The 72,089-nt window shown below is 42.3% G+C and overlaps 1 protein-coding gene across 2 annotated transcripts; it reads left to right on the top strand.

Moving 5' to 3' along the window:
* The first annotated feature begins 15,205 nt into the window (after window positions 1–15,205).
* On the top strand, window positions 15,206–62,110 carry LOC311030046 (leucine-rich repeat transmembrane neuronal protein 4-like). 2 transcript variants are annotated; one of them, XR_014598937.1, is made up of 3 exons: window positions 15,206–15,721; window positions 32,518–34,187; window positions 61,139–62,110. XR_014598937.1 is itself a non-coding variant. In XM_084035562.1 (3 exons), the coding sequence occupies exons 1-3, from the start codon at window positions 15,718–15,720 to the stop codon at window positions 61,202–61,204; spliced, it is 1,674 nt and encodes a 557-aa protein (XP_083891688.1). In that variant the 5' UTR covers window positions 15,206–15,717; the 3' UTR covers window positions 61,205–62,110. The 2 variants fall into 2 exon arrangements, 1 of the variants encoding a protein (XP_083891688.1); XM_084035562.1 differs by having other exon boundaries at window positions 32,518–34,121.
* Window positions 62,111–72,089: the final 9,979 nt, after the last annotated feature.

Raw genomic sequence — 72,089 nt, 5'->3', positions numbered from 1 at the left:
TGAGAGCGTTTCAGTAGTGTGTGTGAGCAAATACTTTTTCAGTTGTTTATGTGAGAGTGTTTCAGTAGTGTATATGAGAGCATTTAACATGTGTGTGTGAGAGGTAATTCTGAATTATGTCCCAGACGGCCCCTCATAACGCAACGCCAACGCAACACCAACGCAGCGGCATTGGCTGTGATTGGTCCGCTAACTACATCCGCTGGAGACCGCTATCCGGTTTCCACTCATAAACACCGCCATTTTTAAAAATCTTCGAGTCAGTTTTGTTTAGTTGGTCGAGTGAAAATGAACAACCTGGAAGAGCGTCTGGCGGAGGAGGTTCGCAAGCACACGAACCTGTACGAGGTGTCTGCGAGAAATTACAAGGACCACCAAATGTCCGTCAACTCGTGGGAGCAGATCTCTCAGAACCTCGGGTGGTCAGTGGAGGAATGTAAATTGAAGTGGAAGAATGTGAGGGACCGTTCACTCGTGTCCGAAAACAGATGTCCACATGCAGCGGCGATGCGGGGGGAAAGAAAGTCCCTCCCATTTACCATATGCTCTCCTGGTTATGCCTGCATATCAAACACCGGGCCACCTCATCGAATTTTCCTGCCAAGGTAAATATCTGTCTGGTCGACCTTTGTTTGGGCTAGCTAGCACACTAGCAGTCTCGTCAGAGTGCAAAACATAGCCTATTGTGTTCACGGTGTGATAAATGCTTCGACTGATTGGCAACAACATATATATATAACTTTTGCCTTCATGGTTGTAAACTTTTTTTTACTCGCTAGTAGTCCGTATGTAATCAAAAGCATTGTTACGTGACCATGCGTGCCTTTGTTTGGGCTTGCTAGCACACTAGCAATCTCATCAAACCCTATCCTATTGTGTTCACGATGAGTGTTTCGACTGATTGGCAACAAAATATATGTAAAGTGTGCCTTCATGGCTGTAAACTGTTTTTTACTCGCTAGTTATCCGTATGTAATGACCAGAATGGACAGCGACGACGACCAACTAGCCTATCTTCTGTTTTAGCACATTGTATGTAACTTTCGCCTTTGTTCTCTGTTTACCACAGACCTCACCCACCCCCACAGAATCCAGTCTGCCACCGTGTCCTTTGTTGGAGTCTCCCCCATCGGCTGAGTCTCCCCAATCATCATCACCTGAGCCTACCCCATCATCATCATCACCTGAGCCTACCCCATCAACATCGTCTGTCTCCCTGCCACCACAAGACATTCGAGAAGAACCAGTGTCTCCCCAGCTCCCCTGTCCACCAGCTGTGCCATCCCTAGGCACCCCCGGTCAGTCTCCACTGCCCCGGCCATCCCTAGGCTCCCCAGGTCAGTCTCCACTGCCCCGACCATCCCTAGGCTCCCCAGGTCAGTCTCCACTGCCCCGGGTGGGCCAAAAGAGGAAGAGGAAGGAGCACAATGATGACTACATCAACCAGCGGTTGGCTGACCTGGAGCAGCTAAAAACAAGAAGAGCTGAACTGGAGGAAAGGGTGGCAGCATCCTCGGACGAGCTCTCACGGTTCGGCCTGATCGTGGTGGACATGCTGCGGAGGGTGGCACCACAGTTTAGGTCTGGTTCCATGGACAATCTATACATGCTACTACGAGAAGACATTAAAAAGACTGAAGCATTAGCACAAACACAACCCATGTAAATATTCAAATTTTGCAGCCATTTGCCATTATAACTTCATTGTCATTTACTGACAGGCATTTATGTTAATGGCAGGTAGTTCACTCCTGCAAAGCTTGGAATCATTGCCTTTTTGCACTTGTATATAGCTCATTGTGTTTGTAAATAGTTGTTGTCCTAGAATTTGTGTGATATTTTATATTGTTTTTATTTAATTTCATTGTTTGCACCTTGTAACTTTTCACTTTTAGTACTTTTAACTTTTGACTCATTACACTTTAACTTTTTAACTAAACTTTAATACTTTTATTGTTTGCACCTTGTTTTATTTTGTTGTTTGCACCTTGTTGCTTTTTGCACAAAGAAATAAAACACCAAGTTCAGAAAAATTGTGGATGTTTATTTACACAAGTTTATAAGCATCACTGTTCAAGTGTGCCACGTGAGACAATGTCAGCCTGCCATGGCACAGTTCCTTCTTGCGACAAAAAGAATTTCGTCAAGGCCTCCCGTACACCCAATGCAGCTGGGCCAGAACGGCGACTGGTCATCTCACCCAATGCAGCTGGGCCAGAACGGCGACTGGTCATCTCTTGACGATTTACGGGTGTCAGGTTTGAATCTCCATCCACCTCCCTGCGCCACTCACCAGGCTGTACAATTCCGCCAGATTCTGTGTCTGTAAATTGGGGTGGTGCATAGCGGCTTTCTGGTGCATTCGCTGCGTCTGTGTAGGACTGGTAGTTATGAAGCACAACACACGCCTTGGTGACATCCACAGCCTTGTCAGGTTGGAACTCAATCAGCCGGCCCAGAATTCGCCACCGTGCTGCCATGATTCCAAAGGCGTTTTCAATGACCCGTCTGGCTCTGGAGAGGCGGTAATTGAAGGTCTTCTTTTCTATTCCCAATTGTCTCCCTATTAAAACAAATATTGCAAGTTAGTAACATGATTGTACCACATTTACAAATATTTGACTATACACGAAAAGAGAAAATGCAGCACACTCACATACATGAGATGTTATGGTTTTAATGGACAATGTAAAGTGTGTGGAGTATAGTGTGTTACATACCTCCATAGGGGCGCATGATATTGTTGTGCAGAGGGAAAGCAGCATCAGCGACGATCAGGTGTGGGGCCTTGGTCATGGTGCCAGGAAAAACAGCTGGCGGGGGCAGATTCAGTGTTTGTTTGAGCAGCATTTCTCCAAATGTGCTGCGCTGGAAAATACCACCATCGCTCTCCCGTCCGTACCCTCCAACGTCCACCATGGTGAAGCGATATCTTGCATCACAAGTAGCCATGAGGACGATGGAGTGAGTTCCTTTGTAGTTGAAGTAATCACTCCCGGCATTCGGCGGTGCCTTGATGGTGATATGCTTTCCGTCTAAACTCCCAACACAATTTGGAAAGTTCCAGAGGCGCTAAAAATCACCAGCAATAGCTTCCCACTGGCTAGTAGTAGGACAGGGCAGGAATTCTGGCTGCAATGCCTCCCACAACGCTTTGCACACCTCGGACAGAATGCCGGACACCGTGCAGGAAGCTAGTTTGTAGCTTGCCGCTACAGCCTGTTGGCTTCCACCCGAAGCCAAAATCCTCAGCGTCACGGCCAGTCTTTCAGCGGCACCCACGGGCATGTTGTGTGTGCTCTGATGGTGTATGAAGGGCTGCACACGCCTAAGTAGGTCGTCAAACCTTTCCGCCGACATTCGGAACTATTTGAAGTGTGTCTCTGGGTCCAGACAAGAGTCACATATTCGCCTGTCCTCTGCCTCTGCACGTTTAAAGGACGTACAGACCACCTCCGCTGTTGTCTCCTTTGTCGTCTTTGTCGCGCCCTTATTTGCAATAGAAGTATTTCTTCCTCGGCTTCGATAATTTCGATCTCCAATGCCAGCAGTCTCTCTGTATCGGTCTCCATCGTTCACTGTGACTAGGAGGAAGCCGGAAGGTAAACAAATAGGCTATCGAGGCTAGACGATATACGTCACAAGAGTCTCGGTCGGTCGGTCAGGCTTTACAAAAAACCATAGCGCCCTCTACCGGTGTGGCGTTGAATTGCATTTCGACACGTAAACCCAACGCAGAACCATCACGGTCTCCAAGCAACTGCGTGGCCGTTGCGTTGCCATTGCGTGATCACTACGCGGAAGCATAATCAGGCCTTTAGTTATCCCTGCATAAGGATGAATCAACTTTATAAAAAGTATACTTGTATCCTGTATTTTTTAAATCAGGCTCTATTTTTCTCTTTTCTACCACGATATCAAGCTAGACAGCTTTTTCAAGTCACTTGTGACAATATTTCTGAGAATGGTAATTCACCACATCGATTATTGCGAGTCGTTTTTAAAAGCAATCCGTGATAAAAATGCTATTCCGTCTCATCCCTACATTCAACATATTCTGTGGTTTGCGGAAACGTACAATTTTTCTTGCGACTGGAGAAACAAGACTGAAAGCCACTTTTTCTTACTTTATCACATTTTATAAACAAAGCAATCCATAGATGAATCTGAAAAAAAAGAATCAGCAGACTTCCTCTGTGACCAAACAGCTAGTAGAAAATTGTCTTTTTACATTTTTTCTGAGATGACTCTTTTACCTTTGAGTACTGCTACAGTTCTGTAGTAGATCATAAGTTGTTGTGCTAAATGTGCTCTTTACTTAAAAAAGTATTAAAACAATCTAATTTTCTACTCTCTTATTGCAGCCCTTCCACTTTTACTTCAGTTTTTCGCAACATTTCTGCAGGAAACTGATATGACTAGCGGTGTTCAATCAAAAGGTGGGAGGAAGGTTTGTATTAACAGTGAGTCAACTGGATGATGAACACGGGCGGCTTGTCAGTGATCGCTCTGTGTCTGTTGACTGCAAAGCATTGTGAGCTCTGGGTGGACACGCTCTTATCGCTGCCACTTGAACGGAGCTCTCTCCCCATTCAGTGTTGGAAGGGGGAACAAGCCTCTGCTCTTTGACTATGACTATGAAGTGTTCCAGAGAGGTGAAAAATGTTGAGCTAAAAATATATATATCATGGTATTCCACCTGATCTGAGCGTTTTCTTTTTTGTTGCATTATTGAGAGAAAAAAAAATACACAACTGTAATCATAGCAGAGAAATCGCTAATTCACTTTAATGCCTTAAAACTTAACAAAGGAAACGCATGAATCTGGATTCTGCATTCAAATTCAAAATGTCTCTCATTCTTCTCGTCTTCAGAGTGGCGGCTCTCCCACGACCATATTTAAACAGTAATTGCTTGGATCTGCCGGGATGGTGTGACAAAGAGAGCTTGCTGCCCGGTTGAGACATTTGACATTTGTTATTAATTATGTGTCCTAGATATGACAAAAAGTTTTTACCCCTGACTTAAACTTGCAACTGATTCAACAACGGAATCACAAACAGATCCTTATCCTAATCACATCAAAACTACAGAGCACTTTAATCTTCAAAGAAGTTAATGTCACGAGGGGACGCTCTTTGTTGCCGTTCTTCTAACACTCAATGAGCTTTTTCTGAACATTGAAGTAACTGTATCCTGCATAGGAATAATGGCTCCAATTTGCAAGGTGATTTCACCCTTTTACCACATATATATTTTTAATCAGTTTGCCATATGAACATTAAAGCGATGGTTCGGAGTAAAATGCACCCTAGGTCATTTCCACCATGTTATCCAGCCAAACATCCCTTTAGAAGCATTTTTAGCGATGGTCAACATTGGTCAAGCCGAATGGCTTAGTACTAGCGCGAACGGTACATTATGTGTTGACCTGATAATACAAGCATTTATAAAAATAAAAATTCAGCAAAACTTTTTCATACTCTCGCGTGAAACTCGCGTCACAGAAACAGCTTGGTAAACACGGAAGTGGCGTCGGCGCAGCGCTAGCGTTAGCAGTCGAGGATAGAAGCTATCAGGCAAGTGTTCTTTTAAATAAACTCCTGGTGTACTTACAAACTTTCAAATACCTCGTTTTGTGAGTACAGACCCTATGTGTACTACTGCAGAAGTTTGGTAACATTCCATGCATTATTAGTGGGGTAATTTACGAGCTATACAAGATGTACCATCGCGCTAAGTACTAAGCCATTCGGCTTGATGCTTCAGAGGGGGTATTTGGCTGGATGTCATGGTGGAAATGATCTAGGGTGCATTTTACTCCGAACCATCGCTTTAAGGTTAGCATTTAGTTGAATTGTGTGTGTGTGTGTGTGTGTGTGTGTGTGTGTGTGTGTGTGTGTACAAACATTGTAATTATAAATGAGAGCACTGTTTGTGTTGGCACTATAGAGCACTATATAGGTTGGCATGAAAACATGCACCCGACCAACCTTCCACAAGTGTTGTTCATTTCTTATAAACTCAATACATTCTGCCAAGTAGGCAACAAGTACTAACCAATCAGAGACAGAGTAGGGTGTGTATTTGCGGGTGTGTAAAGAAATCAAAGTTCCAGAAATAACAAGTTGCACAGCTGTCTGTGGCTGAGCTAATTTGGCATGTGGATGAGACGAAGCCTCAACATTTCAGAGAAAAAGCTTTTGGCACACAGTAAGTTAACCAATGGTGGCACACATGGCTCCGGTTACCTTCCCTAGTTTTTTTTTATTAGTGATATTTATATATTGCTGTTACAGTCAGAATCGGATCCAGACAATGCTGCACATGAATAGTGTAAACATGCGCACCGATATCTGTTCCAGGAATAAGGACTCTTTGTATCTGTCCTTTAACTCAACGTCAATGCTCATTCATTGCCTGATTCAGTTTGAACAAATGTTCTGCGCCGCGCTATTGCATGCAAAGGCACAAATACATGTGAATTTGTGTCGGGTGGCACAAATGACGTGATGGGAATGAGCAGATTTATTTTTTTAACGGTAAACCACTAATTTTAGAATAATTTGTGTGACACTGTGAGACAAAATCCTATCAGTGTTGAGATTCGCACTGGAACACAACACATTGTAATGGTCTATGGCAGGGATGTCAAAGTCAAATACACCGAGGGCCAAAAAAACATATTTGCTACAAGCCGAGGGCCGGACTGGTTAAATGTTTATTAAAACATATTGAAATGATTGCACATAGCCTATTGAACCAAGACCTAACACAGTGTATATTATTTAATGATTAAATGAATAAAGCAATATTTTCTTATGGATCTGTCAGAAATTTCAAGTGAAAATATTTTTCAACAGGCAAACAGACAAAAACGAACTTCCTTCAAAGAAAAATCTCATGTCCTGTACATTAAATGAATAAAGCAATATTTTCTTATGGCTCTGTCAGTAACTTCAAGGGAAACATTTTCAACAGGCAAACAGCAAAAAAGTAAATGTCCTTTAAAAACAAAATATGTTTCTTAATATTAAGATAAATGCATAAATAAAAGTGCATGCATTATAAACTGAAAATGCATTATTGTGCTATGATCCTACTGATCACTGCTTTCAAATAGTAGCTGTGGGTAGCTGAAAGTTGATCTCTGCTCTGACTGCTGATGAATAATGAAGCCGCTTGTGCGCACTGCAGCGACTTCGCGGGCTACCGTTGCATTGTGGGGAATGTAGTGTTGGTGCGTGCAAAACACTAGCGGGCGGCTGTGGCCTGCGGGCCGGTTCTAATAGTAATTAAATATCATCCAGGGGGCCATAGATAATTAATTCGCAGGCCGGATCTGGCCCGCAGGCCTTGACTTTGACATATGTGGTCTATGGTCTCCTGGAGCTCTACGATAGAACCTCACATCAGTACAGAGACCCAACGAGACTACGTGTTTAAAGGAGAAATCCGGTCATTTTTGACCCCATTTCCGTTGTCCTCAGGGTCATCCCGACTTATTAGAAGCAAAAAACCCGACAAAAATTGATGTTGCCTAGCCCGAGATCTGTACCTGCCTGGCAGCCTTCCAGACTTGCTCCAATGCTAACCCATTGGGGCACGTTATATCTGCTTTCCTGGGCCTCAGAAAACAATTCCAAGACCTATGCAACACAGGTTGGGTCCGTACGAGACACCACGGCGCTCGTTTAGCTCAAATAGTGTTGCAAAACGAAATAAATATGTGTGTTTTAGCATGAAGTTACTCACCTCAAATTACCCCGTAGACATTAGCAGTAGATAGCCGAGCGCCTGTAGTCCCTCCCAGTCACAGCAGAAACGAAAATGTTTTCCTCGTAGTTTTGATTTTGTATCCATAAAGAAACGACCGAGCAGTGCAGTCGTCCTGTCCGTAATAAATCCAGGAAGCTGTTATGTCCATATGTATGACTATGTTACAACATAGCAACGATAGCTTACAGCTATTAACGTGCCGGGCGCTCGTCCGTCCCACTCACCGCAGAAACAAAAACGTTTTCCTCGTAGTTTTGATTTTGTATCCATAAAGAATTGATCAAGCAGTGCAGTCGTCATGTCCGTAATAAATCCATGAAGCTGTTATGTCCATATGTGTGACTATGTTACAACATAGCAACGATAGCTTACAGCTAAACAGTAGCCGAGAGCCAAAAGTCTTGCGCAAGTTCCCGTCTCCCGACGTCCTCACTCTGGACGTCCTCACTCTGGAGCTGTTTTCAAGCCAGTACGGTGACAAACTTCTTTCCATCGAGCAGTGCCGTCATGTCCATATGACAGTGTAACTAGCGCTAGCCTACATAGTAAGATTGCTTAGCCTTTGTGACAGTTGAACCTGCTACAAAGACAACAAATCTCGCGCAGTCTCAGTAGGCTAGTTGTGTTGACAGCACGAGTGGGAGTCGCGTGTCGCGTGCCGCGTGTCGCGTGTGCAGACTGCAGTCTCTCATCAACAGAGTGAGATCAAAGTGACCCTAGTGCGACTGTCCAAGATTTTTCACTGTACTGGCTTGAAAACAGCTCCAGACTGAGGACGGCAGACGGGAACTTGCGCGAGACTTGCATTGTTTTGGCTCCAGGCTACTGTTTAGCTGTAAGCAGTCGTTGCTATGTTGTAACATAGTCATAAATATGGACATAACAGCTTCATGGATTTATTACGGACAGGACGACTGCACTGCTTGATCAATTCTTTATGGATACAAAATCAAAACTACGAGGAAAACGTTTTCGTTTCTGCGGTGAGTGGGACGGACGAGCGCCCGGCACGTTACTAGTTGAAGCTATCGTTGCTATGTTGTAACAGTCATACATATGGACGTAACAGCTTCATGGATTTATTACGGACAGGACGACTGCACTGCTCGGTCGTTTCTTTATGGATACAAAATCAAAACTACGAGGAAAACGTTTTCGTTTCTGCGTTGACTGGGAGGGACGACAGGCGCTCGGCTATCTACTGCTAATGTCTACGGGGTGATTTGAGGTGAGTAACTTCATGCTAAAACACACATATTTATTTCGTTTTGCAACACTATTTGAGCTAAACGAGCGCCGTGGTGTCTCGTACGGACCCAACCTGTGTTGCATAGGTCTTGGAATTGTTTTCTGAGGCCCAGGAAAGCAGATATAACGTGCCCCAATGGGTTAGCATTGGAGCGAGTCTGGAAGGCTGCCAGGCAGGTACAGATCTCGGGCTAGGCAACGTCAATTTTTGTCGGGTTTTTTGCTTCTAATAAGTCGGGATGACCCTGAGGACAACGGAAATGGGGTCAAAAATGACCGGATTTCTCCTTTAAACCAATATGGCCGTATTTATGTTTAGATGACGTTTTAAGTGTTGATTCGATCGATTTGAACTCCATTCAGAAAACAAGCATTTTAAAAGTTGTTTGCTTGTCATCTTGCGGACAGACCTAACAAACCATGACTTTGGACTTTTTACAAATTCTTGTCATTATGTAGTTACTTCGGCATCCTTTTTATCTGTCTATTGCAAATACATCACAACAAAATAGTTTATTTTGGGTTCATACCGCTGTAGGAAACTAGGCGACATGTGTCTTGGTATTCACAGTGAATACAGCTCAATGATATTCACTGAGCACCTTTGGGTGATGTTATGAACTCAGACAGGAAGCCGTTTGATTACCCGGCGTATCTGGAACTTCAATATTTACAAAGCAGCAATAGTGGTTATTTCAGCCATGATGGATGGAACCTGGTTGGTGTCTACGTGGAAGTGAGCCCCCATCTGTGTGAAGCCTACATAAGAGCTGTGTTTCCAAGATGGCTCTCTGGCTCCCTGTCATACCATCCTGGAAGGCTGCTGCCTTCTGGGCACCTAAGTCTGGCTTTGGTTTTGGTTTAGTTTGTGTGTTTGTTCATATAACAATTAGTTGACTCAAAGAAGGGAGAGGTCCTCTCAGTAACCATTTTTTTTTTGTTATGCTCCCGTACGAGCTGGGTATCACATGGGGGCTCGTCCACAGTTGAACTTGAAATGTGGCGAGGGTTTGGCTTATTTGATTGCTATTGTTGTGTTGGGAGGTCCACAGTAATGTTTCCTGTATGGTTGATTTAAGCGAGTGGGGATGAGGACTCAGCTGCGTGTCCATGGAGAGCAGTGAGTTTGGGTTATGTGGTGTATGACTGCTGGGATGATTGTGGCTGGGTAGTTGTGCCATTTGTGCCGTCTGGCTGGAGCATCATTGTGTCGCTCATTTCACAAGCAGAGGTTGCAGATTTTTTTGGTTTTCAGGACTGTAATCTGTGTGTGTTGGCAGCTACATCTTCCACACATCCAACTCCCACACTTCACTGCTGAACACTAACCTACAACAGTAGTTTATATTGAGTTGTCTTTAATAAACTTCTTATTTTACTCAGCTGGTTTCTGTGCGGACTCCGCTCCGTTTTGCTCCTGAATGAGCCGGGCATAACAAAGGACAAAAACAAAAAGCAAAAACAAGCAAATAAATAGTAATAAAAGTAATAAAAAAATTTAAAAATAATAATAATAATAATTATATTTAAAGGACAATAAACACAAAGAGAGCAAGCACATAAATAGTGACAGATTAAATGGGCATGAGCTCCATCATAATTTCCTGGAAAAGTGAATAATTGGTTCTGTCATAGTCAATCAATGTGTTCTGAGATGGGCACACAAAGGCATTGATCCACCTTCTCAGGATGTGTCCTGATCACTGTGTGAGAGGACATAACAGACCAAAGCCCAACCCCTTTGATGCAAAAGCAGAACAGGATCAAACAAATACACAATTAATTGCCACTTACATTGGTATATAGCCACGGTGGAAGTAATTGAACCTCTCCTCCTGCATAAATGTAGACGTTTAGTATTATATTATTTTTGTAGCCTTTTCCATTTCACAGCATCAAAACATTTTAAAGGTTTTTGTGATCTGTTGCTTTTCAGGAAAGTGTTCGGTGTTTGCACAGTGTAACACACACTTCTTTGAAATGTCCCTTATGCTTAAGATGAAAATAATTCATCAAGTTGCCCAGGGGCAAAATGCAACCTCAGTCTCCAGCAGGAGGATTTACACTGAAAATCTTTACTAATATGTGTCGCATGTTACCATGAAAGTGACTTTTTTTATTTTGACTGGTGTAGATTCTGGTTGCCCTTTAAAGTTTATATAGATTGCACGTATATGACCCCTGGACCCACTGAGGTGGATCGGATCTTCTCTCACCTTTTTCCCACCCCTGATGAGTCTGCATGCCTGGGCAGCTTCCACGGACAGGAGCCCGGTGCAATGAGTTATTTATGTCCGGTGAAATGTGCTCCACTTTCTCAGTTTAAGGGAGGACTCGACAGCATTCTGGATTGATCGGCCGGGTGGAAGATGTCACCTAGGTGTTGCTCTTTTATCAGAGCCTAAGAGCCAAATCCCCCACAGCAGCTGCAGCTAACGTTAGCACACCTGCAGCCAGCGTCTAAACAATCAAACTTAACACCTAATTGACAGCAAAACTTCTAAGTGAAGCATTGCAAACGTCATCAACATCTGTAGGTTATTAATTGGCTCGTTGGATACGTTGATGTTGGAGATAACTGCTGTTTACTGATAACGTCTTGGTTGGCTTACCTGTCCTACACCTGTCCTTATCTCTGTTCGCCCTCTGCGATCGGGGCTTTCCTCCGCTTCCTCCTGTATTTACCTGTCTCTTTGCTGACACCGCACTTTAATGGCCAGTCCCCCCTCCTCCCCTTCAGCACCAGCATGAAGTCTGTGGTCGAGGAGGAGGGGGAGGAGGGATCCCCATAGCCCTGCTGATTTACAGCCCTGCCTCCCCGTGACAGCGGCTCCAAGCGACGGGGCCACCGTCAAACCTCCATCGCTCCCTGTGCTTGTTACATTAATTTAACGGCTCCTGTCACTCCTTGTCTCAAGTGCCTTTCCTGACTGAGCTGCACTGCACTAAATGTTATCACTATCACTATAAATATTATCACTTATCATAAGAATTTGTGCAAAATTTGTTGCAGGAGATGGATGCTTTACAATAACAGCAGTGCATGGTGATGTAAAGCGCTGCAGGGCTGAATCCTGCACACACCTGTGTTAAAATAATTACCCGTTGGTATAGAGCTGGAGGAAGGAGATCGGAGTCAGCTCAAGGTCCAAACAGGGATTTAATCTTGATCAAGAGGAGAATTCACAGAGCAACATGCTGGTCTGTTACAATGTGTAGACTCGTCATGCTGTGAGACAAACATGATCTTTATCCATCTTCTTGTGGGTGTGTTTTCACTCAGTTCACAGGGATGGAAGTCGTAAACTCAAATATTTAACTAAACCTTGCATGGGTCACAAACCCTACCTGGGTCATAAACCACAACTATGTCGCAAGGCACACATGGGTTGCAAAACACACACAAATGGCCACAGGCCACAGGTCACAGGTCACAGGACACATTTACATTCTCACTAAACCTTCTCATGTGTAAGTCTTCAGTTCAGATATCTCTCATCAAGAAGTACAAAATTTCCATATCAACCTGGAGGAGCTCCTCCTTGTTAGGAGGCGACGAGCCTTCAGAAAGCGTCCGTCAAGCAGTCTGACAGCCAAAAGAGCTCTGACACATGAAAGATTCTTCTGACACTGTCAGTTTGACCGCACTCAGTGGGAACAGACAACTGGAAGGGTCGGTTTTGTTTCTTCCTTGCTCAGGTTGTTTTTAGGGCTTTTCACTTCTTCTTTCCGTCATACGTGCTTTTTGAAAATTAGTTCAATTGACTGATTTCAATCAGTCTGCCTTCTGATAAGAACCCTTAACTGTCTGGCGTGTAGCACTTGACCGCGTCCTTTCGGCACCCATGAAAACAAATTGGACTAAGACTTATTTTTTCGGCACCTGCATCTAATCACGGAGCGAGCACATCGAGCACATACACAAACACATAACACACAAGCAGACACAGATTAGCTCCACAGAAAACAGCAGAATAGCTGCTTGAACGTCCAGGCTACTGCTTGCATGGCGATGGACATACCCGCTCCCGCATCCAGTGTGGACCCGCCGTTGGCGTCTATATGAGACGCACTAAGCTTCCGAGTAACTATGTAATCCCACACGCATCATTATTAGTCAGAGGTCTGTGATGATGTTGGAAAAAAACCCACACAGGGCAGGAGGGGGGAGGCTGGACGCGTCAGACAAACACAGGACTTTCAGCCAGGAAACCGCTGGTGGGTTATTTTGAAGTTGTGTTTTTTCTAATTATGTTACCTCATTATTGGGATGTTTGTACTAAACATAGCTAAGTGTTTTGTTACTAAAACACATCCTTCTGACAAGGTTCAGCACGTCTATGGCTGCTGGGCTAACCATTGGATTAGAAAATAACACAATTATGGGTCTGACAAACCCACAGGCTTTAAAATGCTGCTGGAAACAGCCTCCACATTTCATTCGATGCAAAACTCAAAGCCTCACTGCAGACGGAGTGTATCGTCTGCAATCGCTGGCTTTGAACCTCGTCCTTTCAATGTCACGCAGTCATAAAACCTTCACTAAGTCACTCAGCAGTGTGCCAAGCCTAACCCAGAAGTCAAGTCGGGCTGGAGCCATTTCTTATAATGGCCACCGTTTTGTAATTGATTGTCTTTTTTCATCTCTCATGTCTGAATCAACCGAAGGAAAGTACCAATTGGGGAACTAAACACCATCACAGGAATGAATCACAATATGACGTGATTAAAGAAGGGTGGGGGTGGGGGCCTAAATCAAATCTTTGAAAGTGTTATGGACTGTGGTGCTTATAACTTCAACGAAACATTTTAAATTACAGAGAAATGTCATTGCAGTAGGACTTCTGTTCGATAGAACAGATGCAGTTGATAAGCTTAGGGATGTTATTCAGGTAGATCTTTAAATCCGTGGGTGTAGTGTGAGACCCTAAAAAAGGAAACGTAAATAAAACAACCAGAAAGGTTAGACCTGTACTCAGCTCTGTAATAAGTCACATTAAAACAAAGGCTCACCGCTTTGCAGAAGTTAAGCTTAATGAATGGGATTAGCGTCTACATAGTTCTAAAGTCTTTCTGAGAGAATGTAATAAGGGACAGCTCAAGGAAGGCTGGTATCAACCGCCATTGTAATCATGGCAGCCGTCGATCATTGATGCAAGTGTCAAGCAGGTGTGGATATAATAAAGTCAATTCTTACAAGGCGACAATAAGGTTCACAGACGTTCACCCTCATATGTTAACTGTATAAAACGAGGCTTGAAGCAACCTTCTTATGTTTTGGAAGGGGCAGGAATCTTTGGGCGTTTCACGATTTGATTCCCATTCTTGAGGTCAGGAATTGATTTAGAATCGATTTACGATTTAAAATGGATTCACGATTCAAAATCGATGTTTGAGTTTGTACATGCTCAGGATCTACTCCAGTCCTCTGTAAGCTAATAAAGTCTGTGTGGCAAATTATGGCTCCAGAACATGAGAAAATATCATTTACATTTGCAAATTAAATTTTTAGAAAAATATAAAGTGATTATAATAATATAAATACACAAAGGCAGATCTAAGACCAAATAATATATTAATTAAAAAAAAAAAAGACATGAATTTATTTCGAATCACGTTTTCAGCATTTTTGCTCACCCCTAATCTGTGGTTCCAGAATGACGGAGACTCTGAAGTCTTCACCACAGGATTGTTAAACGTTTGATTGAATAATGTCTTGGAAAGCATGCAATTGTATATCTCCAAGAACATTCTTGCATTTAGCCGTTCCATCCGCGATAATTATGCAACAAGAGGCGCGCGGGCTTCCCACTCATGCTATAATGATGACCATATGCAATCAGCGTATCCTCCACAACAACACCTGCATAATGGACTTCTGGAAGAGCAGCATAGTAAAGGAGGCGACAGCTCCTGTTCGTTTGTTTGTGTTGGTGGTGAAAAAAAAAAGAAGCAAATCCACCAAAAAAATAAATAAAAAATCTCACATTTGACCAAATCTGCCTGCAGCTGTTAAACACTGCATTGAATGCTTTCTCCCTCTCCTTTTTTCTATTTCTCCTTTCTCCCACATGCGCGCCCCTGCACACGGGCGCACGCGTCCCCCACGCAGCCGGGCGCGCACACGCGGACCTGCTCGCCAATGCTCAGCACAGCACAGGAGCCCCTGACAGCAGCGGTGCCTGCCTGCCTGGCGTCTCCGCCGCTCCACTGGATGTTTGCGCAGAGGACACCTGTCTCCTCCGGCGAGCGCACCGATCCCCGCGGCTCAGCCACCTCGTTTCCAGCTTTTAACTTTTGCAACGTGTGAGATTTTTCTTTCATTTTTTCTTTCATTTTTGTTTAGTTTTTCTGGTGGGCACCTGTTCCAAGACTGTTGGTATCGGGTGAAACCCCCCTGTAGAGCCGGTACGTTTGACATCCAACTTAAAGGATCTTTGCGAGTGGTCAGGTCTGGGAAGTTCCCCTGCGTCACGGAGCATGGGCGCAAACTTTAAAAGCTTTTTTTTTTCATCATCATCGAGGCGCAGTTTTTTTAGGATGAAGGCGGGTGAGACAGCCCTCGTGTGAGAGGCGCGCGGAGCTCCGGGGCTCTCCAGCTACTGGGAAGGGAAGGCGACGCGGAGGAAGTCGTGATCTGTGCGGCGGATTGCGCCACGGAGGACGGAGGCAACGGACCGATGAGACAACATGGGTAAGTACGCGGAGGATTGTCTCGTTTCTGTGGCCAGAGCATGACGAACCCCGGGAGTCTGCGGATCATCACTAATACTAGTTGAGCGCACTTGTGGTCCTCGCAATAACCACAAAATACACTGTGGTTGTAAAAAAAAAAAAAATCGCAGCTGATTCCTGCGCAGCAAACTGACATCTCCAGTGTCAGTGTTTATTTCACTGCAAATATTCCCTGAGAATATAATTGCTCGTTTTGTTTTGTTGCATTCAAGACCAACATCACCACTGAGAGGTTTTTCCTTCTCCCTCCGTGAATTTAAATATACCAAACAATTCTCCTGCTGCATGAGGGAGTGTTGGTGAAGCCAAGCAGAGAGAGAGAGACAATAATGCTCTCACCTTTCTCATATGGAAGTGATGTGAATCAGCCGCTGGTCCCTCTGGCGTCGCTGACAATATGACTTGAAGCTGAATAATAGCTCATTATCAGTCGGATGACGTCCTTGTTAGTCAAGCACCTTTTATTCCCAATCTGACTTTAAAGGACCGATATGGGATTTTGTTTAAGCTCCCTCGTGCCCCCCCCTCCCTTCTCCCTGACACCTACAACCTCATCCCACACTCCCTTTCACCTCCTCCATTTTACTGACTGTGGGTGCTCCAAAGCTAAATCCACCGCTCAGCCTCACGAACCCACACTTCTCCTCAGTGTTTTTGGCATTCCTTTTTTTTCCAGGGGAGAAGAGAACTGTGGGTGTTCCGAGTTGTCACTCAGTATGCCGTGAGACGATGCTGACTTTCAAGCACTCTGCAGCTGTTCCAACAGAAAGCCGATCCATGTTTAACGTCCCCATTTCCCCCCCAGTGCAACTTTTGTTCTTGAAAATGTCAGTAAAGGACTGTTATTCCCATACTACATGTTATTAGACGGTTAGGTGCAGAGAGAGACGTTTTTTAAAATGCACTGTTGTGATTCATTTTCCTCGTCGCGACTTCTCTCTGTATCGTTGCTGCTGTTTTTGTTTTTATTTTCAATGTCTTGTTGTCAAATCGCCTGAAAAGCTGAGAGATTCTGTAAGGATGCATGCTGCCCAAACATCTGTGCAGTTGTGTGGCGCTCGCCCAAGTAATGAGCAGCTTAGTGCAACTAATGAGCACATGCTATTACGGTTTTAATTATGTCATCACAATTACTGTAAGCCAAAATAAGTGGCCACGTTTGTCGGGATAGGAACACGTCTGACTGAAGCTCTCTCTCACTATCCTTCACATCTCCTCCTCTTGCATGGATAAAATGGGAGAGCAAAGTGTAGACGTCCTCAGGGAGGAATGTCTATGCCGAGGATTTGACAATACCACATGAAATCAGCATGTTTTGGTTGATTCATATCATAATTATCTGCACAAAAGGGCAGAATCAGCTCGAAGAGTAAAGCAGCTATTGTCAGTTTTTTTCTTCTGACTGAATGTGAATAGAACCCATCTCCATTTCCTTCACCAACAATTCCTTAATATACAGAAAAAAGCAGCAAATCCTCACATTTGAGAGGCTTGAACTGGGGATTCGTCTGGCATTTCTGCTGGATAAATGACTGAAATGATCATCAAGATTGATGCCAATACTTTTTCTGTTGGTTGGCACTTCATTTAACTGACTGTTCGTCTAAAAACTAGCATCAAATAGATTATTATTCAAAATGAATAGCAAGTAAGGAGGAACGTGCTTTTGACTGACAAGCCTGACACTGATGCTGTGAATTCTTATCACATGTTAGTCTCCTAAACTGTGACATTTATACTCAGCTTTGCCTCCCACAACAACAAAACTGTGCAAACGAACGAAAAGAGGGCCACATTTTTCAGCTGACAGAAAGTAAGGGCAGAGGAAAGCAAATCAGGAGTCATTGCGTGCAACGAGGGAGCCCGATGGTCTCTGCTCTGACTGTACACACTCGTCTTCTGTAGGAGTAGTGCTAAGGCAAGAGCAACGGGGCAATTACGCTCAAATAACCTTTAATTTATTCGATAATCCATCAGTTTCCTCGAGCAGACAGAGACAGTAATTGGCCCATGGTGCACATGTCTGGAAAACCTAAGCTGAATTTCTGTGGAAAAATAAATAACCAACCTGTGGACAAATTTTTTTTCTTTACACTTCTTCAAGCTTATAGTGCAGGTAATTAGAAGATGTTATTCACACCTTCCCCAATGGCACAAAATCACTGGCTTCTTCTGCAGACTTAAGACCATTATGCAGTCCAAGACAATAGATGTGGATCTACTTTCTCGGCCCTGTAAATGAATCATTAGTAATACCGTCAAGTCGTAATCACATTAATAAACACCTTCTATTGAAAGACAAGCTCCCTCTAATCTACAGATTACAGCAGCAGCACATGGTGCTGTAAACGGGTTGGTCTCACAGCTCCCCTTCCAGAGCCACAAACACAATTCCTGCATTTATTTTAAGAGGGCTAAGTGTGAAAACCCAGTGTATGGCTCGGCGGTGAATGGGCAACGTGCTAAACTGCAGCCAAGTAGTTAAACGATAGTCAGCAGCAGTGCCTATAATGTGCATTCGTGGATATTAAATGTCCATCTGCAGTTTTATGTAGTTTTCCAAGTTATATTTGTTCTCCAAGTAGCGTATCTGTGAAATGGTGACGCTTGATTGAGACAAATAACTGAAGTGTAATATTTCCGTGTAATAGAATTATGCTATTTTCAACATTTTAAAGTGTTATTGTGTAGAAAATACTTTGTTGAACAGACCAGACCTTGGTTACATCCAATGACAATGATGAGGAATTTCCCTCATAACATTGATTGGCTCAACCTTGCGATATGTGGTATTATTGCCTCTTATTTCTTTTATTGCAAATTCAATTTACTCTTCATTGGTCGGTATTAGGTATGTTGTTGCTGTCTTCAAAGAAATCTTTTGAGAATGATGAAAACCAAATTCATTTTTTCATATTTCTTTTTTCAAATGTTTAAATTTTTTCAGCTGAGTTGCTTTGGTTGTGCCTGGTTGCTATGATACGGAATATCTAAAAATGTTGGCTTGAGGTAGAGGACTTGCTCTGGCTGAAAGAAAGGCTGTGTGCAGTGGACAGACCTGCCGGTCTATGTGTAGTCACTCCTCCATTCTTGTAGCCTACATTTGATTGGACAGCTGGTACAGTGTTTTACAAAAGAAATGAACATTTTTCAGCTCAGCGACCAGAAAAAGACAACAAACGCACAACATTCGGAGCAGAATAGACCTTCAACCCCTCTTCACACTGTAGCATCGTGGACATATACAGTGCTCACACTGCAAAGAATTAGAAAGAGGGTAAAAAAACCCCTGAACATAGCTAAGTTGTGGTGGTTGCCGCGCCCGCCTGTTTTTTACTGTGCGTTTACTACTCAACACATCTACTCTTCATTTCATCTTCCTGCTCTTGAGCGCATTCACGGTCCTCTGTCGCTCAACCACACGACATATTCTCACTCCTGGAAAAAAAAAAAAAGTTTTGCATGGGACACGGATAGCGGTTTCCTGGATGAAAGTCCTGTGTCTGTTTGACCTTTTCACCTGCACTCCCGCCCAGTGTTGACTATCTCAGCTGCTCTGACCGTCTAATAATGCTGCACATTGGTTTAATTTGGACCACAAGTGTGGTGCGTCGCTATCAGACGCCTGCACTCTTTTAATCTTTTATGCTTTAAGCTCATTATCACCCTGCGCATATCGAAACACCACATTTTAAAACATATATACAGGAATATTTGCATTTACACAGACAAAAACAGTGATATTTTAGAGCTCGCCCTAAATTTTGCAAAGGCTTCTTGTCTTTAGTTTTGTGGGGAACAAAGGTGTGAGGCAGCAGCAACAAGCGTGCGTCTGTTGGAAGTGGATAAGATGATTGATCGCCGAGGCAATGGAAGCACTATCGCCTACTCATTTTGAAAGAGTGACTTGACCGACCGCTGGTGTGACTTCGGCGCTCACTCACTCAATCAGTGACAGACTTTGGCATTTCTACTTTCGGGCTGGCCCCCGCTTTGCTGAAGTCCGGCGAAAAAACAGAAGAAAAAGTTAACTAACCTTGAACAGGCTGCAGCGGTAGCTCCTTTTGAAAGAGCTGAAGCCGTCAATAGGGATTATTCTGTCAGAATGAAGCATGTTTCCTCTTCCTGAGCCTGACTGAAAGCCCCCAACAGGCACTTTTTTGCAGCAGTTTAGAAATATTCACTTCCCCACAACCCACACACACCATCAAACCGTCACAGCGTATCACATGGAACTCTTTCATTGTACCTCCAGGTCGTTCATCTCCGTTTATTTGTCCCTGACGTTGTGCAAAGTAAAGAGTGAAGCACTTCTTCAAAGTCTCTTCTCTTCTTTTTTTGTGTTTTGCTTGGAATTGTGAGATAATGGCGAGGTACTTCCCCCAAACAGTGTGTCCTGTACATTGAACTCCTGCAGTGAAATATGGGAGAGACACAGAACTGAGAACAAAGTCTGGCAGTAGGAGCTGAGCTTGCACAAAAAAAACCCCTCTGCAACAAGAAGCATTATAATAATAACGTGTATATTGTTGTGCCCTTGAAGGAACGGTCAGGTCTGGTTGCCATGGTTTTGTACATTTGATTATTTTTGGCTTGTTAATATTTTGGATCTATTTTCATACAACATAGTCTCTAACATAAATATTAATAACTAAATAACCAACACTCAAAGTGAAGGTTCTTACTACAACATCTTTATTGTTTATTCAATTTGAGAAAGCAGCTAATCTGCTTAATCACGACTCCGTGGGTGTGCTTTGATTAGATTTGATTGATAGCCTGACACAAGCGAAGCAAACAACCCTGCAACTTTCATCCTATTTCCACTCATATATTACTAAATTGAAGTCTTTTTTTGCCAGCAGCGCCTCCACCCTCTTCAAACCGGTGAGAGATATCAGATGAGGACACAAAAACATAAAAGCCTTGTGTCAAATAACTTTTAACTGTTGTGACTTTGGCAGAAAGGCAATGTGAGTTTGTGTATAGCAGCACATAGCTCACAGTAAACGGCTGATTCACAAATGAGGTCTTAAGGGCTTTTAAACAAATGGCCATTTCCTCTCTCTTTTTTATTAGGACGGCTTCTTTTTGTGACTTTTGAAGCACCAGAAGGGACGTTGAGACACATTTCGATAGGAAAGGGGGGAAAGTTAATCATTCAGATCATAGTTAACATTTTTGGTATGAGCCTGTGGTCGAGTGAATAAGGTTTCTTAAAAACAGCAGGGATACGTTCTTGGACACCGGATTAGTCCACTGGGAACCCAACATTTCCTCCACAGATTTACTAGAGACAGGCGGGTCCAAATTTGTCATACTTGCTCTTTTTCTTCTCCTGTGTTCCTTGCTTAGTGGTGCTTGACAAACAGCTTTACGTGCAATACCGCCACCTGGATTAATGTGTGGAAACTACTGCCACTGTGACTGACCAAAATCATTGCGATTCATGATATTATCCCACTGATGATCAAAATTGCTTAAAACTGCCATAAAAAAATACTGGAATCACTTCACATTTTGTTAAGAAACAGACATTTTGAATGCATCACAAGGTGTGTTCACTGTACGCAGAGGAACTATTTTACATGTTGTTATACAAGGTCAATGCAAAGATGCAGAAATGGATAGAAAGAAATATATTGTAGTGGTCTGTGGTCCCCCAGAGCTCTAAGATAGTTTAGAGACCGAACAAGACTGTATGAACCAAGGTTGCTGCCATGTTGATGCTTGGTTGACGTTATTTTCAAGTGTTGCTGGAGCAACGACTTTGTTAGCATAGCCTTCCTCCGATTGATCCAAACTCCATTCAGAAAAGAAGTTATTTTAAAGTTATTTGCTTGTCGTTTTTTTTATACAGTTGTCATCTGTGCATTTATTCTGAAAGAATTCTGTCAGATTTGCACAAGAATGCCAAGAATAGAAATCTTCTATAATGTTTCACTTCACAATGCTTCCAAAAGCTCTGCAGTAAAAAGCAATATGGGGCAGGTTAACAGCTCCAATAACGTATAAATGGCGAAATACAATGATTTCTAAAGGTTAAGTATATATGGTGTGTATACAATGGCATATAAGTGCGGAATTCTGATTAAAGAAAATATTGCTTTTTGCACACTCCTGAATGGGTTCCCTTCTGACCTTTACTGATTACCAGCGAACTACACACACACACACGCACGCACGCACGCACACACACACACACACACACACACTCATCCTCCACGACGTCAACTCCTCAGCCTTTACAACTGGCTGGCCTCGCAATAGCCGACTTTGTGGTGATCTTTTGACACCAGCACTCATATCGATCAATGCAGCTCTCTGCCTCTCTGCACGGATTCCTAAACCAGTGTGTGTGTGTTTGCATAGGGCCACAGGAAAGCCAGTGTCGGTCAAGTTCCTGGTATGTGTGATATTATGGGTGTGTGAAGAGTTTCTGCCGTCACTGTTTGATGGGCTGAGTCCAGATGTTCAGCACTGAGGGTGTAATGGTGGAATACATATAGGGATATGGTTGATTTATCAGGATCAGCTGCTTGAGGATTAAAGTATCTGCCTCATGCTGCTGTATGAGGCACACTCTATGATGTATGTAAGCAAATCCATATATTCTTTATTTCTTCCCTTTTGTAAGCTGATTATTTCAAATAAAATAAGACGGCTAAAAGTTAGACCTCACCCCAATTAGACGTCTTAAATGCCATCGTATTCCAGTCGTTTCCTCTGGGCTTTAATCATTTTGAGGCAGAGGAACCATTAAGTTTTGTATCTCTACAGTCAGGGAGTGAAGCTACTGCCAGTGTCTAAGAAAGATAAGCAGCACACTAGCAGGATAAAGAAGCAGATATCAAGGCAAAAATAAAATCGGTTCAGTGTTTCATGAATTTAATTATCTATTGCTGCAGTTTTGCTATCGTTGACGGATCTTCATCAGGCACAAACCTGTCAGATCAAACCACTGCAGCAACAGATAATTAAAGTTTTAATGGGAATATGAAGCTGTGTGTAGATTCAGCGTTTGCCCTGACCTCTCTTAAGTACCGTCGATTGAATCTGTCACTTTCAATATTCCAATGTTTCTTTGGTTGTCTCCTCGAACATATTAATGTCATGTTCTCATTCAAATAGGCTGCACAAACATGCTTTAATAGATATGTATTACTGGATATTCATAACGTGAAGAGAAAGCTGTAATCGATAGAACATGTCAGGAAAAATGTTGTGTTACCAGGTGGATGCATGTAGCTGAGAAATACCGTTTTCTCTTGATCTTCTATTGTAAACTTCAACAACTTTCTGTGTGAGCTACGTAACATGCGGTTATAAATTCTAACTTTTTTAACCTGGACGGCAGTGCCATTTACCGATGCTGGTATTCATCACCGCAGTGCTCTCATCCACTAAAATGAGATCCGGTTTCTGCCTTTTCCCCACAGCAGGCAGCTTTCACGGCCACACAAAACCTGTTGGTGTTGACATTCAAAATAATCAATTTGACTTTTTAAAAGGTCTCCCTCGTTGCAAATTATGTTTTACACCCTTGACAAGTATACTAACTCGCGTCCACAAATAGGCACAAAGTAAAAGTTGTTGATTTGTTGTTGATTAGACAACTGAGACTGACCTCTATCATTACATGCTTTTAGATTTTGAGTAAATTCACTGGAAAGCTTGTGAGACCGAGTAGGAGTAGCAGTCGAAATGTCAAACGCATGTCAAAAACAATTATTAGATCAATCCATTAGTAGCAACACAGAAACAACATCATTTAGTGTGTTCTGGTCCCAGCCTCTCAGATTAGAGGATTTGCTCTTTTCTCTGTATTATATCATTGTTTCCACTAGAATATTTCCGGCCCGGTGGTTCCCTCTTGCGATGGCATATTGCCGCGGTCGACTTCAGTCAGAGGCACAGCAAGAAATCAATGTATATTTGTGTTCATATTTTTGTTTGCTCTATATATACAAGACTTAAAATCCATCAGGAAAAAACTGTATATCACTGACAGTTTATTTGAAAATTGCAAGTGAAGAGAACGTTATGATGAATGAATTAAAGTGCTGGATTATTGACAAGCTATTGTCATACATTACATACATGTTATATTATTGACATGATATCAGGGTTATCGTCCAGCGGTATATTGCGGCACCCTTGTTTGGTGACTAAAAGTTAATCTGGCACCTGCCAGCCAATAAGATTAGAGCATTCATAGTAGCCATTGTGTGAATGAGAATGATAGACAATCAATCGATCTGACAATCAATAGGCACAGCGGCCAGCTTGGCTGCACTGCACTTCCAGCGAGAAGCTGATGTACGTTACAGACCGTCTCTCTTGTGGCCGAATAAGAAATCTATGTACCGTATGTCGCTAATCCCATTGATCTGGAACGTTAATGCTTAGACTTAGCAAATCAATACAGCTAATCATGGCATTAGATATTTAAGTGGTAATAATTTAGGCCTTTCTCTTTTACCTATAAAAAGGGCCGGCAGGCAGAGCTAGAGCGAGCGGTCCGTCTCCATTCCCCTCTTTTAACTGTTATTCCTGACTCACTAGACCTCAGTCACCACATCCCTCGCAAATCCAGACGCAATAACCGAGCTGACAAAACTGACTGTTCATTCCATTTAAATAGTTGATGCTTGCTGCCCCATTTAAGCTGCGTTTGGCTATTACTGCTGTGATGTTAATCAGCCCCGCTCTTGTTCCCTTGTTGTAAAGTATAGTAGTAGTATAGGATGTACTTCGGACCGGCTCTCTGCATGTATGTGCTAGTAGTAGTAGTAAAATAAGCTTTTATCATAAATCAGCCGTTTTTATACGGCTTCGTGCTTTTGCTGCGAGTTCACATTACAGCAGACTCCAATTTCCAAATTAATCGCCGTAAAATAATGGGTTTAAAGTGTGTAAAAGGTGCTCCATTTCAATATTGTAATGCCAGTGTGTCCAATTAATCAGCGTTGCATGATGGGCTCTGTGACTGGTAATATGTCACATACCTCTGTGCCCTGAAAGTGTTTTTAATTCTATGTGCCTTAAATCTGGGGGAACACACTCAATAATGTAATATATCACACGCGCTGTAGTGCCCTAGAATTTTGCTTGCCTAAGCTCGATCACACTTCACACACTTTAAAACCCTTGGCTCCCGTGTCAGAGAGGAAGACAGTCAGGGGAGGGAAGGGGAGGCAGGAGGTGGGGCTGGAGGAATTAACAAGTCAATATCTGAAGCTTCCAGTTATGTAAAAGTACAGATTATATATTACGCAGCGTCTTACTTGTGTTCGGATCAGTCTTTCCCTGAGAAGGTACTTAGTTCATAATGTCTTAAGTAAAAGTACATGAAAAATGTAGCATGTCTACTATAAATCTGTGAATTTATATCTGAAATTTGGACTAAACCTTTCTACCAACCTTGAAAAGCTGCCACAAAGAACCCCCTTCCTCTTTAATGTGCATAACCTGTACTGCTACTACCATTTTAATAAGAAATATTTTGTTTTCTCGCGCACTTCTCATTTCTTTGAAGTGCCCCAGCGTGCGGCCTTAGCCCCGTTGGCCAGCCCACTTGGGCACTCTGGGTAATAGCCTCTGCATCAGTGCTCAGAGCACCGTGCATTCAAATGAAATATCAACTTGTCGCACCGCCAAGGAAGACGACAGCTGAATCTGTTGGGCCTGCCAGAATCCACTCCTCCCCCGGGGCGGGTGGGGGAGGGGGTAGCAGTCTCACTTTTATGGGATTTTAGAAAGGTTGCCATTGGAAGTTGACCATAGGTGAGGTAATTGGGGATAAGATATATGTTACAAAATGATATAATGATTTAACTTTTGCTGTTTCATGCTTTTTACAGTCCCATTTCAGTTGACATTTCATGTGAGTCCAACTTCGGCAAACTACTTCCAGTTAGCGAGTCGTTCGGCCCTGAGGGGAACTGAAGCACGGAGTCTGTGCAGGAATTGATAGTCGTTGGCTGCATTCGCGTCTTCATCAGACGCAAATTGTGTTGAGGCATTGTTCATCGCGCGCAATAAAAGAAAAGCCAATGTGCTCCCGCTTGCTTTCAGGCACGGCGACTTGTCTTTTGTTTCTCCCGGAGCTTTGTTCCACCGGCTTCAGTACAACACACTGGGTTTTGCCAACAAGGTTGTAACTTAAATCAGATTAGAATAACAGTTTTTAATGTTGTGTTGTGAGTAATGCAGTCCCATGGAAAATACACTATTGCATTGAGGCCCTTAATTGGTGCAGTAATCTTCTCAAGGATTTAATCAGTAATCAAAGTTTTTACATTGCAGTTTTAACATCAGGTGGAATTTAAATCAGGTCACCAAACAAAAGTTTTTAGAAGAACCTTAATTCATCAAGTTTTACAGGAGGATTCCCTGCAGAAAAATTAGAGATACTGGAGGCTTAATGCACTAAAGTTTTGTGATTCGCAGCATACCACACAAACTCCATCCACTGCCATTCATACTTAAAAAGAAGTGGGGAAAAACGACTTGCAACGTGATAAGATCCATCTTGGTGATAAGTCCAATAACGTGAACTTCCATATTGCTGCACAGCAAGTTGCTCACATCTCCAAGATTTAACTTCGGCGAGATATGAAATCTCAAAAAAACCCTCTGGCTCTGATTGGTCATGCTCTACTAAGAAGAGGGAGCCAGGTAAACAGATGTGTGTAGCTTTACCACATGAGATCAAATCTCTTCTGTGGGGGGAACAGATAGCAAAGCCTGCCTGAGCCGTGGTTGTAGCATTCTATTTATATCGGAAGATTCTAACTTGAGTTTTCTTCCCACACTAACGCAGATGTAGGGATGTAGATCCCTATGAAGTTTAACCAGAATAGCTGCTCCAGGTGGCGATTTTCTGTGTTTAATGTCGGTCACACTCGGAGAAGAAGCATTTTCAATGATTCATGTATATTTGGAAAGCTGGAGGAGGCTTGTCTTTCGTTTCTAGCTACTTACAGTATCTGATGAGTGATGCCCGTGGAGAATGCCACATTTTTAATGACCGGATAGTCAATCAGAGGGAAAGTCTCTCTTCATTCTGCTCTGCTTAGCCTCCCATGGGAGCACAGTGTAAACATGTCCAAAGGGTTTTTATTACTCTTCCGACTATGGAGAAGTCCATCCCGAACCAATGTGTTCTAATTAAAGATAATGCCTTGCCGAGGCGTCAATGAGCCCGTGGCTGAGTGTTGTGGCTTTCTATCACGTCGTACAGCCTGGAGTTTTGCACCATCTAAAATATGTGTGAAGTCCCTTATCCATTTGATGAAGGGAAGAGTAGCTTTAGTGATATGACATAATGAGGTTTCCCTAAGGGCTTCATAACGGACACTGGACTGTGTGTAGTCCGTGTATGCTTGGTCAGCTCACAGAGTACTTAATGGATGTGATGGCAGTGGTAGTGCATCTGTTGCTGGGCGGTTTTCAGGGATTTATTTCTACCACACATTTTCACATAGTGTCTGTCCTCACTCAATTCTCAACACATTATCACTTGTAACTCAGCATGGGATGATATGGAAATTCCAGATAATCATCAAAATATGCTGCAAACTCTTAAAATGCAACAACATTTTTTGGAGAAACATTTGTTTTTTTACTGCGTCACAGATGAGAACATTTTTAGCAAATCAAACAATCTTAAATAAGCTAAACATATCATAAATAAATATAAAATATCCTGTGATCCACCTGTGGGTCCCCACCCAGTCTTTGGGTATGGCTGCTCTAGCACATACACTTAATTCATGTTGCACATTGCAAGAAGGTCGCCAAATGCAAGTCCAACCATGCAATTTCACTAAATATGAAGTGTAAGCCACAAACCAAATTATTGCTTCACCCCCAATCCACTGCAGCATGGACAAAAATCCAATAGTTAAACACTGCGTACAGACTACAGACAGTCATGTTATTGGATCACTGATGAAACGTCATTTTTTAAAAGTCAATTTTATGTGTTTGATTGGTAACTTTATGGCTCAAAACAAACCTGCCTTGTGATAAATCTAGATCAGCAGGGACAGTGCATGTTTGCTACCAATTTTAGCATGGAATTATCACAGTATTGTGTAACACCCCGCAAGTTGTGGTATAATGATGAATACTAATGTGCTCTACATACTATATACCAGACAATGGAGGCTTTTTTTAGTTTACAGTTTACAACAGCAGGTCAACACACAAAAAAATAAGTGATTTTTTGTCCAAAGAATACTTCTCTCCTGGAGCCTTGCAATGTAAACAGCTGAAGACTCGTCAATGTGAATATAGAGTGTCTACGAGGCACATTGTTTGCAAATTTCCAAATTTGCATCCACAATTCATGAATTTCCTGTCAAGCAGATTCCCCCTGTCTGTTTATCTTTAATAATCTCTGTCTGTTTGTCCACACAGTCCTAGGAAGTAATATGTCTCTCCAAAAGTTATGTATACAGAGTTGCACATTCTGCCTGTAATATGATCCATTTCTGTATTTGTATTCATGTCATTCCCTGGCTGTCATTATCCTTGTCCAAAGTCAAACAGTAACTTCTAATGCATATACCTAACAAATCAAAACATTTGTGTGTGTGTTTGTGTGTGTGTGTGTGTGTGTGTGTGTGTGTGTGTGTGTGTGTGCTGTTGTACAGCTATTACTTTCTGTGAGGGCCAATTTGACTCTTAGACCTTGAGAGTGAGGACATTTTGGGGAAGTGAGGAGGTTTTTATACCGTCCTTCCCTCGACGAAGTGCTGTTTGTGAGCTGGGAACATGTGGGACTGTGGACCTGGCCTCTGTCCATTGGTGGGTATAGGTTAGTTCCACAATTGCAACAATGCGATGAACTCTCAGGGTCACCGTAAAAATATGCAGAAAAAATAATCTTATAATAACCTCCAGCGTAAATAGTGTTGTTTTTATTCTTCAGTGCGCTTTAAACTCTTAATAGTTCTCACTTAAAGAGATCATTTCCCTATCGCTCTCTCTGAACATCCACACAGACACACAATTATAAGCTTAGCAATTGAGCAAATGATAGTTCTCCCACCACTCAAATTACAAACTCCATACCTGTGGCCGTAATTACTATTAAAAACTAGTAGCCAATAAACCTATAAAATAAAGAAAACGTAATTTAGAAACCTGCTGTAAAGACAGCTTTATAATCTCCACAAATCTATATGCCATCCCCACTCACCTTCCCCCTACTCTAAACCATTGCCAGTTTAGCCTGTCCAAACAAAATTAACACCCTTTCTCCCTTTATGCCTTTTGTAGATGAGCTAAGCCTTGTTAATTGTCAAATGTGTAGCTGTTAACAACAAAGCCACAAAGCTGAGCAGAGAGCAAATAGGTGCCAGAGGGGAGGTAAAAGTACATTTGAAGGCAGCGTAGTCCTGAGATATGAATATCCTTAATCAGAGCATTACTCAGAGTGAGAGCAGATGAGAGCCCTGGGTCAAGGATGTGTGTCCTTGACATATACTGCAGTCAGAATGTATTAAGACAGTCACACATCTTTTAACTGCTGGGTCTGTAATGCATGCAGAATTTGAAATCAAACAGGACTAATACAGGAACGGACCATACATGCTGAAGATCATTTTCCAGCTGCGAATGTAATTGTAGGAATACATATAAAAAATGGTCCGCGAGCCAGAGTCTCTTCACACCGTATGCCTATAAGCGCCCTGTAATTTGTCATTTGCTGCATTTACATGGATTGTGAACATTTAGGTTGCTATTGATCCAGATGAAAAGATATTTATATTCACAGGTTCGCCGAGTGCAGGTTTCATCATTTCAGTCAGAACGAATGTGGAGTGAAGGACTCATGGAGCGCTTCAAACCGTTTATTCCTGCAAATTTAGTGGAAGAAACTTGAGCCTTAATGGATTTTGTAATACACATAGATATTCCAATGTATGGAGTACTGTAAAATTCTCCTAAGGTGCATTTGCACCAAACGCGAGGCAAATGTTCACCTTGTGTTAATAGCATGCATTTGCCCGCGTATTGAACAGCACAGAGTGCAAAATTTGCTTCGCGTTTGGTGTGAGCGTACCTTTCAACTGGTGCAAAGTGAGAACCAGCTTGTGTAAAGATATGAGGTGAAGAGTCTTTCTGCAAGATGAGTAAGAAATGTCAGTTGAAAAGCAAATTTCCCTTTTTAACTCAACTCAACTTTATTTATAAAGCACTTTAAACACAACAGCCGCCGAAGCAAAATGCTGTACATTAATAATACAAAATATAAAGGGCTGGCTGACTCCAAGATAAAGAGCATTACAGTAGTCCAGCCGAGATGTAATGAAGCATGGACTACTGTTTAAAAGTGCTCAGTTGAGTGGATGGGTTTCACCTTTGCCAGTTTTCTTAGATGAAAAAAGGAGTTCTTGACCACTGCAGTAATTTGCCAATCCAATTTTTAAAATCACTGTCCATCTTAAAACCCAGATTAGTAATGGTGCATTATGCTACCCTAGCCTTAGTCAGGAGGGTGGCTTTAATGTCATCAAGACATAATAGAAGTAGCTTAATTGACAGGGCATCATTTTTTCTTTTGTGGTACATACATCTGACTGTCATCCGCATAACAGTGGAAAGAGAGACCATGCTTTCTAAGAATGGAACACAGAGGAAGCAAATACGGAGAGAATAGAATAGGCCCTAAAATTGAGCTCCGTGGAACCCCGTATGACGGGAGTGGAGGAAGACTCAGAACCAGCAACTCTTACACAAGGTTCTATTCGCCAGATATGACCTAAACCATTCAAGAGCACTACCAGAAATGCCCACTAGCTGCTGTAAACTGGATATTAAAATATTGTGGTCCACTGAATCAAAAGCATCAGTTAGGTCAAGCAGGACACAAATTACATAGTCACCAGAATCATTAGCCAGGGGGATGTCATTGAAGACCCAAATAACAATCAACAAGGGGTCAAAAGCGTCTGACAGTTGTAGCTATAATGGCTAAGCCTAAAACCTAAAGCCACTGAGGGGCTGCTAGATGAGCTAACTGACTTATAGAACAATGGCTAAGGAATAAGCTGACACGCTTGTCGCAATGTTGCATCACTCCGTAATGTTTTGAAATAACAGTCCAAACACTTGCCTCTGGCGTTTAGGCTTGTTTATTATATCAAGTTGGTAAGACGTGTTTGTGTCTGTGTTTGTGTTCCTTTCAATCCTGCGGTCAAGTATTTGTGCTCCTCCGACTAGCAACACACTTGATACCTGTCCAAAGGTTACTACCTTAATAGGATTCACACCCCAACTATGACACCTAGTGGACAATTTGTATACAACACACACCATACATGAAAATGGCTTACGGTAGCAAATCTTTAAAACCAAAAATGTGGAGGTCTTGTGCTTACCCTGAGAAAACAGTACTATCATTTGATACTTCCTAATGAACGTAGCAATACGTAGCAGTACAGTATGTGAAACATTACAGTGTATTTCTTATAAATGCTGCAACTCCTAACCCAAGTGTCTTGCTTGCTGCCTGCTGATCCAAGTTAAGGAGGTTAGCCTCAAAATTAGCAACAATTCAGGCTCATTTAAGATAGGCTGACCTTTAAGGTGGACCAGCTATCTTTTCCCCATCTTTTAAAAACAATACTTTTAATATTTGTTCTAACTTGTCATTAATCAGTTAAAATGATTATTGTTGTTTAGTGGTTAAATGACTTTTTAAGTCCCAGTCGGCAAGTCCGGCGGATCGAGGGCACTCTGTCAGATTTTGAATGTTTACAACTCTCACGCTCCTCCCCCACGACCACCGAGCTCCTTCCCCTCGACATTGTGCCCTTTGAAATCCCTTAGATCACGCAACCTTTGAAACGCGGGTCCTCGCAATCTTTCTTTTTTTCCATATTTTCCACCGGTGTTTTCATTTCCTTGGTTATTTTGGACCTCCTCGTTTCGGTTTTTAACTGAGGAATTGGAAGCTTGTTGCTACTTCCCTCCGCCTCCCCCCTGTGATAGTGGAACGAGCCTGAGGGGGGAGGGGCTCTGTGTGTGCACAAACACAGCCCTGCGTGCTGATTGGACAGGATGATGCGGGCGCTGTCGATTTTTGCAAAACTAACAACAGGCTCTACGTGCACATAGAGGCGCGTTTTTTTGTTGTTGTTTTTTTTCTAAAACCGGATGATTTATCGGAGCACAGTGTCTGCTTCAGTGAATACGATCAAACCGACTGGGACTTTATTTAAGATTCCTTGTTCAGGTTGTTAAAATGTTTGACTTGAGCAATATTACAATAAATGCATTTTTGCAGAAACCATCAACATGACATAATCAAAGGACGAATAAAAAGCTTGTTATGCAAAGTATAGATTGTGATTCTTTCAATACCGGTATTGAAGGAAATCAAACATTGCACTGCAGACATTATCCTATTTGCATTACTGCAGAAGTAATTGTCCAAGCCAGTATTTTGCAGAAAGCTTTCGTGATGTCTTTCTGAATATCATTATTTTTATTTAAATCACCTGAGAGCCTTCCATCATCCAGTTTTTCGGTTCATATGCTTCTGGTAATATTTAACAATGAACTTTTAATGATTTCTCATATGGCAAAGTTAGAAAAGTTGTGAATCCTTTTTGGCTTCACAGAGGACACTGCATTTTTTATTTGTCCATGGTTAATTAGCATAGAACATCTAAGAATGTGACTTCAGTGAAATCCTTAAAATCCCCCCTTTTCTTTCTGTCTTCTAATCTCTTTTAGGTCCACTGCTGTGTGATGGACGACTGACACACCTCCTCTTTCCTCTCCTCCTCCTCTTGCGGGCTCCCCTGCTGTTCAGCTTTGGCGAACGCACCTGTCCCAACAGTTGCCGATGTGAGGGGAAAACGGTCCATTGTGATTCAGCTGGCTTCTTAGATGTCCCAGAAAACATCTCCGTAGGCTGCCAAGGCCTCTCCCTGCGCTACAATGAACTGCATACTCTGCTACCATATCAATTTGCTCACCTCAGCCAGCTTCTCTGGATATACTTGGACCACAATCAGGTTTCAGCTGTTGACAGTCGAGCATTCCAGGGGGTCCGCAGACTTAAAGAGCTGATTCTGAGCTCTAACAGGATCACGTCCCTGCACAATTCAACATTCCATGGAATTCCCAATCTTCGCAGTCTGGACTTGTCGTACAACAAATTGGAAATCCTGCAGCCGGGTCAATTCCATGGCTTACGAAAACTACAAAACCTACACCTACGCTCAAATGGTCTGTCCAACATCCCGATTCGAGCATTCCTTGAGTGCCGCAGTTTGGAGTTTCTGGATTTGGGGTACAATCGAATCAAGGCTCTTACCCGTACCACCTTTCTGGGCCTACAGAAGCTGATGGAGTTGCATTTGGAACACAACCAGTTCTCAAGAATCAACTTTTTTCTGTTTCCACGGTTAGCCAACCTGAGATCACTCTATCTGCAGTGGAACCGCATTAGGGTGGTCAACCAGGGCCTTCCATGGACTTGGTATACACTGCAGAAACTTGATCTGTCTGGAAATGAAATCCAGACCCTGGACCCGGCTGTGTTTCACTGCTTGCCCAACCTTCAAGTCCTCAACCTGGAATCCAACAAGCTGTCCAATGTGTCTCAGGAGGCGGTGTCGGCATGGATCTCACTGACTTCCATCAGCCTTGCTGGGAACATGTGGGATTGTGGAACCGGCATATGTCCACTCGTGGCTTGGTTGAGGAATTTTCGGGGGAGCAAAGACACCACTATGATATGCAGCAGCCCAAAGTATCTCCAGGGAGAAAAGATTATGGAAGCCACAAGGAGCCATGGTATATGTGAGGAAACTGATTACGTTCTAACTGAAACACCTTCACCAATGTCGGAGCTCATTTCTGAAGCCACCGGTGAACCAACCTTTGCCCCTACTAGCGGCTCCCCACCCATGCCGCCAGCTAGCACCTTTGGTCCTGTCCCACCATTCAGACCTCGACCGATTCCTCATCCTACCTTTCCAGGCCATACGAGTGCTAAACCCACTCTCATCCCGCCCCCAGAGATGGAGCACATGACTCTGCACAAAGTGGTGGTGGGCAGTGTGGCACTCTTCTTCACCATGTCCCTAATCTTGACAATTATCTATGTGTTGTGGCGACGCTATCCGGGTGCGACCAGGTTGCTGCAGCAGCGGTCCATGGTGGGCCGGAAACGCCGCAAAAAGAGTCCAGAGCCAGAGCAGAACCTGAGCTCCCAGCTCCAAGAGTATTACATGAGCTACAACCCTGCTGCCACACCAGAGGCATTGGAGGTGCTAGGCAATGGCACTGGTTCCTGCACATGCACAATATCTGGCTCCAGGGAGTGTGAGGTATGATTCATCGCATCAGCCTAAAAATAAAAACTCAAAATCAAAATACAAAGGCTCAACAGAGAGGTAAATCCTTTATCAAGTATCCCCTGTAACAAGACACTGTTGATTCACAGTTAAGCATTTTTGATTTTCTTTTTGTTCATAACACGCTCAACTTCGAATCTTAGATGTGTCCACTTATTCGGGGTTTACTTTTAAAACCATAAGGTGGGAAATGGAAAATCTGATCCAGAGTAAGCAATCTTCAACCTGGATGATAATGCAGTACTGGATTTTTGTCTTCTCTGAGGTTCATTGAGTTTGGCTTAAACACGGTATTCATCTCTGTATCAAATTTTCATTTCAAAGCTACTCTTGCTATATGATCTTCAGGGTATGTCGACTTCAAGGGACCAAGAATAATTGGACACCGTCTAACTTTTTTGACAGCACAACAGCATGGCATGGCTCATACGCTATTTGTGCAGTGAGTTTGTACTGTATGAGTGTGTGTGTGTGTGGGTGCATTGGTGCATTAATGTATTTCCCTGGGAATGTTTATTTTATGACCAGAACTCTTTTCAGTTTGTAATACACAACGTCATCAAAATCCACTGAAACGGTGGAGGTAGTGTACTGTATAGCTATTGATCAGGATCTGACAAATTTGCTATCACATGGCAAAGTGAGAGAAGTATTAAAAGGCAACTGAAGGGTGGAACGTGTTAACATGTTCATGATAAGGTTTAACATGGCTTCCAGGTGACTGAGGTTTGTGTGCTTTGCAGTATGGATGTGCACTGTAACTGCCCTGCATGTCCCCCTGGAACAGCGTACACCTCCTCAGCTGTGTGGGGAGATTTATGGTAATCTGCACAGAGGCGAGGCACTACCGTAATCCCAAAGCTTATGATACGTCTTAAATGTGGATCCCTCTGCTATGATAAGGAGTATATTTATAAACCAGGGTAATTACAATCTCAGGAAGCATGCTGTGGGTGCACCACACCTATGACAGATTCACCAATGTGTCCTACAGAGTTCATTAAGTTAATTAATTCAGTCTATTCAGACTGATAAGATGTAAAAAATAAGTAATATATCTGGAACCAAGGGGTGTAATACCACCTCAAACCTACTTCTCAACTACTCTTGTTGTTACAGGACCCTACCAGAGTTTAAAGACTACACATACACATAAATGGCTGATATCTCAAAATGTATTATCTCTTTAATGTAATACACTAAAAGAAAAAAATTAAACTTACATTAACGTTTTAAAATTAAAATACAAACATGAAATGTAAAGGTATTAATCAAACTGGATTAGCTACACCAAAGGATATATTTTGTCCTATGGGATCTCAGCATTACACCTAGGGAAGGTCAAATGGATATTATGCAGGTCAACCAAGTCAGCCCAATTGGTTTAAGTCATAAATCTCTTGATAATGACAATGTAGCAGATCCAGCCTTTATGTTTTCACACCGATTCTAAAAATGTCCTCAAGCTCCCACTTGCGTTTACAGCGATTTGTTTGATAAATCTTTGCTTGTGTTCAGAAGGATAGCAAGCCGTTTACTTACGTCCTTGTGATAAACCCCAACATGTGGATCTATGGTGGGATTATTGGGATTGTGCTGGATTATGCAGTGTATGAGCAATTTTGAAAAGGCAATTGTAAAGGACAGTATTGTGAGACCAAGTTCATTTCTGTTTTATTCTGCCTCACTGAGAGATTTTCGCTTGTATTCTGCATGCATATGATGTAGTCACGCAACAGCTAATCAATCCTCATTGACTGGGCTGTTCTAGGTGTTTTGTGTGAAGGAACACTTCAGAGGTAGAGCCCACTGGTGATTAAGGGACAAAACCAATGTTAAAGTTAAACCCAATTAGGTTGCTATTCATGCAGAATGCTTTGAATCCTTTCACAAATTCAGCAAGTCCACCTATGTACTTCCCCAGTCTCCCGGTTGGGAGCCGTGTCTCGATGCAAGGCAGGTCGGAGAAGTTTTGATTTTATCCCCCAAAAATTAAATGATGTTTGCTGAGGAACTCTAGATTGTTGTGCCAGCAGATGAGTCACAGCTTGATTTAACAAACTCCACTCTCCAGAAACAATTGCAACAACACATAAAAGAATGTGGCTCTACAAACACAGATCCTTTTCCTCTAGCATGCTCAGCCACGTCCGCCTCTTACTGAGCTCCTCTCCAGTGATCCAGAATGCAGTTGCAGAGTTTTCTCAAAATAAACAAACATGGGACTTGTGCATCATGCATGAAACGAAGAACCAAATCCCTGTGCAAAGTTGCTCGATATACAGGCTTGCCAGAGATCCCTCACCCTGTTTTAACAGCGCACATGCCAGTTTGTGCTGAGTAAGAACGCTATTTAAACGCTCTGATTTCCTGCCAGGTTTTTACAAAGTTCAATTAGGTTTAACTTTGACCTCAAACACGACGACCTCCATGGCAAGCATTCTGGCATTGACAGGAGAAGTTGAGGCTGTAGAAAATATAATTTTAAGAATTCAGTCATCCAGTTCTACTCTGCAGTCCTACTGGAAACAAGTCTCAAGCGTGGCAGCAAACTGATTATTTACATTCCAAATGAGTATGTAGCATCCAAGCAATGTATTTTTAAAGAGAAATAAATACATTAGATATGTTCCAAACCTAATCATGTTGAAGCAGCTGCCATGCTCTACACTAAATATAATATAGCATGCCATAAACAAAATCACATTTTGAAATTCTGACTTATTTTGGGACCTATAAATCAGCTGCGTTAGTCATCCATCCCGCAGCTAGAGCGCACAAAGCAAAAGCGGAGTTCTGATTCTCTCTTCGAACACTGCAAATATTTCTGCGGCAATCAACATCATTGTATTGTCCGATCCTACAGTCCGTCACCATAATCTCCTCATCTCAGAAAACAATCTCTCGTCATTCCTCAACATCACTGACAGGTGTCTGGGGGTTTTGGGTCGACACTGTTGCTTATTTCAGGCGTTTAATAATTGAGAAGCTGGCGTAAGCTTGGTTTAGTTTGATGAAAGTGCCATCTCGCCGGCCAGCACAGCCAGCTGGGCCTTTCATTACGGCTCTGTGCAGCGCCAGCAGTCTCTGTGGACGGCGATGTGGAAGAACAAAAGGTAGCACAACACATTCACCCTGCTGTAGGATTCAGGGAAGTATTGTCAAGACTGGCAGAGACTGATGTCAGTGCCCAGCAGGAAAGCAGTTTGAGCGGTACACCGTCTCTTCCACTTTGGGGCTGGATACCAGAGTCAAAAAGGAACCCAGGAGCGTATTATTTACTCTGGCTGAGAGGACTTTTTGCTCACATTAACGCCAGATGCAGCAGTCCTGGGAGTTTCGCTGAGATCACCAAAATCCATTCACTAATGCCAAATTCACATTCTATTGTACAAAATGTAAATGTGAGCCGTTGAATGGGGAATACAGTTCAGGTTGTCTGGAGTTATTGGTGAAATCTCACGACTGCAATATCGAAGAAAAGTTTATCTTTATGCTTTTTAAGGCAGTTTTTTCTCGACACTGTCGCACCGTAACACGCTCCTGGGTGATGTGTAATTTACTCTGAAAATCAGGATCATGTTCTAGTATGGGCTGCACGGTGGTGTAGTGGGTAGCACTCTCGCCTCACAGCAAGAGGGTTCTGGGTTCGATCCCCGGGTCGGCCCGGGTTCCTTCTGTGTGGAGTTTGCATGTTCTCCCCGTGTAAGCGTGGGTTCCCTCCGGGTTCTCCGGCTTCCTCCCACAGTCCAAAGACATGCAGGATGGGGATAGGTTAATTGATGACTCTAAATTGCCCGTAGGTGTGAATGGGAGCGTGAATGGTTGTTTGTCTCTACATGTCGGCCCTGCGATAGACTGGCGTCCTGTCCAGGGTGTACCCTGCCTTCGCCCAATGACAGCTGGGATCGGCTCCAGCCCCCCCGCGACCCTGAATACAGGATAAGCGGTAGAAAATGGATGGATGGATGGATGTTCTAGTATGGGTAAAGTGTCCTCAGATAACGTTTGTTGCGATATAACACTAAACGTACAATTGAATTCAAAATGTTTATACCCAATAATAATGATAATTCAAAGGATTTATATAGCACCTTTTTGGATACACAGATACCCCTTTTCCACCAACGCGAATATAGTTCAAGAACCGGGCCGGTGCCTGTGCTGGTTCGCACCTGTTTGCGTTTCCAGTGGCGATTTGAGAGTCTGATGGGGCCTAGGCAAAAATTCCTAGGGGGCCCCTCCAACCAACGTTCATCACCATTATGTTATAAATATTCTGACCAAAACAGTGTCTTGTACAAAAAAATTTTTTTTAAGTTTTAATTTTAAGGTAGTTTAAGATTAGGCTCTATACACAACATGCATTCAACCACTAGATGGCGCACTAGACCACATAATTTCAGAAAAAAAACAATGCCTGCCTGCCCCTCCCCCCACGTTGCTGAGATTTTTAAAACTATTCAATGCACGAGCAGCCAAACCAAAATGAACTTAGCACTGAACGGAGTGTGGCTTCATTCTAATTCATTACAAATATTTACACAGAAAATTGGTGTTTGCTGCTTTCCTGTTCTGAATGTCATAGCACAGTTCATCATATAAGGCTAAATAAATTAATTTGCTTTCTTTCAGCCTGCTACCTAGCAAGTTATTCAGCAGCTGTAGGTAGCCTCGTCTTAGTTGTCAAATACTGATCGTGAAAAATTATAACATTTTACAAAACAAGTGAGTGAGTTCTCTAGCGGGTCCACTGGCTGTGACCGAGTCTGCGGGCCGTGACCAAGTCAGCAGGCCGTGACCGAGGGCCGTGACCGAGTTAGCTCGCGGTTTCAGCTCCCCTTCCCTAGCTAGGTTACCAAAAACCATTAGTTTCACCCCATTAGGTAAGGCTAGACTCATGTCTAGCCTCATGTTGTCATTCCTGATGGGAATGACAACATGGGCCCCACTTAAGGGGCATTTCCAACATGATGTATTTGAAATTGTCCTGAGAGGGAGATGCAGTCAATGCAGTTATTATAGTCATTGCTATGGAGTGAAGTTTGTCGGCCCCAAGCAGTTGCATGCCCTGCCTGTTCACAAGCCAGACTGATCTCATAAAGTGGCGTATGTATGACACCCCAACTCGTTTGCCATTATGGCGTGTTATCACTACGCACAATCGCCTTTTCGCGTGTTTATCAACGCCGAACCCTGACCCTAAACGGCGTTTACATACACGCGGATGTGATGGGTCGTTTCGCTAGAGGGCACTGACCAACACATGGATGTGATGGGTCATTTCGCTCAGAATGTACACATACACGCGGATAGCTCGAATTGCGTACAGATAACATGCCAGGAAGTGGCGTGTATATTTACGAAAAGTCATGATGCCACGTTGCACAAGCTGCGCGTCTGTCCGTTTGCACAGGCTAGAGAGCCCAGAGAGCCACGTCATTACGTCACATACGTCTGAGGTTTGCCCGCTAGCGCTAATTTCAAGCATAGCAGACATGTCTCGTCAGAAAGTGTTTTATTTTGACAAATAATACAATACCAATAAAATACACAAAATACTAAAATCACAGTGTGTGCAATATCAATGATCAGAGTTTAGTCATCTGCAGGTTGGACCTCTGTTCAATATCGTCGATGTCCAACAGCTCTACAAACACAAACAAGAGAACAGCGATTTAATCACAAACTTGTCCATGATGCTGTGAAGACAGATGTTAAGTTACGTTTGTAGTTGGTAACGTTTAGTGAGCCAACGGCAGTCAGAAAGTAGCATGCTAATGTAATTGTTAGCAATATCATGCTAGCTGGCTAGATAGCTGGAAGCATAGCTACTAATTGCTGCTGTTACGAACGTTATCAGTAGCTTGGTAAACTAAACAGAAATGTGTAGTTGGTTTACAACGAGGTGAAACATTGTAAAAGTGAAACTTAACCATGATCCGTAACATTTGTAGAACTCCACAGCGTATTTTCCCCCATCGCCTCGAGCGTTAACCCCCGCCCCCAGCCCCTGACGCAGATTTGCGAACGGTTCAAAACCAGCAAAGAATTGGTGCCGCTCTAGCAACAGTTTTCCTAGACGAGAGCCAGTTCTTTGTCTGTGGAAACAGGAAGAACTGGTTTGCGATTTGGCACAAGCTCCGAACCGGCCCTTAAAATGCCTCGGTGGAGGGGGGGGCAAAAGACACCTTGAGCACACAAGATACTGGACAAATACAAATACACAATACAAAAACATCAAATACTGAGAATCGGGATAAAAAAATACTGAGTCGAGTAGAGTGAGTCTGAGTTGTAGATGTTTGGAGGGAAGGCGTTCCAGGTGGTTGGGGCAGCAATGGCAAAGGCTCTGTCCCCCAAGGTGCGGTGCTTGGTCCTGATGATGGGGGTCAGAAGGTTGGCGTCTGAGGATCGGAGGTGGTGAGTGGGGAAGTGATGTAGGAGGAGGTCTGAGGGGGCGAGGTTATTGAGGAAATAAATGCGATATTGTATTGGGAGCCAGTGAAGGTGACAATGATTGGGTGTGATGTAGTCTTTGGAGTGGGAGTGGGTGAGTAACCGTGCAGCTGAACATAGTGTAATTTTTGGAGGCCGCGGAGGATGCTGTTGCAGTAGTCCAGTCTGGAGGTTATGAAGGCGTGGATGAGTGTTGGGACGGAGACGTGCAATCTTTCAGAGATGGAAGAAGGATGTTTTGGTGATGATTTTGATATGTGAGGGCAATAAAGCTGAACCATAATTTTTTTCAATATCCAAGTGCAATTTTCAAAACCCCAGAGCTGCAATTGCAAGTAACATTGCCCTAATAAATAGAGGTGAGGAGAAAAGTTGAATTAAATAAGAATTGAGATTCCTGTCGTGTACGATTCTGAATCAAGTCAAATTTTAGTGTCATTAATCTTCAAAGAAGGCCAGTGTTTGGAGCACACTTAGGGTTTAAGAACTTGAAAGTAGTTTTCCAACATAAAAGTCCATCATCACCCAGAGACTAGAATAAGCGAGTGGCTCATTGAACTCAAGCACTAACCAACACACATTAGCACCACTCGACACAACTGGAGCCAACCGTCATTCTGCAAAGAAAATAACTCATTTTGACGGACTCGCATCAATACTGTGTGTGTGTGTGTGTGTGTGTGTGTGTGTGTGTATATATATATATATATATTTATGTGACGACAAACTTTTTTTCCTTTCTCCAGAGCATGTGGATGAAATCCTGTTTCACAAAAGACATTTAGCCAGTTGTGGTAGCCAGTAAATCATTGTTACACTTCCATTTAAAGCGATAGGTAGAGGTGTTTTGAAGTGGGGTTGTATGAGGTACTTATCATTGTCAGCCTTTTACCAACAGTAGATGACTGTAGGCAGACAGGATTACGAACACAGGAGTAAAACAATGTACTGCTATGGACGGGAGCAGCAGCGACATTTATTTTAGCCACCTAAAAAAGGCCCACCTGAGAAAGTCCTTATCCGTTTAATTGTCACTATATTTAGAATATGTTGAATTATTATCTCAGTAAACATTGTGAGTTTATGGTCTCAATCGCTAGTTTATTCAATACATACATAACAGGCAGGGGGTGCTTTAGGGCGTGGCTAACTTGTGATTGACAGGTCACCACCACGCCGCTGGACTTGTTTTAATCTTACAACTTTAACCCTTTCACAGTGTGTTTTCAGTCCATGAAAGTTAATTGCAACATATGTTGCCTAAAAATGTTCAATTCAGCGTAAAGTTGTGCTTAGCTCATGACGTGTCTTCTGGTTGCCAAAAAGCAAGATGGCGACAGCTAAAATGACTACTTAATTAATGTTAGTTAGAAAACAAATAACCATTTTGTTAAGATAAGGGGACCTTCATCGCCGTGGTTACAATGAGAGGAAGCAGAGAGCAGCATCTATGTTTCGTTGACTCTGTGTGTAAAATATTGACCACAGGCTTGGGTTTTCTGTACCATGTAGACTGGACAGTAGATCACTAGATCCTGATCTCACTAACAACAGCTATTAGTCACTTTGTAGAAAGTAACTAAATAAGGAAGCAATGAGCAGGGTAGATATTGAATCCTGTTAGGATCAAGGAGGAGTATTGATAAGAGTACTTTGAAATATTGATTCTGACCAGCTGCACAGCTAATGGTAGCAGCTACTGTCCCTCATCATGTGTCTGTATGATAAATTGGTTGAAATTGCACTACAGCATAATTATGTAACTCTGAAAGGACAAGAAAATGTATGGAAATACTTTAATGGCATCAACAATTACAAAAACTCAGGAATTAGCATGAGGTAACTGACGGGGGGGGAAACGATTAGCCAGTTCACGTCTCTCTCTGGTCTTTTCCTCAAGCACTCCCTGCCTCTCGGAGATACCATGCCTGTGCCCATCCCCCCAGACAGCTTTGAAGAGGGAAGGATGTCACACAGCCAGCCGCGGCACTCACTTTGCATGTCCCCCGGCTAATTTCCCCTCCAGTTCCGTTCCACTCGATAGGCGTTCCTCCAGAAAAACATTTAAATGAAGACTTTCATTTTACGCTCCCTCTCCCCTTTACCTCATCAGTTTAAAGGAACCATTTAGAGCTTGAGTGTGAGCAGATGTTTATCACGCATAGAGAGCTCAATGAATATACAGAAGGTCTCATATTTCCATTAAGTTATTTGTTTTCCGTCCTCTACGCCCCCCCGCTCCGAAATTCTCCCGTCCAGGCCCAGAAACAGCAGCTTTTAATATGTGCATTCGGAAATCCTTTCTGGCCTTAAATTATTAAATTCATCATTTCTGTGATCAAGCAAGATAGAGTTTTAAAAGAATGAATTATTTAGTGGCTTTTACAGTTTATAGAAAAGCTTTGGGTTTCTGTTCAATGCAGGTTCTAAATAGTCCCGGTGTGTTACATTGGAAGGGGGAGCGGGATCACGCTGCTCCTGTCAGCCAATAAATGAACTGCTATTAATGGAAACAGGGGGCTAATTAGGTCGATATATGTTTTTCTCAGCTTGGCTCAAGTGTTTTTCTGCTTGACAAAACCGGGGAAAAAACTAGAAAAACACCTCCGTTTATCATCATTTGGTAAACGAACAGCTGCTCGGCCCGACAACGCAGGCAAATCGCTCGGCGAGAAGTATTTCCACTTATTCGGTGCAACTACCTCTTTAATATCTCAGAGGGGCAATTTCATGCCCTCTTCCCTCGACTGCTGGGTCATCCTCAAAAGAACCTTTCCCTGCAGAGACTGTACTGGATGGTGATGAATGTACTGAAAGGTTGTAAATGTGGCTCTTTGCCCCAAGCGAACCCAATGAACCCCCCCCTACTGCACATGCAGAAATACAGTCATACGTGCACACGAACCCCAATGAGCCGTGTATTATAAGCAGCATCTGGAGCTTGGCTCGGGCCCTGCAGCAAACACAAATAGGGATCTTCTGTTTTACTGGATATCATAACAAAAACACGGAGAGGGGAGATTCTACAGCATAGTTCTAAAAGTGTGTGTGTGTGTGAGGGTGTGTGTGTGTGTGTGTGTGTGTGTGTGTGTGTGTGTGTGTGTGTGTGTGTGTGTGTGCGCGCTGTAAAATGGGAGATGAGCTCAGTGGCACGTTATATAAAACATCCACCCCCTCTATTGCCCTAAATTTAATTTCAAAATCCCTCACCTGCCCTCTATTCCCCCCCTTTTCCTCTTGCCACGGGCTTTGGCAGCCACTGCGTGCTTCACCCTCCGATAACAGTAGCATCAACCCACCCACCTTCACTTGTTCTGTCAAAAGCCCACAAACATCTTTTTTCTGCCACGTTTCGCCAGCGCGAATACATAACCGTCCTAAAATGTGCCGATATTGAAAAGGGAGTAAGTGTAGCAGTATCATGGCATTACTCCACCGCACAATGTAAGTGTAATTAAACTGAACAACGCTCCTGCCCACACACGCTCACACAGTCTCCTGACAAAATGCCTACAACTTTGGAGATGGGAAGGAGTGAATGTGTAATACTGTAAAGCACTCAAACAATTAACTGATTAATTGTTGAGTTGGTCGACGACTGTAACCACTTTACAAAGCTTCCAGCGCTGAAAGGAAGTGACCGGAGTAGAGAAAGATGTGGAATGCCACAGAGGTCCCTGGCCGGACTTGAACGTTGCAATTACATGATTACCATCTCAACCCCCTCGTTTCTCCGCCCCGTGTGATAGTAGTAAATCTTTTGGGATTACAATCTATCTGCCCTGTCTGGCTGCGTGACAAAACCATCAATGTGAAGATGGCACCTCAGGGTTTGGGGAATTGTCATTTCTATTTTCTGACATTTTATAGAGAAAGTTTTTATTAAGAAACAAATATCCACACGCTGCACACAACCTCCAGTTCATACTCGCCATGAAGTTTTCGAGCGGTTCTTTTATTTTGAAACTAATCTGTATATGGAGGGCAACCTCAGTTCATATGAGGCTTTATGAGTCTAGTTTGTAAACTCCAGTTGATATCTTCCATTGTTACACTCTTTTTAATATTACTTGTTTTTCTTAAAACGGTAGTATTTAGAGTCCTTAAGGTGTAAAGACACTTTCATGAAATGTGTGAAAAGATGATGACAGCATCCCAGTACTCTTAGCAAACATATGGCATATATTTAAAAAAACAAAAAAACAAACAAAGATATACTCTCCCCCTCCAGTCACACATCCGCACTTGCATGTTATAAGAAATAATAGTTCTGTGAAGGTATGTTCACACTAGGGCTGCAGCTATTGAATCTTTTTGTAATCGAGTAATCTACCGATTATTCCATTGATGAATCGAGTAATCAAATAAAAAATTAACATTGTATATAATTCCCATTACACTCTTAATTTCTTAACACATTCGGTCAACGACTATAAACAGGAATAAAGATAAGAAAAAAAGAAAGGAAAAAAATGCTAAAGATAAATGTTTTTTTCTTTATTTAAATCTCAACACAAACAAGAAATCATAATAAAATAACCTAAAATGTTTACAAATACACTTAAAATGCTTGTCTTTGGTGATTATAAACAGTCTTAAATGTTATTATCATGTCTGACTCCTCACTGCTCCAGTTTGTGGCTGCCTGCCGCTGCAGGGGGAGAGGGGGGGCTACTCGGCCCACCAGCACCTGTCCCGGTACCGGCAGCGTTCCCAGACAGGCTCTGGCTGTACTGCATAATGTCAGTCCGCCCACGGCGAACCGGAGACCGGATCAAACGATTGGTTTTTAAGACTACACCGGACCGGACCGCCCGGTTCGCGACACCGGCTCAGACGGACACACGTGAGACAGGACCGGTATCTTACGGGAGGGGAGAGGTGTTAGAGGCACAGCAACTTTCTGCACGAAATGTCTTAATTTTTGATGCTCAACTGTACTGTCACTGTACTTGATTCATTTTCGTCACAAAGAAGAGAACGGGTCTGAGCCAATCAGAAACCTAGGCCCGCCCCTACTCTGCCTCTGATTGGTTCAGACCGTGGTGATTCATCACTGTATGCTGTGGGGGAAAAAAACATTACCAGAGCACCGGTGAGACCAAGGAACATATTTAGCCGCACTTCACTGATTTTTGGTCGCATGTGTGCCCCAAATGGTTGCACTCTGGAGCCCTGGATTCCTCAAAAATGGACCGTGTGGAACAATGATCCCTGCTGAGGCAGGCCACATAATGCTGAGATAGGAATTTAACGAAGCTTTGAGGCAGAGTTTTTGCCTCAAGCATTTTTTGTAATCGAGTTACTCGAATAACTCGTAAAATCGTTTCAGCCCTAGTTCACACCAAATGCAAAGCACATTTTTTTATGCAGATCTTTTACATACAAAGTTGGCAAGTGATGCAGCATGAAAGACATGAATGAAACCTATCAATGCTGTGATTCTTCTGTTGTCACTGAATCAGGAATGGAGACAAAACACACTGTAGCGGTCTGTGGTCTCCCAGAGCTCTACGATAGAACTTCACACTAGAATAGAAACAGAAAGAAACTATGTTTACAAAGAGCAGCTACAATGTTAGCCTAGCTCTGATCGATCTGATCTCAGAAAACAAGCATTTTAAAAGTGAATTGCTAGTCGTCTTGAAGACAAACCTAACAGGTATTGTTGGTGTCTACATGGAGGAAAGCCCCCCTCCTCCCCGGCACGTCGAGCACAAGTGGCCTGAACAAACATAAATTATCCCGCGGTCAAACTCGCACCAGTAATGCAAGGCAGAAATTGGCTGTACGTTAAGGCTCCACTTATTCACAGCTGATCTCTGAGCTAAATGCTAATGCTAGCATGTCAAAATCAGGTGGCAACCTCACTTCTGAAAAATTGAAGCCGATGCGAAAGTGTCTTGAACTTGCATTCTCTCGACTGCCCATCAGGGGGCGACTCCTGGTTGCAAAAAGAAGTCTGATTGTATCGTAGTCGATGCCAAAATGACTCAATGACTTGATTTATTATCTCAGTAAACTTGTAAATATGAATTATAGGTCTTAATCGCTAGTTTTAAGTCTTCTTTGATACAGCAAGACATTTTTGAATTGACGGTCTATTTAGATTAAAAAACAGATGATAAAGCTGGGTATGATTTAAGGCGTGGCTACCTGGTGAATGGCATTGCTCAACACAAAGTACAGCAGGGGCACATAGGAACATCATTATTCTTGCAGTATTGGGCAACGAGAAACTTTCAGCTGGTGATTGTGAAAGGAGAAGGAGAAGTTAAGGGGTCACTAGAGTTGTCACAATCCATTGTGTCTTCTCCAAGGCTCGTGGCTCCAGTAGTTATTAGGTCAATCCAGTCCAGACCAAAGTGGTGGACCTACTTGGCTGACCACTAACAAATTGACCTACACATTAACCACTAACCTCTTTTATTGTCCTGTTAATCATCTCACAACCTCTCAGATTGAACCCTTGGAGAAGTTGGAGGAGCAATCCAGTTTGGGATCCACTAGACTAAGTTATTATAATAACAATACTAATAATAAATATTCGTAAGAGCTCTAGTGTAACATTTTATTACTACATGGAATGGACATAAACACCCATCGACTCATTTTCCTTATTTAGCCTCCCGTTTTTACCACTTTTGATTCCTTATTTGTGGTTTTATTGGGCAACTGTGAGTCAAGTGAGGTCTTAAAAAGATGTGGGAAAATAAAGCCTGCAGGAAATCAGCTGAAATCAAGGGAAGAGGGAGGCACCATGCCATTCCAAGTGCTATTTCTATCATTATGAGATTTGTGTATAATATGCAATCTGGCACAAAGTGGTATGAAGTCATCGCTATGCAGGAAGAGCAGGGCTGCAGTTGCTTAAGAAGGCTTACAGCAGCGACCAGTTTACTCCAGCGATGAAGGATTGAGACAAAGCTGTCCTGCCACACATGCTGAGCCTGGAAACGTTGAGGAGGTGCACATAAAAGGCCCTTAAATGCTCCATTCTTCTCTTCAAGAGAGTCAGGCCTCAAAAATAGTTTATACTCTGGATTTATGTGCTTTCATGAATTTGACAATATGAGCCCTTTGTTAGTGGTTTATCCTGTAATTTGGCACAGTTCATTGTTTTGTGCTCGAAGGCGTATTGGGTGGGGAAAACAACATGTCCATTCAATTTAAGATAGACAATATCAATTCTAATTTCACACTTTTTTCCGGAGCACATCACCACTTGCCAGTATTATCAGGATCATATAGTAAAACACTGTGTTTTTCAGGCTGGTCTTGATCTTTTTGTTGCTGTTTTTGCTAAAAAAAAAAAGTACTGTTATTGCAGTGCCCCCCACCCCCTTTTTTTCTTGCTTGTCACATTCATTTTAATTCCACCAGGCTCCGGCTCTTTCTCTGCAAATGTTTGAATTATTTAAGTGTGGTTTTCAGAAGGGAACAGAGGCGTTTGTGGAGATCACATACTTTTGAATGGCGTTGCCCTTTAGACGCAATGTTCGTTTTGCTAGAATCAGACAGCAGCCACCCACGAGCGCCACTCCTTTTAAGAGAACAGAGCAATGCCGCCTGAAGTCCTACTCGAAATAAACATTTGAAAAGCTGACATTTTCTGTCATTATAACAAGAGGGAGAACAATGCGGAGGGAAAGTTTTGTTTCATCTTCCAAAGTTCTGACCAGGAGCTAGATCGTGTGGAAACAGCCTAATTAGTATGTGTTACCAAGCATTCATTAATACCACAGTTATGAATGCCAACTCTTTTTATATTGGCTTAGAAGCGCACTGTAGTCTTTTAAAGTGTGTTGTAATGAGTCTATTAATTGTTTATATACTGCTTATGAATTTCAAATAGACCTGACATTACGGTCTTTAAGAGGAGTCTTGAGTAATGATTGGCTCTATTGGCTGTAATGCCTTGACATAGTGAAGGGGGCTGAATATATTATGGAAAAGAGTCACTTAAGCTCTAACCTCAAGACGTATGAATGAAAACGAGTTCTGTTGGTACTGACATTTCCAGTTTATGCTAAGCCCATGCTTGTTTGGCAAAAAAAAAAATAGTACACGTGTATCTTTGAATTGCATAAATTGGGTATGACTGGAAAGCGGATGAGCCCAATTCTATTCCTGCTTGATGAAACTTGACACCTCTGTATAAAATGAGCTGTTGCGACCTCTCGGATAATCACAGCCTTGTGAAAGAGACCTAGAGTGTTTTCAGACCAGAAACCAGAGATTTCCAATATATTGCAGAAAGCTCCAATTATCCAAAGTTTTAGATACAAAATTACAGCGCAAATTTGTTCCTCAAGGTTGTCTTAATGTTATTGAAGGATTCTTTTAATAGACTATTTATATGAGCTGCTGATTGTTTTTTTCCTCTCACATAATTCCACCCAAATTGATTGCCCTCTCTTTTAATCAGTTCTTGTTAAAACCAATGAGGTGAGAAACCCTTTAAGAAGGTTCCCCAACATGAACTTTACAGCCCATTACTCCACACAAGGCACACACATGCTCTCCCATCACCGTACAGGGGCCCCGCCACTTACATAGCAAACACATGGAGACCAGCATTCTTGGGCCCCTCTGAGGCTTTAAACTGCTGTGGGATGGAAATAGTGCTGAAACAAGTGTGCAGAAATATTTTTATCCTGTTATGACATGATGTTTTTCTCAATTTCTGCATTTAAATTGTTTCAGTTCATGAGGGAGTTGATGCTTTTTCCTTTTTAATGGTTTTATTTAAATATTGAGCAGTGAAGCCGTGTGGCCATTATCACTCTCTTTTCTGGTGAACTACTCAGATAGACTTTCCAGTTTTACGCTTTTCAGTCGCTATAAATTGGGGTCGATCAGCAGGGCGCTTGAAAAATAGTTCAAGGTATAACATTCAGGATCATGATATCATTTATATTCCATTTTCGGTTAAATATCACATTATGCCCACTATTTGTTAACAGATTATGACAATGTCACTAGTAGTTGCACTCCAAGTGCTAATTGCACAATTGCACCCTCTGGCAAGTGTCAACAGCCTCTCCAGCAGGAGGGGGAGGGATATGAAAAAGATGTCTCCTGCAGCTGTTTTGCACTTCTTCAAGATCCAATCCTATTATATCAGTATGTAATTTGGATCCAGTGAACAGGATTTGCATGAAGAACCTTTAGCAAAGGGTAGTTCACCCCCTTCTAGTTTCCACTGGTGTCCAAAGACATTAAGACACAGCAGGAGCACATCTTTGTTACTGGCTGCTTCGGTGTGGCAGCATTCTGTCTGAAATTAGGCTGATTAATTATTCAATGTTTGTCCTTTTTGGCCAGAGAACTAGAAACTAGAGGCCCAGTGACCTAAAGATAAAACTGTGTTTGTGTTTTGTCAGATTAATAAGAGTGCTCAGCCAGAATCCTGTTATAAGTGGATGCATTTAGATTCCCATAGCATGTCCCACCAACTCTTGGATGCATTATGAGTTGTAAGATGTCATGTTTTATCCCCTCTTAGCCGGAAAACTAATGTGTGATCGTGAACATTTGCCCCTCACATTACACGAAACATTAAACGTGACATCTATTTCCGCAAACTGAGATACAAAAATTATACATCAAGACAGTTTCATGGAATAATTGACACACTACTTATCAGACCAATATAAATCTTTTGATAGCAGCCTTTTTGATCAAAAGGTCAGAGCCAGTTTCATTGCTTCAGGGGGTATTGGAGTGGATGAGTAATACTCTCCCCCGTCTTTCAACAAGTACCAGAAACGCAACTGAATGAGGCACCATTCACTGTGAGCCCGGTGTCCTCATTTAATTTCAACTGCTGAATGCTTCTATATGACTGTAAATTGCCTTTGACTTTTTTCTACTCCTTTCATGAGCACATTTAGACATAGACTGTAACTTCCGTGATCCGTGGTAACTATCGCCTTAACCCTGAAATTTAACCGTCGCCATGACGTCATTACCATAACCTCGACCCCAACACATAAGCAGCACGACCTCTTGTACTTCTTCACACAGCAAACAGGGAGGTGGCGTGCCCAAGTTTTAAATTACAGCACACAGTGGAATGTACAAGCTATACTTTTTTATAATATCATTATGAATCTTCACAAAATAGATAGTGGTATTTGATAGCAGTCAAGTTTTAAGTTCACTTAAATCAAATCCCAATTATTCGAGCGCACAACTCCAAGACTTAGTTTTTCATTTCAGATGTGGCCTTTTCAACTGTCCTTTTTTTCCGTCTGGGTGACTTCATCCACAGCCAGCTGTATCGCTGCCATCACAAAGACATCAATATACAGTGTTTTCCTCTCACCAACAGCTTTGCATGGTCAAAATCAATTATTAAAGACGCCGCCTATACGGCGTACAAACAACAGCAGCGTTGCATTATGAATAAACAATAGCCTCTTTGAAAGGCTTCATTTGAGTTGACTGATTTCCATTTCCCTGCTAATAAAATTAGTTTGTACCAATATCTGTCCAAAGGGAATATAATTAATCATCTAAAAAGGTTTTTATCATGATCATTACGGTGAGTCCATTTTAATTTACATCTTTCTCTTGTAGCGATGCCAAAAATGCCCTCCCTTAAGCAGTGGCCAAAATACTGTCCAGTAGAAATAATGGAATAATAAGAATAAGTGTTTACAACGAGTCTGTCATACTTAATCATATTCACATGCTGAAACGTGCCTGAATAGAATTTCAGAAAGTCAACAGGTTCAGTTTGATTCCTTGTAAAGATGATTAACTGATTGGGTGTCAGAAGGAAAGATACAAACCCCCAAAATAATTTTCTCACAATGTTGACAATAAACTAATTACTGCTAAAACGATAGCTGTGTTGCTGCACATTTTGGCACTGTGCTATATGAAGGTAATGAGTTATTCATGCTTATGAAATGTTGATTAATTGAACTGTCTGTGACCGCAGAAATAATACACATGAATTCTAACTTCCTCAATAAGTTATTGGGTAATTTCATACAGCAAGCCATTAGCCTAGGGTTTGTCAAATATCATCAGTTTATGTAAAAAAAAAAAGAAGAAAAAAAAGGTAAAAGTCAATGATAGAAAATTAGAAAAATGGACTTGCAGCTTGGAGTAATCACAGTTTATTGATGCCTCATTACCTGTTACTCAGATGTGACCCAGTATTCCAAAACACAACTGACATTGGCATTGATGACGAACATGTTTTTAATCAAAAGCAGCATATAAACCTAGAAGCTGAGTGTTAGTTACAGGGGAGAACTGAGGGAACGTCCTGAGCTTAGATGAGAGGATCTGCAGGGAGCCGGCATGCCAAAAAACAGAACCCCTGCGTTGCTCCGTTTCAAACTAGGCCCCGGAAGACATGTGGGAAAAGAGATTTGGATTTGAATAGAGACACAGGCTTAGAGCAGCACCGTGCATAGCAGGGATGGATAATATAATGATGTATGCCAAGAGAAGATGGAAATTTGTCAACTATCAGAGATTTGTTTATAGCAAAAGAAAAAAACGTCCATAGTCATGTGAAATCCATAGTTCTGTGCCTAATAAATGTGTTTTTTAGAATAAAACTGCACATTTAAGTGTGGTCTTTTATTGTGAGGGCTAATAATCAGGTGGATGGTTCAGGTGAAAAAACATTTGACAGAAATGTGTGAGGGCTAATAATCAGGTGGATGGTTCAGGTGAAAAAACGTTTGACAGAAATGTGGCTTTTGTGTTCAAGGAAAAGTCCATGATGTTTGGTGTATAAACAGTTTCTTCATTGAATCTTATAGAAAAAGTTGCAGAATGAACATTACGATTCAAGTTTTCAAAGGTTAAATGGTCACACATATAAACAATATGTTCTGTGAAACTAGTGTGTTAGGAATGTGAAACCTAAAATGGTAGCATTTATTTAAAAAGAAACTGTCAAATATTCATAGAGGGCAAACGGGCGAGGGAATGCAACGGTTCCACCGTGCAAAATGTGCGAGACAAGGCCAAGGATGTTCACCATCCTGATTTCATGCTGTGTGTGTCTGTGTTGGCTACAAAGACATTTGCCTGCGGGTCGAACCTGGAATAGTGTATCACTGCGGTGGTGAGGATCCTTCATAATCCTGTTAGCGCTGCTTCTGCACCTTCTCGAGTTAGTCCTGCAGGGGAGTCCACATCAGATGGTCCACCACTGTCTGTAGCACATACAGTCCTGAGCGCTGATCTCCCCTGACAACCCGTTCTCACTCCAAATTTCTCAAATACGCTCGTTTGCTAAGTGGCCCTGGACGACTGATACTGACGCTTTCAACTAGCTCATCCCGTCCGGTTCAGTATGAGATGCTATAAAGCCAGTCCAAGTCCAACCAAAGTGAAACCAAGTCAACGTTGACATATTGATCTATTTTACCAACACAGACTTTCACCCAGGAGACTGCTGTTCATGTCTTGTTTTAAACCAAGTCAATATTTACTTATTTTACATCGCTTTTGTTGTAACCTACATACTTAATTAAAGCGTTAGGCCTCATCTACAAGGCGAGGCACCACCGCTGACTCTTACATTCCCATTTACACAACTGTACACTTATAAATATGTCTGGTATTAGCGTGTCTGTGTTTAAAGTACCCCCTCAGCCAATCAGATCTGATCAGAGCTTTCTGCACGGCATGAGAAGAAATTCAAATATAAATGTTTTCATTCAAACCATCCAAAAAGGTAGAACATTGACAACAGAGGTTTGCTGTTTAATCTGCCGATTCAAAAGAAAACATTTAATTTATTAATTTTCTATCATTTCTTTTAATGGAAAACTGATGAGCAGTACAAGTTTTTGCATAGGTGTCCTGCAGGTTTGAAGGGCACCTATAGTGGTGAAGCCAAGGAAAACTGCTGAGTCCAACACATCTTAATGATGAGGAGGTGGCGAGAGTTCACAAGTTCGAGTGTGAGAGAGAAAGTTAGAGGGAGAGCTAAAGCGTGTCTTCTTGTGTGAGTGATAATGGAAGAGATGTGGAGAAAGAGAAGTTAGGTGATGCATATCTCTGTTAGAATAGCCCTTAATATCCTGTTGTCAATGATGCAACGCTGTTCTGTATTCTTCCAGTGGGTTTGTGATTTCAGAGCAGATGATCACTGAAGCTTTGTGTGATGAAACTTGTGTCAAAGTTGTTGTCAAAGACTTTCAAAGACCCGTGATTCCAGCACAGTGGTGTATGTCAAATTGCCACCAGCCCTTTCATGTTGAGATAGGCTACATGTTGCCTAGCAACACAAGCGAAAGGAATTCTAAGGCACCGGAATTTGTGATAATTATCACAAAAGTGAGATAAGTTATACAACCAACAACAAAAAAGGTTTAATTTGAGGACAAGGTTTGTTGTTGTGTTGGCAACCGTGTATTCAGAGTGTATAAGAGTAATGGCCTCTGTGGGTTTGATGACTTCGATGTATCCTAACAAGAAATTCATTTTGTTTCATTCACATATGTAGACACCATGTGCTTTTTCAATTAATTGTGCAGTACGTTCCATACAGAGAGAGACCCGGGAGGGAGGGCCAGCTGCTGCTGCTCCTAATGTGGTCATCCATCACCAGCATAAATCACAATCATCATAAATCATAACACCAGGCCACAGATAAACATACATGTGCAGGCACTTACATAAATATGCACACGCACTGAGACATTTCATCAGTTTGCTTCGAGCCACAACTCACCAGATCAGATTTCCTCGGGGAGATCTCGGAGCTCTACCTTTACACCGGCATCTCGTGCTTAATGCGTATACACACACACACACACACACACAATCTCTAACTGTCTGTTTATCTCCAAACGATGCTCTTCCAGGACAGCATACTCTTACTGGCCCACTTATATATGGGTCATGATGGCTTCTAATGAAAGATATTTTCTGTTCTGCTCATGTCTTATCTCTCAGGTACTATAGTGACACACCACACAGACATAATAGTACATTTCAAATAAATATGAATCATTTTTAAAATAGCATATGTAGGACTTTATGCTGTAGTGGCTGTCTGGTAGTTAAGCTAGGTGATAAAGTCATAGAAATAAAGTGGAAGCGAGTGTGTTCAGCCTCTGTTCTCTTCACATCCAGCGATTCCAGCAGGATATAATGATGCTTGCGTGGGATTATATCCATGCAGTTTGCCATATGTTTTCCTTTATTGGTATATTGCAGATGTCGGAATGCTGTCATTGCAAATCTAAACCATAAAGTATGGCTGCAGGCAAAATATTGCACTTGCTGTCAAGATTTATATATATATACGTATATGCATGCGCTCAGCACCAATATTAATCTGGGTCCACATTATTTATGTATTTAAAAAGAGATGCGGGGGGTGCATTTCAAAACGAGGACAAGTATTTTGTGCAGAGTACTACATGTTGTTCTCTGCCTTTTCATTTGTCTTGAATTGTCATGACTATAGGGATGAGACGATGTCGGGTTTTAATGCGAAACCTCGATCGTGTTTTCCATCATCGGGATAATCGTGAATATCGTCATGTGAGTGACAATATTTAAAAATATAAAAAGTAAACGCTGTAAGGAAGAACAGACTCACGCTATCCTGCAATATTTAAATGTATTCATCCTTTATTGATGAACAGGGCCTTATGATTTATGATTACCTTATTAAAGATAAGTGTGTCCGATCTGTGAGGAAATAAAAACGATTTGTTTATTCATAAAATAGTCAGAAAACTCATTCCAGTACACCTTAGTGCCATTTTAAGAGTTTTGAGAACATTTTGATGAATATCGGGATAAAATCGTGAATCATATCACTTTGGCCAGATAATAATGACATGAACTTTTCATATCATCCCATGCCTAGATGTGACATATGACCCAAGATGTTTGTGGAAATAACAACTCAGATTTAAAAAAAAAAAAAGAGAACGGTTCCCATGATACATGAATTGCTTCATTAATAGTCCGGCGTGGCTGCTGAGACCTTGCTGAGATCACAAGTAGAGATTTGTCGGCCCATTAGAAGGAAGTGCATTCATTTACCGTTTTTTTTTCACAGGAAGCTGTCTCGTTATCAAAGACTGGATCCCAATTACTCCGGACCAACTTTTACAGACAGCTTTGTTCACACTGGCGTATCTCCTGTTATGTACTTTCACCAGCTACTGAAACATCACACAGAAATGAATCAATGCTGCGACTTAGAAAGACAGAAATGTCACTTGGCCTTGGTTTACCAGAGGATTGACTGTATGTTTGTGTCAGTTACAGAAGAGAAAAGAGAGTGTTGTGTTGCTGAGATCAAGAGCTTATACAGGCATTAACCCCCCCAGGAAGAGTGTCCTGAACAGTTGTTTTCTGCCTTGAAGCAGAAATAAGCTCCTTCGTGCCGCTCTAACTTGCCGTCGTTTGTATAAAAATTATGACGTGTGGCAATTTGAGCCAATCCGAGTCTGCCGTGACGGATGGATGGATCTAAAACATATCCGCACTATACGTACATGAAGACAAAAGAGCAGCTGTGCTCACAAGTGCACAGGTGCTGGGCCGCAGTATTTAAATTGCCTCCTTAACTTTTCGCAAAGTTTATATCCTATCACCTGCCTCTCTGTTCTAGAGGGAAATAAGAAGACATGAAATGTCAGATGGACATAAAGACAAACGATGTGGCAGGATAAGACAAGGCAATAGTAGAGGTTTGTGATCACTTTGGCTGCTACATGTCTGTTACTTCCAGCTGTGCTGACTGAGAGAAGACTAATTACATCATGTCTGTAGCCTGCTAATTAGTATTCTAATTAAAAACACATGAAGGGGGGATGACAGGAGGGGCGGCTCTGGACATATAACCCGTGTTCTTGAAAAGACCAGAACGTAAGTCTTAGAAGGGGGCAAATTTTCCCTTTGGAATACATCTGTAGCGGGGGAGCGGTGTTTATAATTATATGCCTTTCAATTATGATTATTAGTGTTGCTCTGTTGTGTCCACAATGATTTTCAAAGCGGTGTGGACGGACCAATGCTGAAACCCAGTCTTCAAATATATTCACAGAAGAAAGATATACCTATGTTTGTTTATATTTGATAGATTTACAAAGGTTGTTTTTTCCTGCTGGAAGAGGATGAATCACCCTAATTTATTAAAAACACTGTTGTCTTGTGATTTTCATAGCTCAGATTCGTTTTGGTACTGTGTTGCTTACAAAGTTACATGGCTTGGCTCAATTGGGTTGGTGCAAATAAAAGTGCCATGTCACAGTCAACTTTTGCAGGAAGTTGGAGGGCACCAGGCAATGACCAGTAATGAGAACCGCTTGGATTTTGATGCACGTCTATTCGTGCTGTTACGGTAGAGTCCATACTTCAAGTGGCCAAATAGGGTGAATAAAGTGGAGTGCAAAGGATTTCTGTTCATAATGTTCTTCAAGTGGTTTCACTGCACATTACTGCACAGGGCAACACATTGAAAATGTCCTCAGTGTTTCTCTTCTGAGCTTTGCTGAAAAATTCCAATGTGGTCCGCTTCGAAATGACAATATGAGATTTAAAGATATTTTACTTAACATTTACATATATATATGCATTTTACATAACGTTTGTTTGTTTTTTTAATTAAAGGGGAATTCTCCTCATGTTAAAGCTGTCAGACTACTATATCAAAATGTTGCTGAAAATTTCAATTAAATCCTGCTCAGAGTGAGTATGACTGTAACCAAGTGAAGTCATTTTATTATTTAAAGAAGACAAACTGTACAGACTGTCGAGCTGCAGACATTTCTCATGAAGAGGACACAGCTGATTGCCACTGCAGTGAAAAGACAACAAACATAATTTTAAGTAATCACTTAATCTTCAAATATGTCCATTGTGACATTTTTGAAAGAAAAAAAAACATCCCATATTGTGTATAAATAAGCAGATAATGCAAGATAACGAGACCAGTGTGCAAATGGAAGCTTGCTCGGCAAACCCCATCAATCACGTCACCATCGCCTTACAGGTCGTAGCCGTCTGTCTCCCCTCTAGGACGCATGCACCTTTTATCTGCAGCGCCGCATGCGACTATACTCTATTGCTCTTACTGCAAATGCAAATTTAGCGTTGCCTTATTTTACACGGTTTGTTCATCTCGTACATTGATTTCATAGCATCTCTGGGTTCTTTGATGTAAACGGGCCTTTCATGTACATAAAATCCTTGTAGCCATCGTAAAGCACCAGGTATCATTCAAGTTCTATATTGTCTCTACTTTCAAGGGTATCCTGCTTGTTTCCGTATCAATGCACACCAGTACCGGGTCAATTCTAGACGCAGACCTGTCCGTCCCAGGATTTCTTATTGCCATTGATGCCTTGTGACAATGTGTCTGAGGGACTGACCAGTACGGTGGCTACATCAGCCAAGTAGTCTTTGCCTATCAAGGGGAAGTTACCCAGAAACCACCAGGATCACCGACATCACATATCTTGCTTTTCCAACAACTAGAAGCTCCTGCGGGGGAAACACAACTCTCGCCAGAGTAGATTGTTATGGGGTGTCCCAAGAACAGATTTGTCCTTGCGGCAGACAAAATGTCTTTGTCTCACGAAAACTCAGATTTAAATGTTCAAGATGCTATTGGCTTCTCTCAGAGGAGATGACTCATGGCCCGGTGACAACGGTTCTCTGAGATGTTGAACAGCGTAAATAGCCGACAGCTACGCTTCTTCCACGCGCTGCCATGCTGCATCGTTGTGAGAAGGAAGGACCCCTGAACACAATGTTTGCCAAGTTCATCCTGGGCCCTGTCAACTTGTCGTAACTCCCTCTTTGGCTAAAACTGAGAAAGTTACCTCGGCCTTGCTTTAAGAGAAGCCTTCATGAAAGGAACAGACATTTCAGAGGCTGCCACAGGAAGACAATTGCTTCATCAGTTGCATTAAACATGTTTGCCCGGTTGTGAAAGTGAACTCCAGTTGTCCCAGAAAACAATGGTAGAGAACTGGCAGCAAATCCCTTTTCACTGCTGGAAAGCTCGACTTCTGAGAGTGCAGATGAGAAGCACACGTCCCTGGTGACGGATGAACACGTCCTCATGGATGAGCAGCCGCATCGGCGTGAAGGAAGTGAGCAGTCAGTCTTGAAAAAAGTTTAAAAAAAAGCACCATCTTCAACTTATGGCCGAGAGCCACCAAATGACTATTGGCTGCGGTGGAGAGAATGCCAATGCTGCTCATTAACCAAGCACTCGAAGAAAATCATGTTGAAGGAGCATAATGAGTTTTTGCTAATGCTCAGCTGTGTCGATGAAGCAACCATTTTAGCGGTGCTGAAAAAACAACATGATACATTATTACAGCAACAAAACAACAGAATAATTGGATGAAGCAAAATGATTGCTTAACATTTTGCTCTAAAAAAAATTAATCTTCTCAAATAAAGCATAATGTGCCCCACAACAGTTGGCCCTGCTATCTTCCAAGCAAGGCGCTCCTGCAGTCACTCAACAAGGTGTGTGAGGAACATCTGCAGATATGTCTCTTTGCATCTGAGTTGAAGCAATTGCATTCAAATCGCTGCCATGTCATTGCATGTGGCCAGATTGATTCATGTATTTGAGCCGATGAAAGAAAGGAAAAATGGTTATAACTTTAGACATGTCAGAGAGTGAGACCAAATGTGAAATAAGGCTATATAATTATATATAAAGAATATTAATTATCATTTGTGTGACTTGCAATGTTTTGCTTAGATGGAGCATGGATTTCCTGCAGCCTCTCTTATTGCCGTTCTATCAGATAAACAAGGCTGTCGATGCCAGCGAATGCTCCATTACCAGTTGCAATGAGGCAAAACATTTAAACGGGTAGATGATCTGCTAATATAATCATTTATTGCATCTTTTTTTTCTGCACCGGTGATGTGTTTCTGTTTAAGGGTGTGTGTGTGTGTGTCTGTGTGTGTTTTGGGTTGGCTTTACTGCGCATGTGTGCACGGCACAGCCGGAGCGTTCGCTGCGAGATGCTCCTGTGTTTGTGCTCTGGTGAAATTGTCTAAGGTATGACAATTTGTGCCAGGCAGCCGTCTTCATTCACATCCACCTGAGAGGCAGATAAAGAGTTGAGTGAAGTCTTATCAGGCTGTTTGATAACGCTTAAATAAGAGTTGTGCTCAGGGCCTACTCGTGTGAGCCCTGTGTTACAGAGATCTGCTTCACACAGACAACAAACTCAGCTTGAGCAGCAAAAAAAGTTGAGCCGGGATAATTTCCGAGCACATCCTGAAAGCTTTGGAAATTTGCTTCGTCTGGCAAAACTCACGGCACTTTATTAAGGCGGAGTGGATTTACCTTTAGCTAAGTTTCAGACGGGCTCCTGTAAAGTTTAACTTGTAAAGAGGAGGGCTCCATAGCGCTCGTGCTCCGAGGAAAACTGGCGGGCGGCGCCGGCGCTGGCGCTGGCGCCTCTTCCCGTGTGAAGATCAATCTGAAGCTTGTGGCTCTTAAATGAGAGGAAAATGTCAAAAAAGTATCTCGCAGATTTGCGACATCGCAACTAGCTTGAGTTGTTGACCTGTGGGAAGGCGCTGACATTTAAAGGTCCCGAATTATTCACTTGTCATGAATCCTAATTTACAGTTTGGAGTGATACGAAGATGCTCTGCCATGGGAACGAGCCTGTTTATTTCAAGTAATTTATTTTATACTGGCTGTAAAAATGGAACCACGCGCTGCGTTGGGAATACACTGAAAGTGTAAACACACAAAGTATCGGGACATCTCCAGATGTATTGGTGTTAATCACTTTATATTGGCATATGGCTGCGTAGTAAGTTTTCTCCGATGAGTCGTTTATGGTATTTCGAGTTTAATGTCAATGAATGTCGATAAAGCTGGAGTGTAAATCAAGAAAATGCTCGTTTATTCTTTAATTAAGTAGCAATTCAGAAATATACAAACATTCCATTTACTTTTACATGAATGTAAATGCAGTATATAACAACAGTATTCTTATTCTGAAGATAACAATGCATCTGGAAACAATATTCAAGACAAAATGTGCCTTCTCCAGCCGGCACTAATTAACATACACACAATGGCAGTTAGTGTTGGTATTGCAGCTATTGTTTAGATGCAGATCAACGCCCGAGGGTAATTGGAACATCCATTGTTGCACACAACCTGACATAAAGTGACAAAATGTTGAGGTGAGCAGATTCAATTAAACATCATTTTTTTTAATTGAATAATTCCAGCGCACATTTTCACCGTGACTGCAAGTTCTCTGTGTTGAGCTATAATTTATTCGCTGCAACACTGGGGGAGTCTCTCCTGCTCAGCCTTCTAAGCTATCTAAGTACATGGGATTTCATCATCTGCTTAATTGCCTACCCTAATTTTCTTTGCTGGCTCCGTCACAGCCCCATTGTGCTGTTATCAATTCACTGGACACTGTAATTAACTTTACATTGTAACCACCACCTGTAACTGGCACAGACCATCTGTTAAACGCTTTTTGACTTCATTCTTCTTTTTTTCTGTCCTCTCCTCGCAGAATGAGTACACTTGCCCACGCCCCCTACCCGGTGCCTGGCTGGGAGACGTGCCTACCATCCATTAACCCCGAAAAGGAACTGCTGTGGATGGACGGTGCAGAGAAACAGGATGCAGCGGAGCAACATATGCAGAGAAACCATCATTCACATTCAAGGATACGTTTTAAAGTGGCTAACAAGGGCGGCCACCGACCAAGACAGAGAGATGATAATACTGACTTTTTCTTTTTCTTAAGATTTTATAATATTGTTTTTTGTTTTTGGTCTTTGGTCATCAGCTTTGCTGCGTTCCATCCTGCTTCATCGCCACACAAACACTGACAAAATGCAGTCCTGGGGAGAAGACTTATGGATGGTTACCAACATGAGAGCTTATTGTATAGACTGTAATAGCGTATTGTCTCCATGAGGACAATGAGGACATTGTTTTAAACACAGGCTTTAAAAAAGTGTAAACTGAGCAATGAATCATTAAGGAAAATGCCCTGAACAGGTGACTCTGCTAACACAGCCGTGTATAATTTAAGGTGGGTTTGCCCTAAATTTGATTCCATATGAAGCGTCATGTCATCACCTTTCAATACTACCTTTTCTTTTTGTAAGAATGACTAATCAAAGGCGAGGATGGTGTAAATGTGCCTCACTGGAGCAGAAACCTTATGAAAGGACTTTCTGTGCGCCTGTCAGTTAAGACGAATCCATTCCATCGGGTGGAAACGAAGGCAGCAGCTGGAAGATTGTTTGAAGACGGTGGAAAGTCGCCAGAGGAAAAGCAAACATCGCCCCGCCGATAACCTTTGGTGAAGTTTTTTTTTTCTTTGATTGTTTGCTTTAAAAAAAAGGAAGAAAAAAAAAAAACGTAAAAAAATACAAAAGATTTTTCTAATTTTGTTTCAAATTGCAATCGAACCTCGACCGTCTAGTTTGATTTTGGAGGACAGTGGCAGCGACCAGAAGCAGAGGAGGGGGGGGGGGAAAGGAAAAAATCTCCTATCAAGGGTAAAATGTAATTTTTCTGAAATTATACCGTGTTAATGTTGTACTTTATGAATATGTGTTCCTGCCATTTTCAACACCAAATACCAAAGAGCCAAATTGGAGCATTTGCTTTGGCTCTCCTCACCATTGGGGGTGTAACAGATCCCATGTTTCTTCAAAGACACCCACAACAAACGAGAAGAAGCTTCACCTCCCCTCACGTCCTCAGCAGTGCTCCGTGACCCCCCTGTTTGTTTCTTTTTCATGTGTGTAATGTGTACGTCTTTGTGAAGAAGCGACGGATGGCGGCCTTCATCAGGAGGACCTCGTCTGAAAGATTAATACGAGCACTGCTTACATTTTACCACTTGCGTTGAATACGTGCTTCACTTTCCTTAAAAAAAACGCATCTGTGTGTTTGTGTTTCATCCCTTATGAATTAGGTTTTGAGATGCATTGAGTTTATCGTTTCAACCTTCAGACATTATCTTTCTACCCGAAAATGATCATTTTCTATTGTACATTTCTGCCCCTCCCCCTCACCCCCCACCCCCTTCAATTTGTTGATATTTAGTAAGCAGCTGTATTCTTTGTTCACTTTCAACAGTATGTTTTATAATGAAAATAATGACTTTATTGGTGAGCAATATGAATTGGTCCAATTAAAATATTCATTAATCATTTTTTGTGTGTATGAAGCATTTCCTTATTGTGCTGGCCAATGTAATTTAATCAGCCTCTTGCCCTGCTTCTCGTCTCCATTCACGCCTCGTGTCCCCACAGATCTCCGCTGACGAGGCTGTCACATCAGCGTTAGCCTCATTAATTTCGAGAAACAGAACATTGATCTCTGTTCCACGGCAACGCTCGTTGCCGGGGCCCCCACCAGCCCTCCAATTACGCTTCCTGTGCGATGTGTCGCATATCTCAAGAGGGGGCCCTGTTTAGGGAATTTGCTCCACGTTCGCTGCACTTGGAACACGTCAAGCTGTCAGCTCAGAGGTCCAGATGGCCGATCTGCCCGCCGCTCCCTGTGGTGCGTTCACATGCTCCTCTCTACCTATCTCCCCCCATTACTCTGCTTCTCCCTTGCTCATCTTGTCTTCCTGTCAGCTGGGTGCCCACATTTTTTTGCAATTATCGCGTCATATGCATAAACATTGACCCTGATGAGTAGCACCTGCATATGCATGAAACCGTTTTTGCAGTGTTTTTAAATAACTAGAAAGTTGTCTCCCACTATTTTTTTTTTACATTTTCATGTATTTAATTTTGTCTAACCAACAGTCGAAAACCCAAAAGATATTCCATTTACATTTATACAAACTGAGAAAGAAACACACTGGCATTGTTTTTCATGCAAAAATTCCTGATTATCTTTGGGTTTGGTCCAGGGGAAAAAACCCAATACATTTGTCGACATCATTTAGGGTCCATTATACAAAATAAACATTACATTTATTTTGGAAAATAATGACTAATGAATCCATAATGAAACAATCAGGAGTGGCAGTGTTACGGTAGAAATGTTTTGTGTAATCGGAGTGAACCAAACCTTTTTTTCCCTGTCAGTCGTGTTGTACATCTCTGTGCTTGGCCTTATCTTCTCTATTTCTCTGTCCCTCTCCTCTCCGGCTCTCGGTCTTATCCGCCGCTGTTCTCTATGATCTCCGTTGCTCCGTCTCCGGCGCTGCATGTGCGGTGGCAGCACAGACAGGGCTGTATGCCCGAGAGCAGACAGCATGCATTATTCATGTAGCTTCGGCTCCCTGTTGACCCGAGTCCAAACAGTCGGCAGTCTATAACCCTTCCACAGAAAGGCCCCAGGAAGAAGATGTTAAAACTATAAGCAAAACACACTGATGTATCGAGCCGCTGCCGTGACAGAGACACCCTCCATCTCAGATAGATGCTAGTTTAAAGTCTGCGGAAACCTTTGAAGCAAAAAAAAGCCAAGCAAGGCGACGATTCCGATGTAGAGGCTTGAGGAAAGCTTAAATTTAGACAAAGAATATTTTACCTAACTTCATGATAATAACATGATGATAACAGAAATGGTTAGATTTATGATATGATATATTTAGAAATCCAACATAGGACAAGTTAAGGACCAGCTTCTGGGAGAGAGGAGATCGAAAAAATCCCGCACATTTTCACTGAGGCTCGACAAATCTGTCACTAATAACTTTGCCTCACCTCTTGACAGCTGACTCACCAACGAATCATTCATGTTAGACATGCTAATTTGATTCAACATTTCAATGTGAAGTTTTATTCAGGAGCTGGGGTTTTTAACAAACTTGAACGCCTCTCTAGGAATGACTCTGAGTCATTTGTGACCTCAAATAATCTCGAACACGGAGTGCAGCTCACTGGGTGGCTTTCACTTTAATTAGGACTGCCGGTGCAATTAGTCAGCAACTGCTCAAGAGAAATTAGTTTGAAGCTAAAATACCAAATTCCCATCATCAAAATAATGCCAACCCTTTATGTAATCGCCAGTTATTTCAAAGACAGTCACCGACACCAGAAGTGGCTGTCAACAGATCATGTGTTTCGGCCATCTGCTCCTGACTGGGGGGCCTTAGGGTTCTCGTTGAGATCATCTCTGATACCATCATCAGCCAACTGCTGGTGGTCTGGTGCTGTCTCCTGTTTCCGACTCCTTTTTGAATCTTAAATCAGGATGAGCAAACAGCGCCATGGAAACCAAGGATGTATTTGCTTTTTGCCCGTGTATCATTGATTCAGAGAAGGCAGCCTGTAAAGCCATGTCCCAATTCTCAGTCTCCTGCAAGAGCCCAGCAGCTGTTGAGTTTAACTACTTCCACAATATTTTTTATGAACCATTCCCAATGGAATTTGGGGTAAAGTTAGAAAAAAGAACAGGATTTATTGGAATGAGTGTACTGAGATGATACTTGGTGACTTTTAGAGAACACTGGGTTATTGTGGCTCAGGGGTTTAGAGTTGAGTAGGTTGTCCATGAAAAGGAAATTCTGCAGTTTGCATGGTGAAGTGTCCTTGGGCAAGATATGCCAAGGGTATATTATTGAGCATTAAGTGAGCAGTTTGGCTGCTGTGAGAATGGCGTAAATGTTGGCATGTATTGTGAAGTGCTTTAAGAGGTCGGAAAGACGCTAAATCATATGCAAGTCCATTTACAAAACTCAGCGGAGTGATAATGAACTGCATCCCTAAAGATAAAGCTATACATATAAAGCTACTGTATTAGGTCTGCTATCTGTGGGGAAGCAGCACCAAGTGGCCTCTCCCCCAACAAAGTATCTCCAGCCATTGCGGGGAATACACCATCTATACCATCGTGAAGTGAAATGAATAAATCTAAACTGAATAATACGCTGATACGCAGCAGCTGGCCAAGGCATGTCAGCAGCTGATGATTATCAACTTACGGATATTAAAATCAGAAACACGCACCGTGGAGCAGATAGGCTCTTTCATAAGAAGCCTTGTAGTGTTGACAAGCAGCAGATGACCATCAGTACAAGGGTATGAACTTAAGATAGGCTGAGTGGAGCAGCGAAGTAAACAATTAGATAGGAGTTGAAATATTTCTCCAAGTGTGTGGAGTGAATGTGAATGCCTCTCCTATATGAGACATTGATTTTCCCATGGGGCCAATAATGTGAAACAGTTATGTGAATTGCCTGTGAGCAAGAGAGTGGCCATGTTTATACCCTGCCAACATACATTTCTCTAGTAGACATCAGACCGCATTGAACCAATAAAAAACACTTTCAACCCATAACACATGCATTCCAAGCCAATGCACTGGCATTCTTTCTAATGACCATCAGATTCCTCTGGTTGAAAAATGAAGTCACTCTATTCACTTCTTACATTCTACAGTACTTATCACATAAAGCAGCATAGGAATCAAGTCACACTTTACATTGCTGAAAGGAAGCAGTCACCTGTTGCATCCAAACTGGTGAATATTGCCTCTCTGTGAAAAGGGGCTGACAGCAGGACGGGGAAACGTCTTGATTCTGGTCTTGAAGTGGTATTTGAGGCTACAGCTGCTATGACAACCTCATTCTGACTGTCAAGATATTGCAGCTCGGTCACTGCGCCTTGGTGTCTGACACCAACGCTCATTATGTGAGAATATTATTTTGAAGCACCCGCCTGCTGCGTTACTGATGCAGTGAGACAGCCCACACAGGGTGGCAGGGAAGGAAGGTGGACGGTTAGTCAGGTGAGTTAGATTGACGAGTTAGATCGACACTTGATCAGAAATCTTCAACGTTTTTCAGGCCAAGCACCCCTAGGCCTATAGTGACCCTGTGGAGGGACACCCTATTACATATCGTTAACAATTGTGTTGCTTATTAAACCGGAAAATAATAATGTGTAGTACACTTTTTAGTGCCGTATCAGAACTAACAACCAGTGAGGAAGTCAGTCAGCTCCAGCCCCCCTAAAATAGGCCTAACAACCTCACTGGTGCAGCTTATAGCTCCAGGTATAAACATACTGATGTATGTTTTCAATGCTAAGCCATTTAAATAATAATTGTTGACAGATTCACATTTCTACAGAACATATTTAAATTCTATATTGGCATTTCTACATCAAAATTACCCTCCATACCATTGAATAAACAGGAAGATTTATATTTGCTTATTATAGGTTGTATTCATGTTAATGTGTATTTTTGGACATACTTACATTTTTGAAGAAATAAAGCTTGGGATCTAATCATTTTGGGGACCCCCTGCAGTATCTCTGTGGACCCCCTTGGGGTCATGGACCCCCTGTTGAAGATCACTGGGTTATTGACTAATGTACCTAAGTAAACCCTAACTACATACGTGATATCTGCTGCGGGTGCATTCTGACAGCACTCTGTCTGTTTGGGCAGAGAACTAACATTACTGGTCCATCAACAAACTAAGCGGCTAACAGTGTTGCCTGGAAATGACAGCATCAGCAAGCTGCATCGTTTGGTATTTATGTGTTGAAGTAGGCCTTGTTCAAATGCCATTTAATTTCAAGGTATTTTCAGTTCATAGATGGATATTTGGGATTTTTTTTTTAAAGAAAAAGGGAGAGGAGAATGTCAAGAGGAAGAGAGAATCAGAATTACCTTTTATTGGACAAGTATTTGTGCACACACAAGGCATTTTATCTGGGCTTTTATTCCATTTCTCTATGTGCGTACACAAAAACAGACACAACAGCGAGCAACAAAGACAAAAGAATGGGTCAAGAATAAACAGGACTGTTATGTTACAAAAGGAAAAATATAAAATATATAAACATAACAAGCACCAACAATTAGATAAAACACAAGGCAAGTGTGTGCACAGAAGTAAATACTGAGTGGATATACATGGTCTGGATGATTATGTTCATGTAAAGATGTCTATATTACTGTACAGCATGTGGGATTCATATTGACAATGAGAGATGTGCTTGTTAAACAAATTGTACATTAAACTAAAATTATATAATGGTATAGGACAGCAGTGGATATGCTGGTGTTAGAGGGTTGTTAAGACTAAGACTAATTGTAGTGTTCATCAGAGTGATGAGGGAAGAACAGGTTCAGTTTTGTTAGTCATTTGTATTGGTATTAGTTTTATTGCTCGTGTATGTTAACACAGAGGTGTGGAATGTGTTGGACAAGAAAACAGACCAGCAATAAGTCATAAAATATAGCAGATAAGATAACAAGTAATTGGTGTTGCATAATACAGTGTGACAATAATCCGATTATGTTTGGAATATATTTAAACATTAAAGTACCTTTTACAAATTCACCGTAATGAAGGAACTTAAAATGTTATTGTCTGTCAGACAGGTCTGTTGACAGGTGAGGGAAGATTGAGGCGTATCCTAAATCAGGAGATGATTTCATAGATACTACTAATAGCTCCATGATTAATACCAGTGTTGATGCACTGCGTGTCTGTTATCATTTATGCATATCCTTGTTTGTCAACAGATAAGCATGAAGGGGTGAAGGGGGTGTGGCTCAGGGATAGAGCGAGTCATTGTTTAACCACAAGGTTGGTGGTTGGATCGCCAGCTCCTACTGTCCACATGAGCAAGACACTGAGCCTCAAGTTGCTCCCTGGGGACAGATGTCCATCCTGTGCATAGCAATTATCTTAACAACATTCAACTGAAATATAATGTTTGCAGTTGTCATCCAATGCACTTAAATCAAGTTCAGGCAGTACTGTTCCAGGCAGAACAGCAGTTATCACCCAATTACATTTGGTTGTGTGCACCCACCTCGGCCTCAGCTTCAGACAGTTTGGTCCAGACCTTCCCTGTCAACTCCTAGAAACGCAGCTGATCAAGGCTGCCAGCACTTCCATTTAGTTTGGAGTATACTTCAGTATCGGTGAAGTGGATGCATTTCATGAGTAGCTTTCTGTGAATTTAGGTATACCCTAACCCCCCACAGGGGACTCAGGTGATCACTTCTTAACCACCAGGGATTTTGTTTCAAATCATCAGCAGCCAAATTCACTATTTTGAAGCATTTATAGATGAAAGGCCAAGTCAATAATCATGATCAATGAATGAAGTATGGGTGATCGTCCTGGGTTTAATTGCCAAGCTCCAGACACCATAGCCTATCTGATGCTGATTAATCACCCTTCACTTAAAAAGTCCTTCCTAAAGAATCACTTTAAACTTCTTGCTCCACTAATGACTCCCTCAGGACCATCCGTTCTTGCCATCTTTCACTCAGAGTCTCCATCCTAAAGACTGGCCAACGGCTGCGCTCGTCATCTTTCTTTTTTAAACAAGTCTGGCCTAAGTGTAAATTCTAAAAATAAGTCCCAGAAAAGTTTCCTCAGACAAAAACATTGTCAGTGCGTCATGAAGGTGAACGCTCTGTGATTAAAGCAGTGAATGTGATGCAACCGCCTATATACATGTGTGTATTTTGATCCCACCCCATGGTCAAGAGCACCACAGATGTGACCCAGCGCACCTGTCAGGAAGGGTGCACTTGTGACTTGATCCGTCCATTGGCTTCACAAATATAAAGCCTACGGAGGAGCTGCGGTGACCTTCAGGATAGTTCGCCGACAGATGAGTCACTTTCCAGACATTGAGGATTTCCTCTAGACCAGGTTAATTCTTGCCTCCCTGACAGTGTGCCGCTCGGGTGGCTGCAGCGTAATATAACATCGTGCTACTGTCTTTTGTTACTTCACCACCACGGCTACTACAGTGGGAGTGTCCAGAATTATGGTAAACAAGGTACCGATATATATACTCCTCCAGCTTATGTGGCCCAACAGGCTCTGAGCCATTGCAGTAAGAACCAGTGGTTGTCCCAACCTGGCCGCCCAGCTGCTCCACAAACAATGGCATCAGTGCCGAGAACAGGATGTATAACGTGTGTCTCATTCCACTGAGATTCCATTGTTTGTGCAGAATTAGTCAATTTGCAACCTCAGTACGTTTCTATCAGTGCTTCTCTTGCAAAGTAGTTGCAATTGGGTGTAGCTATCTATAGTAATAGCTTTCTTGGGTCAGTGGCCACCGTCTTAGTTATATTGTGTCCCTTGGCAATTTTCTTTTCAAAAGCACCATGGGTAAATGAAGCCTGCAACAAGCCTTTGTTTTGGGCCAGATGACTTTTCAGGCTGCCAAGGCCAGCATTGCAACAGCAGCATGAAGTTTAACACTCTTTGGTGGAAGAGATTCAAAGTACTACAATTTTTGGATGCAATCTGTTCATGGCATTCTCCACAGTTGATAGTTTTCCTGCTCATCTGATCTTTAAAAACACAACCATCTCCAAATAGTTGAACCATTATTTTTCTTTCTTTGGCAGTGTGCATGCGTGTGGGATCATATTTTCGCTGAGGCGTGCTGTACAGTGTAAATGCTTCACAAACAGCGGCGGTGGCATCACTTCAGCAGTTGAAGGGGCCACAGGAAGTGCCAGAGCTACCCATTGCTGCCATTAACTGAGCTTACTCTGTTTCCTTTCCCTCCATCTATTTCTAATCATATTTATAAGACATTACAAGCTACTTCCACTTCCCATAGACAACTTAAGTGAGCACCATAATCAAATGAAATATCAATATCTTCAAAATGAAGCAAACGGTGCAAGGGGCTAAATGACCAGAAACACACTTATATATTTAATATCAAACTGTAGCGATCTGGAAGTCCCTCGGGTCCACGCAGCTCCCAAGCTGTCATGGCAATGGTCTGGTCTTTCTCAGCCTGATCAGAAAGCAAGGCAGCTACAGGTTTGTGGCTGAAAGATAATAGCATTCCTATTGATTCCAGATGCATGTCAGATAGGTCACAGTGGGAAAACTTGGTAGATGTCTTATGCCAGTTGAAAAATCCTCTGCTCAGTGAAGGGACTCATGTTTCCTTCACTGGCGAAAACCCTTTTCTCTTGCCTTGCAGCAAATTAAGCAAAAAAAAAAAAATTATCACACATAGTACAGCCACTGCCTGCCTTGCTGAAATTAATGTTTTATTCATTAACATTTCTCTCCCAAATCTCCTTCCTAGAAAGCTTGGATTTCAGCGACGTGGCTTTGCAATACAGATGCGGGTTGAGTTTCTTTTTCTTCCAGCAGGAAAGGAGCTTGATATGGTGGAGGATGACTGAGCAGGTGTAGCAGACAAACCCGTACAGCGGGACACTGCATCCTCCTGTTCTGTTGTTTTTGTAATCTTCTCTGCTCTGTCGATTAGTTCCCGCCACTGCCAAATCTCTCCACACTTTGGCCTGATGTGATGTCACGTCAGATTGGAGAAATTAATGAAAGTCGCACATTTTAAACATAAACATTCCATATATTTTCTGACAGGCATCTTATCATCAACCTGCTGTGTCAGATCTTTTGGTACACAGAACCATCTGAGAAGCAGTCGTTGGAAACTGGCAGGAAAAGGGCAGGCACATTAAAAAAGTACATGTCAGATGATTGGATGAACCATCTGTTAAATAAGACAGTCGGGAGAAGAGCAAAGACTTTTTCTTTATCATCGAAAAAAGCTGTTTGCTCTTACAACTATGAAGAAATACTCTCCAGTTCTGATATAATTGATGCCGTTATCCATGTAAATTGCCAATTTTTAAAAATAGTCCCCAACTTAGTTGCCCGTAGCTCCTCAGAGAACATTTTTGGTCCCTATGAAAATGTTTGAAGACTGATGTTGGCATGATGTTGAGATATCGTGATGTTGGCTGAATCTGCTGCTGTGCAAAGTAATACTGTCTTACATTTAAAATACATGATCCGACTGCCCATACGTTATGGCAAAAATAGCCAACTATTTATACACTGTGTTGTTCCACATCTAGTCAATAGGGGCTTCAACCCGTCTTCCTCCCTGCCTGTTACAGGAGAACTTTGAGTGAGGGGGATCGGATTTGCCCACAGAGGGAGAGTGTGGGAGAAAAGAGATGCAAACACCGACTAGGCTTTACGGAAGAAACGGCTTATGCAATGCAACATCAAACTACATCGATAGTGTCTTAAAAAGTTGGTATCCCGCCTAGCCCGAGCCGGGAATGACTAATACAGCCAAATCGACCTATTGTCCAATATATTTCTGTTATTAGCAGATGCCTGGAATGTTTGTAGCACAGTGGAAGTGTTGTTCAGCCAAGTCTCTCGACAGTTTAGTGTGTGTGTGTGTGTGTGTGTGTGTGTGTGTGTGTGTGTGCGTGTGCGTGTGCGTGTGTGTGTGTGTGTGTGTGTGACAGAGAGAATGAGAGAGAAAGGGTGCTCCGTGTGTCCTGTGACATTCTTGCTGCTCTCCGGAGTAATAACCGTCTTGAGGATTTCTCCATAACAAAGTGAATTAAATGTTGACTCAATTAACCTCAGGACTGAATCTTTGGGGAGGCTGGGATGTTTGAAATGAGACCAGAATTATTAAAATATGCATAAAAAATAAAGAGAAACTTTTAGAAAAAAAAACAAAAAACATACACAACAA

This window comes from Eutrigla gurnardus (assembly GCF_963514095.1).
Source record: "Eutrigla gurnardus genome assembly, chromosome: 19".
NCBI classification, from domain to species: Eukaryota; Metazoa; Chordata; class Actinopteri; order Perciformes; family Triglidae; genus Eutrigla; species Eutrigla gurnardus.
Note: the sequence above shows the minus strand (reverse complement) of the source record. Positions and strands in the feature narration are given on the sequence as shown.

Bases quoted from the DNA above. Each gene is read 5' to 3' on its own strand.
- LOC311030046 (XM_084035562.1), top strand. The intron at 34,122-61,138 runs GTATGATTCATC...CTCTCCTCGCAG, and splicing joins CTGGCTCCAGGGAGTGTGAG to AATGAGTACACTTGCCCACG.